Source organism: Oncorhynchus mykiss, chromosome 10, assembly GCF_013265735.2.
Source record: "Oncorhynchus mykiss isolate Arlee chromosome 10, USDA_OmykA_1.1, whole genome shotgun sequence".
In the NCBI taxonomy this organism is placed as follows: domain Eukaryota; kingdom Metazoa; phylum Chordata; class Actinopteri; order Salmoniformes; family Salmonidae; genus Oncorhynchus; species Oncorhynchus mykiss.
In genome coordinates this window covers 36,821,718-36,893,612 of record NC_048574.1, presented here as the reverse complement: position 1 = coordinate 36,893,612, position 71,895 = coordinate 36,821,718, and the positions used below count along the sequence as shown (strand labels likewise).

The window sequence follows — 71,895 nt, the reverse complement described above, 5'->3', positions numbered from 1 at the left end:
ACCATGCAGGCCTACAAGACCATCGCCAAGGAAGAGGGCATGCGTGGTCTGTGGAGAGGTGGGTGTTTGCTTGATCACATGGATAATTTGTGCCTTTTGTCCAATGTTTTGGTCAGCAGTATTGCTAACATTTCCATCCCCACCTTGCAGGTACTGGCCCAAACATTGCCCGCAATGCTATTGTGAACTGCACTGAGCTGGTTACATATGACCTCATCAAGGACGCTCTTCTTAAAAACACATCCCTGACTGGTGAGCCATTGCCTTGCCATAAATTGTGTAAAATGACATACTTAAACTCTTAAACTTCTGTCTGTTATTGTGATGTCTCTCCTTAACCCTTTTCATTTGGCCTACAGATGACCTCCCCTGCCACTTCACTTCTGCATTCGGTGCAGGATTCTGCACCACTGTGATTGCCTCTCCCGTGGATGTGGTGAAGACGAGATATATGAACTCTGCCCTCGGCCAGTACAGCAGCACCCTCAACTGTGCTCATGCCATGGTGACCAAGGAGGGACCTCTTGCCTTCTACAAAGGGTAAGCCATATGTCTTAATCATAAGTGTTTTAGTTGCCTGGAGTCTCCTGGACTGGGTTATACCAGATGGATGGTTTTACAAGGCTCATACACCTTATTGATCAGTACTTTAAATATAGCTGTTGCTGCTTGCTTTGTTTTAGTCAAAGTGTTGTCTAAACCTGGTAATTACACTGAACAAAAATATAAACGCAACATGTTAAGTGTTGGTTTTATGAGCTGGGGAAAAATCCCAGAAATGTTCCATATGCACAAAGCTAGTTTCTCTCAAATTGTGCACACATTTGCTGACATCCCTGTTAGTGAGCATTTCTCCTTTGGAAAGATAATCAAGTCAAATTATATTTGTCACATGCACCGAGTACAACAAGTATTACAGTGAAATGCTTGCTTGCTTAATCCATCCACCTGTGGCATATCAAGAAGCGGATTAAACGGCGTGATCGTTACACCTTGTGCTGGGGACAATAAAAGGCCACTTTAAAATGTGCAGTTCGTCACAATGCCACAGATGTCAAGTTGTGGGAGTGCGCAATTGGCATGCTGACTGAAGGAATGGCCACAGCTGTGAGGGGTGGGGGGGGCTCACCAGTGGGTTGACCTATGCCCTCCAAGGGCCACACATGGCTACATACCTGCCCAGTCATGTGAAATCTATAGATTATGGCCTAATTCATGTGTTTTAATTGACCCATATCCTTATATGAACTGTAACTCAGTAAATTCCTTAATTGTTGCATGTTGTGTTTTATTTTTGTTCGGTATAGTTTCTTTCCCCCTCTGGTTTATTGAAGCATTTGCCTTGATCTAAGCTGTCTCAATTTGCTCCCTACAGGTTCATGCCCTCTTTCCTCCGACTGGGCTCGTGGAACGTGGTGATGTTCGTTACATATGAGCAGCTGAAACGTGCCATGATGGCAGCCCGCTAAAACTGTGGCACTCCTCTGTAGACCTGGCTTATTGGCTGCAGTGGATGGTGATGCGGTGTTGCTTTTATTCCATTAACTATCTTTTGTGGCCCTTGTCGTTTCCATTTTAAACCACTTTTCACTCACCTTTCACTGAAGTGTATTCCTGAAACTGAAGATAACTTTCGACAATAAAATGTATACCTAATTATGACTTGTCTTTTTTGCAAATAACTTATTCATAGGAATCTTACCTATACTTGCTGGCAAGGAACACAATTCTAAATGTGGGGTCAAAGGAAGGAGATTTCCAATCGGGTTTAAAATCTGACTTCATATTATGGCTGTAAATTCAGAAAGCTAGTGCTTGGTTGATCAGGTGTTTCTTGTCAGAGGAAAGTATCAAACTGGATGTCTCCTCTCTGGGAAGGATCCTGTGATAGGCATAGCTTCTCTAGACACCACTTTGCTGTATTTTGAGCTGGGTTGGGTGGGGAAATGAAACTTTTAGCTTGGTCTCATGACAAGTGATTGAAAATCTGATGTACCGGGATGTTCCATTTCTCAGAACGGCATGCACTGTCAGTGTTCTTAACCTTTTACTGGCACTTTCTTTTGTGAATGAGGAATTTCATGCGACATCTTACTACCATTAGTGAGGAATACCTTCAATGTCAAATCATCTAAGATTTGTTTAACAAATGACTAGTGGACACCCCCCCCCCCCCCCCCCCCCCCCTGAAGTATATGGGCGAAATCCGTTTTAGTGGAACATGCACTCGGTACAAGTCTGACCCAGGAGGGGCAAGTGCAGTCTCACCTTCACCAGAGATCTGGGCCATATAGACCAGATCATCGTGTTGCCTTGCAAACCGGGGATGACGCTTCTGACGCACAATGGAAAGGAGGATACCAAGTCAACTGAAATGTAGAGTTTATTTTATTTTTTACAGGGACAGTGCACATTAATCAACATTTCAGTGAAAGTACCAGTTTTAGCCAGCCGGCTAATTTTCAACCGCAGTAGGTAAATGTGTCTTCCACATTTAACCCAACCCCTCTAATGAATACTGTTGGGTGCATGGGGGAAACAGCCAGATCAAAGAAAAAGGACTCATGCCAAATCTTTTCAGTCTCCTGAGGTTTTGTCGTGCCCTCTTCATGACTGTCTTGGTGTGCTTGGACCATGTTGTTTTGTTGGTGATGTGGACCCCAAGCATACTTCCAAATTTGTTGCAAAATGGCTTAAGGACAAAGTCAAGGTATTGGAGTGGCCATCAAAGCCCTAACCTCCATCCCATAGAACATTTGTGGGCAGAACTGAAAGTGTGTGCAAGGAAGCCTACAAACCTGACTCAGTTACACTAGCTGTCAGGAGGAATGGGCCAAAATTCACCCAACTTATTGTGGGAAGCTTGTGGAAGGCACCCCAAACGTTTGATCCAAGTTAAACAATTTAAAGGCAATGCTACAAAATACTAATTGAGTGTATGTAAACTTCTGACCCACTGGGAATGTGATGAAAGAAATAGAAGCTGAAATAAAGAATTCTCTCTACAATTATTCTGACATTTCACATTCTTAAAATAAAAGGATGATCCTAACTGACCTAAGACTGAATTTTTACTAGGATTAAATGTCAGTAATTTTTAAAAACAGTTTAAATGTACAGTATTTGGCTAAGGTGTTTGTAAACTTGACTTCAACGGCACATCAAAATCGGGAACGTAAACACCTCCTCTGTGCCCGCTCTGGGCCCTTTGATCCATCTCTGAAAAGCGGTAAAAAAAAAGCATAACTTCTACCAGTGTAATTGTCAACCAGTTTCCCTATATCACTGACATCTGGCCAATCTTTATTTTTCTCTTTGACAGATCAACAACAGGATCTGGGAGTAACCATGGAGGAACATCCCCTATCACCACAGAAGGGCCAACCTCCAACTCCCTCAAACCACTCATCACCAAGCTTTCCAACTATTCAACCAAAACCACTGCCTTGTCTACTAGTATATTCCCAAAAGTCATCCAGAACAGTAGCAGTGGGATGCTCAACCTCACAGCCTTTCAACCTAACTCAATAAGCTAATGACAATTTTTTAATGCCGTGATTCCGAAGACATCTCATATTGATTTAAATGCCCCAATACGTATCCTTAAAGTTATATACAGGATTCTGTCCAGCTTCTGAAGCCAAGTCTTGCCCGCCGTTCCATAAACTATACACCCGTAATCAATTGTTGTCCTGATCAGAGCTCTATAAGTATCCATCAATGATTATCTGTCAGCACCCCATTCATAACCAGAGACCGAGAGCATAAGATTCATCACATTCTTACACTTTGTTTCAACATTTATGACATCTTTTCATGTACAGTACCAGTCAAAAGTTTGGACACACCTAATCATTCAAGGGCTTTTCTTTATTTTTACAATTTTCTACATTGTAGAATAATAGTGAAGCCATCAAAACTATGAGAACTCATATGGAATCCTGTAGTAACCAAAAACAAAAAAGTGTTAAACAAATCCAAATATTTTTTATAATGTTGATTCTTCAAAGTAACCACAGTTTGCCTTGATGAGAGCTTTGCACACTCTTGGCATTCTCTCAACCAGCTTCACCTGGAATGCTTTTCCAACAGTCTTGAAGGAGTTCCCACATGCTGAGCACGTGTTGGCTGCTTTTCCATCACTCTGTGGTCCAACTCATCCCAAACCATCTCAATTGGGTTGGGGCCGGGTGATTGTGGAGGCCAGGTCATCTGACGGTATGTATGGGGCTTTGGAGACAAAACGGATGGCACTGTGATTGACTGCATCCAGTATGTTGAGTAGAGTGTTGGGGGCTATTTTATAGATGACATCACCGAAGTCGAGGATCGATAGGATGGTCAGTTTTACGAGGTACGTTTGGCAGCATGAGTGAAGGATGCTTTGTTGAGATATCTGCCGCATTAGTAAAGATGTGATCTATACATGTTGATTATTTAATTCCTGTGCTGTTTGTTACTACCCTGGTAGGTTGACTGACAACCTGATCCAGGTTGCAGGCACTGGTTACAGTTTGAAGTTGTTTCCTGTGTGGGCAGCTTGATGATAGCCAGTCAATATTTAAATCACCCAGAAAATATACTTCTTTGTTGATATCACATTGTCATGATGTTGCCCTCTTTGGGTACAGCAAGCCCCATCCCCCTCTCCCTGCCTCCCCCTCACCTCCTTCAACTAAACTGCTGTGGTCAGAGAGAGGTCGTAAATTCACGAGGAATTATAGGGAGAGAGTGAAGTTTCATAGAGAACAAATTAATTTCTTCCACCTCACAGAACTTGAGGTCCGAAGAACGTTCACGTTCTGTAGAAGGTATAAAAGATCGGTGAAGAATCCAGCTACGAACTGGTCCGTTTGTTACAACTTGGGGAAGCTCATGGGAGACGATGTGATCACATTACCGTAATGCTGTTTATATAATAGCCTCAGATATGAGGTTTACCTCTAATTGTTGTATAAAATGAATGAGTGAGTATGATACTGTTTGTAAAATTGTGTAATGTGATTTTGGACTGTTTAATGAAGGAAACTCCAATTCCCTTTTGAGTTGAACTAAATCAGAGGACCGCCCATGAGCCCAGTTAGGGTCAGGAATCCTGGGACAGCCCCTTTTCTGCAATTCTGAATAAAACCCAAATTTTGAGAAATTGTCAGTAGACCATGTTTCTCTCAATCACGGGAGTATCTGTTCCTGGTTCTAAATTTCTTGAATGGGGCATGCTTATTTAAGATGGTGAGGAAGGCATGTTTTGTAAATAATCAGGCATCCTCTACTGACGGGATGAGGTCAATTTCCTTCCAGGATACCCCGGCCAGGTTGATTAGAAAGGCCTGCTCGCTGAAGTGTTTCAGGGAGCGTTTGACAGTGATGAGTGGAGGTCATTTGACCGCTGACCCACTACGGATGCAGGCGATGAGGCAGTGATCGCTGAGATCTTGGTTGAAAACAGCAGAGGTGTATTTAGAGGGCAAGTTGGTTAGGATGATATCTATGAGGGTGCCCGTGTTTATGCCTTTGGGGTGGTACCTGGTGGGTTCATTGATAATTTGTGTGAGATTGAGGGCATCAAGCTTAGATTGTAGGATGGCTGGGGTGTTAAGCATGTTCCAGTTTAGGTCGCCTAGCAGCACGAGCTCTGAAGATAGATGGGGGGCAATCAGTTCACATATGGTGTCCAGAGCACAGCTGGGGGCAGAGGGTGGTCTATAGTAGGTGGCAACAGTGAGAGACTTGTTTTTAGAGAGGTGGATTTTTAAAAGTAGAAGTTCAAATTGTTTGGGTACGAACCTGGATAGTAGGACAGAACTCTGCAGGCTATCTTTACAGTAGATTGTAAATACACATTTAGATTTGTGAAAAGCCATCCACAACAACCACAATCCGTAAGGCGCAAATAGCTAAATGAGAGACCAGCAGTGTGATTCACATCAATGCGCTATGTAGATATCAATTATACGTGATATCCATATCGCCGTAGACTACACTGCTGTCATCCTTACCTCCAAGCCTTTATTCAAGTTGGATAATCTATTGATGCCGACAGCAGTCGCACCATTGGAAAATATAGCTTGGACTGTAGCCTACAAAACCCATTCCTGCTCTTTTCCCGCGATCCATCAAACACTTTTGATGTGTCATCATAGTGGTCTCTGATTTGTGGTCAGACTCGCGTTTTTCAATGCTAATTTGAATGTCATTGAGAAAACAGAGAAGTGTCAAAGATTTTTTTCGCACACATACTTTCTGAATTTAAAAGTTATCCTCGAAGAAATCATCTAGTTTTTCAAAAGTATCTCTAATCTGATTATAATATTTTAGCTGGTAATGTAACAGATTACAGTTACCGTTTTTGTAATCGCTTACATGTAACGGATTACATGTCATCTGTTACTCCCTAACCATGCTCCTAATTCAGTGTGCACTTCTTGAACAGAGTCCCCCTGCTCCTGATGGGCGTTGCTTCTAACCATTATTTCTGTGTTCAGAGAGTGCCACCCTGTGGTCATTTAGTGGTAGTTACGTGTTATACATTCTCTGTATGAAAACCTATTACTAGTAAGAGTGAGAATTCTGCAGGATAAAATAAGATTTTAAACAATGACTGCATGCAAAGGTTCAGTATTGATATGCATCGTGGTAGTGGTATGTCACTATTGTCAATTGTCTGGGCAATAAACAGCTCCATAAGACATTGAGGTAGAATAATATCAGGTTGTTCCTACTGTTTTCTGTGTGTGTGTGAGACATACTTATTGTTGAGCAACTACGTCAGAAAGGCAAACTCCCCCACACACCAGGCGAAATCTAATGGTGAAATCTGTGATGAACTCAAAATCGATTTTATTTTGGGCTCCCGAGTGGCACAGCGGTCTAAGGCACTGCACCTCAGTGTTAGAGGGGTCACTACAGAGTCTAGTTTGATTCCAGGCTGTATCCCAACCAGCCATGATTGGGAGGCCCACAGGGGGTGCACAATTGGTCCGGCTTTGACCAGGTTAAATAAAAAAATAACAGTGCTTGATTTATGCTGTTAAAGGTCATTTCCGATTGAACTGACATCATGCAGCAGTTACTGCGAATGCAGTCTTCACAGAGCAGGATCAGTGCCTTTAAATTTCAATCACGCTGTAAAGCTATATTTGCGCAATGTGGATTGAATAGACCCCTTAGTAGGCTAGTCTAGATTTACTCTTAAAATACTTCAGTGGGTACTTCAAACCTTACAGCTGCCTAATGGACCCTATTCCAACTAAACTACTGAAAGAGCTACTTCCTGTGTTTGGCCCTCCTATGTTGAACATAATAAATGGCCAAATCTTGACCCGAGAAATGTAAAAACTATTGGCCTATATCGAATCTCCCATTCCTCTCAACATTTTCAGAAAAAGCTGTTGTGCAGCATCTCACTGCCTTCCTGGAGACAAAACATGTATATTTAAACTCAGACAAAACAGATATGCTAGTTCTACGTCCCAATAAACAAAGAGATCTGCTGTTTGATCTGACAATTAATCTTGATGGTTGTACAGTCGTCTCAAATATAACTGTGAAGGACCTCAGCGTTACTCTGGACCCTGATCTCTCTTTTGACAAATATATCAAGAATATTTCAAGGGCAGCTTTTTTTTCATCTTTGTAACGTTGCAGAAATGGAGAAAAACGTTTTTAACAAAAAAATAATCAGAAAAGCTAATCCATGCTTTCGTCACTTCTAGATTTGTGAGGACAGACACTGGGAGACGAGAAGCAAGTACAGGGAGTAAATATTGAATAAATAACGGACATGAAATAAAACAAGGACAGCATCTGGACAGGGGAAACAAAACAACATTAATGCAGACACGGGTAAGAAACTGAGGAAGTGACAGATGTACGGAGCGGGAGCCGGCATGATAAGATTAGACTACTGTAATGCTCTACTCTCAGGGTACCCAGATAAAGCACTAAATAAACTTCAGTTAGTGCTAAATACGGCTGCTAGAATCTTGACTAGAACCCAAACATTTGATCATATTACTCCAGTGCTGGCCTCTCTACACTGGCTTCCTGTTAAGGCTAGGGCTGATTTCAAGGTTTTACTGCTAACGTACAAAGCATGACATGGACTTGCTCCTACCTATCTCTCTGATTTGGTCCTGTGGTACATACCTACACGTACGCTACGGTCACAAGACATAGGCCTCCTTATTGTACCTAGAATTTCTAAGCAAACAGCTGGAAGCAGGGCTTTCTCCTATAGAGCAACATTTTTGTGGAATGGTCTACCTATCCACGTGAGAGATGCAGACTTGGTACTATACTTTACTCAGTACTTTACTGAAGACTCATCTCTTCAGTAGGTCCTACGATTGAGTGTAGTCTGGCCTAGGGGTGCGAAGGTGAATGGCAAGGCACTGGAATGACAAACCGCCCTTGCTGTCTCTGCCTGGCCGGCTCCCCTCACTCCAATGGGATTCTCTGCCTCTGACCCAATTACGGGGGCTGGCTTACTAGTGCTCTTCCATGCCGTCCCTATGAGGGTTGTGTCGGGTTGTGCCAGGTTTTTTGTGCTATACTCGACTTTAGTGGGTTGAGTCACTGACGTGATCTTCCTGTCCGGTTTTGCGCCCCCTCGGGCTCGTACAGTGGAGGAGATCTTTGTGGGCTATACTCAGCCTTGTCTCAGGGTAGTAAGTTGGTGGTCTGTTGATATCCCTCTAGTGGTGTGGGGGCTGTGATTTTGCAAAGTGGGTGGAGTTATATTCTGCCTGGTTGGCCCTGTCCGGGGGTATCGTCGGACTGGGTCACAGTGCCCCCCCCGTCTCAGCCTCCAGTATGCTGCAACAGCCTGTGTGTCGGGGGGGCTAGGGTCAGTCTGTCCTATCTGGTGAAATTCTCCTGTCTTTTCTGGTGTCCTATGTGAACCTAAGTATCCTCTCTCCCTCTCTCCTGGAGGACCAAAGCCCTAGGACCATGCTCCAGGACTACCTGGCCTGATGACTACTGGCTGTCCCCAGTCCACCTGGTTGTGCTGCTACTCCAGTTTAAACTGTTCTGTCTAAAGCTATGGAACCCTGACCTGTTCACCGGATGTCCTATCTTGTCTCGGACCTGCTGAATCTGGTCTCTCTCTCTCTCCCATCACCTGTTGTCTCGACCTCTGAATGCTTGGCTATGTAAAGCCAACTGACATTTACTTCTGAGGTGCTGACCTGTTGCACCCACTACAACCACTGTGATCATTATTTGACCCTTCTGGTTATCTATGAACGTTTGAACATCTTGAATAACGATCTGGACTCAATAGCCATGTACTCTGATAATCTCCACCCGGCACAGCCAGAAGAGGACTGGCAACCCCTCAGAGCCTGGTTCCTCTCTAGGTTTCTTACTAGGTTCCTGCCTTTCTAGGGAGTTTTTCCAGGCCACAGCGCTTCTATATCTGCATTGCTTGCTGTTTGGGGTTTTAGGCTGGGTTTCTGTATGAGCACTTTTGACATCCACTGATGTAAAAGGGCTTTATAAATACATTTGATTGATGGAATTAACATACAGCATTGACACACACACACACTTACCCCACCAGCTATGTGTGAAGTTTTATATGTATGCAGTTCTGTCCTTGATCTGTTCTTGTCTATTAATGTTCTGTATTATGTAATGTTTTATGTTTTGTGTGGACCCCAGGATGAGTAGCTGCTGCAATCGCCACAGCTAATGGCGATCCTAATAAAATACAACAAATAAAAATACAAAAATTCCAATTGGCTGACATCACTAAAGTTTACAGCCCTAGACAATAAAGCCTTTAAGTCTGGGAAAACTCCAAGGCTGGATGACTAGTTGAGGTAAACCAAACCTTTTTTGATATACTAATAGGACCATTGTTAGCATGTTTTAACCACTCCTATGTAAGAAGTAGATTATCAGACACTCAACAAGAAGGTCTGATTTCATTATTAATGAAACTGGATATAAGTGGTAAATATAAAGATCCAGTCCATAAAAAATTGGAGGCCTCTTACACTTCAGTGTTGTGATTCAAAAATTCTAGCAAAATGTATAGCGCATAGAATTAAAAAAAGGTATTGTCGGACATTATTCATTCTAATCAGACAGGTTTTTTACATGGACGATACATTGGAGATAATATAAGGTAAGTACTGGAAACAATAGAACACAATGAAAAATCTGGGAAAACAAGCCTGCTATTCCTAGCTGTCTTTGAAAAGGCTTTTGATAAAGTACGACTGGAGTTTATATACAGTTGAAATCATAAGTTTACATACACTTAGGTTGGAGTCATTAAAATGTGTTTATCAACCACTTCACACATTTCTTGTGACCAACTATAGTTTTGGCAAGTCGGTTAGGACATCTACTTTGTACATGACAGGTCATTTTTCCAACAATTGTTTACAGACATATTATTTCACTTATAATTCACAATTCCAGTGAGTCAGAAGTTTACATACACTAAGTTGACTGTGCCTTTAATCAGCTTGGAAAATTCCAGAAAATGATGTCATGGCTTAAGAAGCTTCTATTAGGCTAATTGACATAATTTGAGTCAATTGGAGGTGTACCTGTGGATGTATTTCAAGGCCTACCTTCAAACTCAGTGCCTCTTTGCTTGAAATGGGAAAATCAAAAGAAATCAGCCAAGACATCAGAAAAATAATTGTAGACCACAAGTCTGGTTCATCCTTGGGAGCAATTTCCAAATGCTTGGAGGTACCACGTTCATCTGTACAAACAATAGTATGCAAGTATAAACACCATGGGACCACGCAGCCGTCATACCGCTCAGGAAGGAGAGGCATTCTGTCTCCTAGAGATGAATGTAATTTGGTGCTAAAAGTGCAAATCAATCACAGAACAGCAAAGGACCTTGTGAAGAGGTTGGAGGAAACGGGTACAAAGGTATCTATATCCACAGTAAAACTAGTCCTATATCAACATAACCTGAAAGGCCACTCAGCAAGGAAGAAGCCACTGCTCCAAAACCACCATAAAAAAGCCAGACTACGGTTTGCAACTGCACATGGGGACAAAGATCGTACATTTTGGAGAAATATCCTCTGGTCTGATGAAACAAAAATAGAACTGTTTGCCCATAATGACCATCATTATGCTTGGAGGAAGGCTACCCAAAACGTTTGACCCAAGTTAAACAATTTAAGGGCAATGCTACCAAATACTAATTGAGTGTATGTAAACTTCTGACCCACTGGGAATGTGATGAAAGAAATAAAAGCTGAAATAAATCATTCTCTCTACTATTGTTCTGACATTTCACATTCTGAAAATAAAGTGGTGATCCTAACTGACCTAAGACAGGGAATGTTTACTAGGATTAAATGTCAGGAATTGTGAAAAACTGAGTTCAAATGCATTTGGATAAGGTGTATGTAAACGTCAGACTTCAACTGTATAAATGCCAGGAACATTTCAATTTTGGAGAATCTCATGAAATGGGTTAAAATCATGTATAGTACTGTAAACTTTGATGTAAATAATGTCTACTTCTCAAAAAGTTTTAAACTGTCAAGAGTAAAACAAGCTTGTCCACTATTGGCATATCTATTTCTTATGGCCATCAAAATGTTAGCTATTAAAATCTGATCCAACAATAATATTAAAGGGTTAGAAATCCAGGGCTTAAAAACAAAGGTGTTCCTGTTTTCTTTGAGATCCACAACTTGGATCCCTCCACAGCCTCATAAAGGATCTAGATAATTTATCTCATCTCTATGGATTACAACCAAATTATAAGTGTACTTACTATATTATGTATTGGATCACAAAAAAATATACAACTTTTCCATTACTGTGTAGTTTACCAATAACATGGTCTGAATGGAATGTGGATATACTCAGTATACATATCCTGAAAGAACTAAATTCTCACTCCAATACATTTTTATATAAAGTTAGCAAAAGTAGATAAGATCTTGCTACCATGGAAAGGTAAATAACTGTATATTTGTGGTAAAATCACCCTGATTAACTCTTTAGTCATATCCCAGTTTACCTATTTGCTTATGGTCTTACCTACACCTAGCGAACAGTTTTTTTTAATTACATGAGAATAATTTTATTTGGAACGGCAAGCCAGACAAAATTAAAACAGGTTTATTTATATAATGAATATGAATTCAGCGGGCAGAAATGATTAAATATTAAAGGGTTAAATCCGAACTGGTTCTCCAGCAAATTAGTAAAAGTCTCACCGTGTGTTCAAGAATGGCCCTTTTCCCCTTTATTCAGATTACAATCTCACTTTCAGTTATTTGAAAAGGAAATCTCCCAAATATCGCTATTTTTTAAAACAAGACATAAAGTTGGCTGCAATTTAAATCGACCAGAAAAGAGAGAATAAATACAACACATTTTTATATATATATAAAAAGGTATAATCTTGGTAAATTATATCATAAATAGGATTGGTGGAGTTGTCTCACATGCAGCTAACAAAAACACATGCTCTACCCAAAATTACAACCAACTAAGTGTAGCATTGCCGCAAGGAACGTGTCTGTCGGCCCTGCATTAAAGATCACAATTGGGTAAAGAAAATTGTGATTAATAAAAATGTATACCAGTTCTATTTAAGGACCGAGAAATGGACAGCTGTGCCATATATATTGTAAAATAGTTGGGAAGACGTACCAATTCCATGGCACATGGTTTATGAACTGATACGCAAAACGACGCTGGATTCAAAACTTTGAATTTTTTAATTATAATACAACATTCTTGCAACCAATAGAATGTTATTTATGTGGGGATACAACCTTCCCAGCTCTGCAGATTTAGCTGCAAAGAGCGTAACGGCTTTCCTCTTCCGAGGAGGAGTAGCAAGGATCGGACCAATACGCAGCGTGGTAAGTGTCCATGATACTTTAATAATAACTGAACACGACTCAATACAACAATAACAAAGTGAATGGAACCGAAAACCGAAACAGTCCTGAATGGTAACAAAACAGGAAACAAGTATGATTCTCAATCAGAGACAACTAACGACACCTGCCTCTGATTGCGAACCATACCAGGCCAAACACAAAACACAACATAGAAAAACGAACATAGACAACCCACCCCAACTCACACCCTGACCAACCTAAAACAAAGACATAACAAAAAAAACTAAGGTCAGAACGTGACAAAGAGACAGAATCATTAGATAATTTGTTTCGGTACTGTCCATGTTTTTGTTCACAGGTCCAGGAATGGCTGAAGAATTGCAATATTTACCTGGAGCTAACCCTGCAGATAGCACTACTGGGTGATATGAAAAGTCATAGTCAAACAATCAATAATATAATAATACTTTTAGCAAAAATATATTTTCAATTTACAATCTGTACAAACAATGAGAATAGAAAGGTTCAGAACTTTTGTGAAACATCTCAGCACAGTTGAAAAATATATGGCAAATGGAAATCCATTATGGATGGTGTTAAGAGAGAGATGGGAGGACTGTGTAAAATGTATATAGGTTAACTATTATTATCCAAAGTAGTAAAACAGTAAAAAGAAAGAAAAACCCTGATGAGTAGGCGTGTCAACTTTGACTGGTAGTGTATAGAACCTTCCAGCCCCACCTGGGATATGGATGCCTAACGCTGTTATAATAAAATCACCTGGGATATGGATGCCTAACACTGTTATAATAAAATCACCTGGGATATGGATGCCTAACGCTGTTATGATAAAATCACCTGGGATATGGATGCCTAACGCTGTTATGATAAAATCACCTGGGATATGGATGCCTAACGCTGTTATGATAAAATCACCTGGGATATGGATGCCTAACGCTGTTATGATAAAATCACCTGGGATATGGATGCCTAACGCTGTTATGATAAAATCACCTGGGATATGGATGCCTAACGCTGTTATGATAAAATCACCTGGGATATGGATGCCTAACGCTGTTATGATAAAATCACCTGGGATATGGATGCCTAACGCTGTTATGATAAAATCACCTGGGATATGGATGCCTAACGCTGTTATGATAAAATCACCTGGGATATGGATGCCTAACGCTGTTATGATAAAATCACCTGGGATATGGATGCCTAACGCTGTTATGATAAAATCACCTGGGATATGGATGCCTAACGCTGTTATGATAAAATCACCTGGGATATGGATGCCTAACGCTGTTATGATAAAATCACCTGGGATATGGATGCCTAACGCTGTTATGATAAAATCACCTGGGATATGGATGCCTAACGCTGTTATGATAAAATCACCTGGGATATGGATGCCTAACGCTGTTATAATAAAATCACCTGGGATATGGATGCCTAACGCTGTTATAATAAAATCACCTGGGATATGGATGCCTAACGCTGTTATAATAAAATCACCTGGGATATGGATGCCTAACGCTGTTATAATAAAATCACCTGGGATATGGGTGCCTAACGCTGTTATAATAAAATCACCTGGGATATGGATGCCTAACGCTGTTATAATAAAATCACCTGGGATATGGATGCCTAACGCTGTTATTATAAAATCACCTGGGATATGGATGCCTAACGCTGTTATAATAAAATCACCTGGGATATGGATGCCTAACGCTGTTATAATAAAATCACCTGGGATATGGATGCCTAACGCTGTTATAATAAAATCACCTGGGAGCATGAGCAGCAGTGTGCAGTGTTTTTATTTCTCATGAATTAACCTACAACTCCAGCACCTGCAAAAAGAACCTGGATGTGCGTATGCTCTTCAGCTTTTGGACAATGTCCTACATTCACCCACAATTCATTTACAATATGTACACGTCATGATTACAAAACACAGCACTATTGTGAGGAAAAAAAGACGCATTGGCATCCACTGCTTCAAATGTGACAAAGTAGAGGTCAAAAGTATGATGACAGTTGAGGTAAAAGGGTGGGGTGGACTGTGTTTTTCCTCTCACTAGGTCATCTGTGCCATCAGTCCCTCTAGCTCTGGACGCGCCTTGAAACGGGCTTGGTAATCTGCCTCTGTGTGCTGGGAAACAGACAAGCAAGTGTTATGTCACTGAACAATAACTAACAAATGACAACAAAAAAAGTGTACATACTGTAGATATGATCCTTGTGCAAAAGAAAAGTCATGCAGAGGTCAAGAACATAGATGTCATTTGCTCACCAGCTTTACAGAGAGTTGAATCCCCTCTGGCTGATTCTTTAACAGGACCTCCATAAAGGTGGGGCATAATGTGGCGTTTAGTTGGCTGAGCTGTAAACAAAACACTTATCAATGCTCTCTCTAGAGTGAAAAGCTGTTTGTCAGTGCAACTGCCAAAAGTTCAGAGAACAAATTATCATCACTAAAAACACTCCATTACCTGAACAATTCGCTCATGGGTCTTGAGGATGGCATCTACATACATCTTGGTCCCTTGCTCTGGCATGACCATGACTTCCGTGCTCTTAGTGGGCAATGCATAGCTGAGAGGAGAAGAGTGTTAGTTCATCCCTTTAAGGTTAGTTAGTTAACCAATGATTCAAAGACATTGGATGATGTAATCCCATGCTACAAAAGAGGGCCAAATGTGTGCCTCCTATTGAATCATTATGAACTCTGCGACAGAGACATGTATATTTGGGCCATCAAATCTTTGAGTGAGGCCAGTAACACAAGGTCTTAAAGTCTACCTCTCACCTCTCAGCCACTTTGACACCTAGGCGGTTGCAGAGATTGTGGATGTACTGGGAGTAGTGCTCCACTAGGATCATGTCATAGCCAGACACTTTCACGTTCAGAGTCCCGTACTCTGCATCTGTTGCAGTTTTGATCTGCTTCATCTGCTGTCTCTCTTTCTTTTTCTTTGGCTGAAGGCACAATAAATGTTATATAAGCAAGTAGATATGCTAACGGTGTAAGCTGGTGGCTCCAGTATTAGAGAGTATAATTAAGTGATCTACTAAGGACAGACTTACCGCTTCTTTGGGTAACAGGTGCTTATATTTGCCAATCCCATGAGTAGGCATGGTCCTGTATTGTCGCTCATTGGAAAAAGCCAGACTCCCTGTAGAAAACAGTTATCCAGCCAAACAGATGGCTTACATACACTTAGGTAATTATATAAGTGGCAATATAACTTTCAGGATAAAGTCACTTCCTAAGACTTAACTAGAAAGTCTAAATTGATACAACAGTAACTAACTGTTATTGGTGGGAGGACTTACCCTGAATCGGATGTTGCACTGATACTGATGCCCTTAAAATAAACATCAGAAACATTAGACACGTTGAAATGTCGCTAGCTAACACCTCATCGAATGAAACTTGATGTGGTAATTATTGTGTCCTGTAGCAACCAGCAATTGGCTGCCTATATGCTTTTAACTAATTTACCGGAATAACAATCCTACTTGGTCCAACACACGTGAATGAAGTGCGAAGGAAGCCTGTAACGGGATAGAAGATAAACAATCTATCATATACAAGTGTTCTGATATGCTGACATGTTTGACCTTCCTTCTTGCTAGCCAGCTAGCTAACGTTACATCAACAATACAAATGTGACAAACGCCATTTATGAGTAGAAGACACACTACCTTGCGAATGACAGGATTCATTGCTTCAAATTTAAGATGAAGTAATCACTTCACAAAAATCTCGAAATTATATTAGATTCACAATTTTGCAGAAGCTAGTTTTTGCACATGTACACAAGAGGTTCTGAGAAGAATGCTTCCGGTTGGTCCATCTGACTAAAATGTGCTATGGAACAAGGACAATATCTTATTTCCGCTTTCAAATGTGTTTGCTTTAAATTGTATTTAATATATGCATCAAAGAGAAACATAGACGAGTATGAGGGTATTGGATGCAGCCAAATAAGTGTATAATATGTCATTATTGCTCACAGCACAATGTCATTGTGAAAGAAAATAAAGACGGCATTGCGTTCAAAGTCCGATGCTGGCCCTGGAAACGTGGCGTCCTCGTCAAGCAACCTGCATCAACTCCCCTTTCATCTGACATTATGCTCGGATGTGTAGTTACATTGCATTACCATGCAAAAACTTCGTTCCCATAACAATTTACATGGAATTTCATGAAATATGCAAATTCCACCAATCGTTCACCTCAGGACGTGAGAACTAAAGCAAAACATTTAGACACTGATCCCCATTATGAAATAGCTACTATATTATTGGCGGATATATATTGGAAAGTTTGTGGCAGGATCACCAAATGGGTGCGTTCGTAAATTCCCTCTGGCTATCTACTCCAATTTCAGAGCACTCTCTTCTGAGTGTGCCAGAGCGCAGAATAACTGAGGAATTTACGAATTTACGAATTGTTGGCAGCAGCATAGTTACAGTCAACAACGCTCTAAAACACATGACAACAGCCTAACCAGCTCTGCTAGTAGGACGAGTAAAATGGTCAGTGTGAGGTGTTCTCTCATTTGTGTCTGGACGTAGCTAGCAAGCTAGCCAACTTTAGCCAATAGTTTGGGTGCTTGACTGTCTTAGGTCATAACACTCGGATTAACCCTACTGCTAGGCCAGAGCTTGATGGCCCCGAGTGCGAAACGCTCTGAATTTATGAACGGCACAGTCTAACATGCCACTCCAGAGTGAATTTGCGAACATACCCGTAATTTACGCCACTGCATCGGAATGCCACAGTCGCTTTGGATTGGTGGAGCCTTGTGCCAGTCGTCGAACACATTAGGTCGTGACTAACATCCTCTGAAACAACTAGCTAACAGCGATGGAGTGGGAGTGCTGAGGTAGTTAGTTAGTCAGCGAGTCACAAACAAGTCAGCTGAGTGTTCAAGAAGCCAGTATCTACTAGCTAGTTATTTAGCTAGAAACTCACCGATTGCCAGTCAAGCCAAGAAATTGCAGTTTAGAAGCATTGCTGTTAGCTAGTTAGTTCTTACGGCACAACCCCCTGAACTTGTCAACTGGGCTGGCTAGCTAGTAGGGATTTAGCTAGCTCACTAAAGTAAGGGGTAGTGTGTTTTTTTCTCCCCACACTGTGGGCCACAGTCTACAACTTGCCTTTGCCTGCCTAACAACATTGCAGTCATGTCCGCAGCAGGAGACTTCGGAAACCCTCTAAGGAAATTTAAATTGGTCTTTCTTGGCGAACAGAGCGGTAAGTGAACACTGACCTGTGTGGGGTAACGACTAACGCGTTTTATGTGGTCATCAGCGTGCCAATTTAGCTATTAACTGGCTAGCAAATGCCATCAATCATCATGGGCGAGTCCCTTAATTTAATCGATATCCACCAACTGCCATGATATAGAGACCATGGCGATTTAAACGATCTAAATAGCTACGATCAGTGATATTGAACCTATCCGTGATATCAAGTGTTTTACGTTAGCTACTTTGTTGCTAGCTACCGTTAGCTGGCAAACGTTAGCCAGGTAAAGCTGCTAACCATTAAGGTTAACTATCATATACTTTTTTTTAGACATACACTTACTAGCCGAGCTAGTTAACAAGCTGTTGGGAGACGCGTTGTTTCTAGTTCACCCAATCAGTCAGGTCAGTAGTCGGGTTGTAACGACGTTAACTAAAATCATTAACGTTAACTAGTTAGCCAGCTGCTACATACTACTGTATATGTTTTTATTTCACCTTTATTTAACCAGATAGGCTAGTTGAGAACAAGTTCTCATTTTAACCTGCGACCTGACCAAGATAAAGCAAAGCAGGTCCACACAACACAGGTACACATGGAATAAACAAACATCATTACAATATACCAATTAAACACGAGTGATAGATGTGCAGAAGATGAATGTGCAAGTAGAGATACTGGGGTGCAAATGAGTCAGATAAATAAATACAGTATGGGGATGAGGTAGTTGGATGGGCTGTTTACAGATGGGTTATGTACAGGTGCAGTGATCTGTGAGCTGCTCTGACAGCTGGTGCCTAAAGCTAGTCAGGGAGATATGAGTCTCCAGCTTCAGTGATTTTTGCAGTTCATTCCAGTCATTGGCAGCAGAGAACTGGAAGGAAAGACGACCAAAGGAGGAATTGGCTTTGGGGGTGACCAGTGCGATATACCTGCTGGAGTGCGTGCTGCTATGGTGACCAGTGAGCTGAGATAAGGCGGGGCTTTACCTAGCAAGGACTTGTAGATGACCTGGAGCCAATGGGTTTGGCGACAAATATTTATTTTTATTTTACCTTTATTTAACCAGGTAGGCTAGTTGAGAACAAGTTCTCATTTGCAACTGCGACCTGGCCAAGATAAAGCATAGCAGTGTGAACAGACAACAACACAGAGTTACACATGGAATAAACAAGTCAATAACATAGTAGGGGGAAAAAAATAATCTACACTGCTCAAAAAAATAAAGGGAACACTAAAATAGCATGACCTCCCTACAACGCCTGGGCATGCTCCTGATGAGGTGGCGGATGGTCTCCTGAGGGATCACCTCCCAGACCTGGACTAAAGCATCCGCCAACTCCTGGACAGTCTGTGGTGCAACGTGGCGTTAGTGGATGGAGCGAGACATGATGTCCCAGATGTGGTCAATTGGATTCAGGTCAGGGGAACGGGCGGGCCAGTCCATAGCATCAATGCCTTCCTCTTGCAGGAACTGCTGACACACTCCAGCCACATGAGGTCTAGCATTGTCTTGCATTAGGAGGAACCCAGGGCCAACCACACCAGCATATGGTCTCACAAGGGGTCTGAGGATCTCATCTCGGTACCTAATGGCATTCAGGCTACCTCTGGCGAGCACATGGAGGGCTGTGCGGCCCCCCAAAGAAATACCACCCCACACCATGACTGACCCACCACCAAACCGGTCGTGCTGGAGGATGTTGCAGGCAGCAGAACGTTCTCCACGGCGTCTCCAGACTGTCACGTCTGTCACATGTGCTCAGTGTGAACCTGCTTTCATCTGTGAAGAGCACAGGGCGCCAGTGGCGAATTTGCCAACCTTGGTGTTCAAATGCCAAACGTCCTGCACGGTGTTGGGCTGTAAGCATAACCCCCACCTGTGGACGTCGGGCCCTCATACCACCCTCATTGATTCTGTTTCTTACCGTTTGAGCAGACACATGCACATTTGTGGTCTGCTGGAGGTCATTTTGCAGGGCTCTGGCAGTGCTCCTCCTGCTCCTCCTTGCACAAAGGCGGAGTTAGCGGTCCTGCTGCTGGGTTGTTGCCCTCCTACGGCCTCCTCCACGTCTCCTGATGTACTGGCCTGTCTCCTGGTAGCGCCTCCATGCTCTGGACACTACGCTGACACACAGCAAACCTTCTTGCCACAGCTCGCATTGATGTGCCATCCTGGATGAGCTGCACTACCTGAGCCACTTGTGTGGGTTGTAGACTCCGTCTCATGCTACCACTAGAGTGAAAGCACCGCCAGCATTCAAAAGTGACCAAAACATCAGCCAGGAAGCATAGGAACTGAGAAGTGGTCTGTGGTCCCCACCTGCAGAACCACTTCTTTATTGGGGGTGTCTTGCTAATTGCCTATAATTTCCACCTGTTTTCTATTCCATTTGCATAACAGCATGTGCAATTTATTGTCAATCAGTGTTGCTTCCTAAGTGGACAGTTTGATTTCACAGAAGTGTGATTGACTTGGAGTTACATTGTGTTTAAGTGTTCCCTTTTTATTTTTTTGAGCAGTGTACATTGTGTGCAAAAGGCATGAGGAGGTAGGCAATAAATAGGCCATAGGAGTGAATAATTACAATTTAGCAGATTAACACTGGAGTGATAAATGATCAGATGAACATGTGCAGGTAGAGATACTGGTGTGCAAAAGAGCTGAAAAGTAAATAATATAAAAACAGTATGGGGCTGAGGTAGGTAAATTGGGTGGGCTATATACCGATGGACTATGTACAGCTGCAGCGATCGGTTAGCTGCTCTGATAGCAGATGTTTTAAGTTGGTGAGGGAAATAAAAGTTTCCAACTTCAGAGATTTTTGCAATTCGTTCCAGTCGCAGGCAGCAGAGAACTGGAAGGAAAGGCGGCCACATGAGATTTTGGCTTTAGGGATGATCAGTGAGATACACCTGCTGGAGCGCGTGCTACGGGTGGGTGTTGACGTCGTGACCAGTGAACTGAGATAAAGCGGAGCTTTACCTAGCATAGACTTGTAGATGACCTGGAGCCAGTGGGTCTAGCGACAAACATGTAGTGAGGGCCAGCCGACTAGAGCATACAGGTCGCAGTGGTGGGTGGTATAAGGTGCTTTAGTAACAAAACGGATGGCACTGTGATAAACTGCATCCAGTTTGCTGAGTAGAGTATTGGAAGCTATTTTGTAGATGACATCGCCGAAGTCGAGGATCGGTAGGATAGTCAGTTTTACTAGGGTAAGTTTGGAGGCGTGAGTCAAGGAGGCTTTGTTGCGAAGTAGAAAGCCGACTCTAGATTTGATTTTGGATTGGAGATGTTTGATATGAGTCTGGAAGGAGAGTTTGCAGTCTAGCCAGACACCTAGGTACTTATAGATGTCCACATATTCTAGGTCGGAACCATCCAGGGTGGTGATACTAGTCAGGCGTGCGGGTGCAGGCAGCAAACGGTTGAAAAGCATGCATTTAGTTTTACTAGCGTTTAAGAGCAGGTGGAGGCCACGGAAGGAGTGTTGTATGGCATTGAAGCTCGTTTGGAGGTTAGATAGCACAATGTCCAAGGAAGGGCCAGAAGTGTACAGAATGGTGTCGTCTGCATAGAGGTGGATCAGGGAATCGCCCGCAGCAAGAGCAACATCATTGATGTATACAGAGAAAAGAGTCGGCCCGAGAATTGAACTCTGTGGTACCCCCATAGAGACTGCCAGAGGACCGGACAACATGCCCTCCGATTTGACACACTGAACTCTGTCTGCAAAGTAGTTGGTGAACCAGGCAAGGCAGTCATTAGAAAAACCTGCCGATAAGAATATGGTGATTGACAGAGTCGAAAGCCTTGGCCAGGTCGATGAAGACGGCTGCACAGTACTGTCTTTTTTATTGATGGCGGTTATGATATTGTTTAGTACCTTGAGCGTGGCTGAGGTGCACCCGTGACCGGCTCCGAAACCGGATTGCACAGCGGAGAAGGTACGGTGGGATTCGAGATGGTCAGTGATCTGTTTGTTGACTTGGCTTTCGTAGACCTTAGATAGGCAGGGCAGGATGGATGGTCTGTAACAATTTGGGTCCAGGGTGTCTCCCCCTTTTGAAGAGGGGGATTACTGCGGCATCTTTCCAATCCTTGGGGATCTCAGATGATACGAAGGAGAGGTTGAACAGGCTGGTAATACGGGTTGCGGCAGACAGTTTCAGAAATAGAGGGTCCAGATTGTCAAGCCCAGCTGATTTGTATGGGTCCAGGTTTTGCAGCTCTTTCAGAACATCAAGTTTAAAATAAGTGTTCATTCAGTATTGTTGTAATTGTCATTATTACCAAAAAATGTTTTTGTCCGATTTAATCGATATCGGCTTTTATTGGTCCTCCAATAATCGGTATCGGCGTTGAAAAATCATAATCGGTCGACCTCTAGTATGGAGGTGGGCTAGAAGTCAATAGGTTCCTTTCATTGTAGGCAAGGCTATAAAATAGTTTATCCTATATACCACTGTCAGCAACAAACATCCCCCTCTAACCAGAACTCATGCTACATTTCAATGAGGTTGATGTGTTTTGTTTGTGCTGCTGACAAACGTGTGTGTGTGATGTGTTTCTGTTGAGACTGGGGGAAGGGAGGAGTAATGTGGATAATATACTGCTGTGATTTATTTTGTGTTCTGCCCCAGAGGAATGAAGCCTGACCTCTGACCCCTCGCAGCTATTTATGTAAGCAGGGATTTCTGCACTGGTGTGAGAGGTGAACACTGGATCAGAGTGTGCACACATTAGGTCTAGTCAGTTTAAGTCCCTCACCGCTGGGAAACACACAAACGACAAACTTCACACTCATGTTTTTGACTGACATGTACTACTGTGTCCACAGACACGTATGGCAATGGGTCTAGATTTAAGTGACTACTTCTCAGGTGTTTTCACCATTAGATCTTATCAGTGTAATTACTTCTTGCATATTTGAAAGGATGGCCTGGTCCTAAACCCAGACCCTCCCAAGTTAGTCCTAACCTTCCCTATAATTATGAGATTATTGACTGGTTCCCAATTTCCAAACTGGCCATCGTATTACTCTGGCCACCTAATCATCCCCAGCATCCAATTGGCTTGTTGAACTACTCATCTCCCCAGAAACTCTTTCCTAGGTTGTTGATAGTGTTCTCACCTCTTAGACAACTTACCTGGTAAGTAAAAATAATGCTAAAAACAGCTCTCTTGCTAGCAGACATGTAAGCATGTTTCTATTTATTAAAGGAAAGACCAAATACAAGTTTTTTTTTTTAGGAAGTGGTGGGCCTCTAAATTGAACATTATTTTTTAACTTTCCTAACTGCAGACCATCTTAGTCTATTCTCATTGAAGAGACCTGAAGTGGAGATATCAGGCCAAAATTTCAATTGACATAAATATGTACATTACTGACTCACGCGACTACAATACACATTGGCCAAATCACCCTTTCTGACCACACTTTGAGCTTGAGTAGAACAAGTCCCCAGTGCAGTCAGGGCACACGCATGCATACAGTGGATGTCTTCACTGTGTCATTGTCTGCAGCAGTATCTTCTAACATGTGGGTCGTCTTCATATTGACTCCTAAAGTAGACATGTTTTCCTTCTGTCAGCTGTCTAGTCCAGAGGTCGACCGATGATGATTTTTCAACTCCGATACCGATTATTGGAGGACCAAAAAAAAGTTGATACTGATTAGTCGGCCATTTTTATAATTTTTTTTACAATGTTTTTATTTGTAATAATGACAATTACAACAATACTGAATGAACACTTATTTAAACTTAATATAATACATCAATAAAATCAATTTAGCCTCAAATAAATAATGAAACGTTCAATTTGGTTTAAATAATGCAAAAACAAAGTGTTGGAGAAGAAAGTAAAAGTGCAATATGTGCTATGTAAGAAATCGTTTAAGTTCAAGTTCCTTGCTCAGAACATGAGAACATATGAAAGCTGGTGGTTCCTTTTAACATGAGTCTTGAATATTCCCAGGTAAGAAGTTTTAGGTTGTAGTTATTATAGGAATTATAGGACTATTTCCCTCTATACCATTTGTATTTCATTAACCTTTGTTCTTATAGGCACTTTAGTATTGCCAGTGTAACAGTATAGCTTCCGTCCCTCTCCTCGCTCCTCCCTGGGCTCGAACCAGGAACATAACGACAACAGCCACCCTCTAAGCAGCGTTACCAATGCAGAGCAAGGGAAACAACCACTCCAAGACTCAGAACAAGTGACGTTTGAAACGCAATTAGCACGCGCTAACTAGCTAGCCATTTCACTTTGGTTACACCAGCCTCATCTCGGGAGTTGATAGGCTTGAAGCCATAAACAGTGCAATGCTTGACGCACAACGAAGAGCTGCTGGCAAAACGCAAAGAAAGTGCTGTTTGAATGAATGTTTAAGCGCCTGCTTTTGCCTACCACTGCTCAGTTAGATACTTGTATGCATGCTTGTATGCTCAGTCAGATTATATGCAACACAGGACATGCTAGATAATATCTAGTAATACCATCAACTAGTGATTATGATTGTTTTTATAAGATAAGTTTAATGCTAGCTAGCTAGCTAGCTACTTGCTTATTGCATTCGCGTAACAGGCAGTCTCTTTGTGGAGTGCAACGAGAGAGGCAGGTCGTTATAGCGTTGGACTTGTTAACTGTAAGGTTGCAAGATTGAGTCCCCCGAGCTGACAAGGTGAAAATCTGTCATTCTGCCCCTGAACCGAGGCAGTTAACCCACCGTTCCTAGGCCGTTGTTGAAAATAAGAATGTGTTCTTAACTGACTTGCCTAGTTAAATAAAGGTGTAAAAAAAAACAAATTGGCCAAATTGGCGCCCAAAAATACTGATTTCTGATTGTTATGAAAACTTGAAATCGGCCCTAATTAATCGTCCATTCCGATTAATCGGTCGACCTCTAGTCTAGTCCCCTCAGTCTTTGGGTGGGGTCTCTCTCAATCCCAGCTGGTCTGCCCTGTGTAGTGCATACCTTCCTCTCAAGCAGCACTGACCCCTCCGCCCAGAAAAATGGGGAAGGGGGCAGTCCTGAACTCAAACTAGGTTATGGTTTTCCTCTCAGGAATGGTAGAGGTGGGGCATGGAATGAGTCAAGTCCTACCTTCTAATTTTAGGGAGTACCACAGATGGTATGGTGAGGAAGGCACAAGGAGGCTGAAGAAATTCGGCTTGGTCCCTAAGCCCCTCATGGAGTTCTTCAAATGCACCATTGAGAGCATCCCGTTGAGCTGTATCATTGCCTGGTACAGCAACTCCAGGCCATCAGACTGTTATTCACTGCTAGCCGGTCTCTGGCCAGTTCCCTGCCCTGAACTTTAGTCAACCGCCTTAGCCGAATGCCCATACGTGCATCGTACACTATGTACCAAACATTAAAAACACCTTCTCATTATTGAGTTGCTTTTGCCCTCAGAACAGCCTCCATTCGTCGCGGCATGGACTCTACAAGGTGTCGATAGCGTTCCACAGGGATGCTGGCCAACGTGGACTCTAATGCTTCCCGCAGTTGTCAAGTTGGCTGGATGTCCTTTGGGTGGTGGACCATTCCTGATACAAACAGGAAACTGTCGAGTGTGAAACTCGGCAGTGTTGCAGTTCTTGGCAGAAACTGGTGCTTCTGGCACATACTACCATACCCGATCAAAGGCACTTAAATATTTTGTCTTGCCCATCCACCCTCTGAATGGCACACATACACAATCCATGTCTCAAGGCTTAAAAATCATTCTACCCTGATTGAAGTGAATTTAACAAGTGACACCAATAAGGGATCATAGCTTTCACCTCAGTCGGTCATGGAAAGAGCAGGTGTTTTTAATGTTTTGTACTCTGTGTATCTACTGTATTCTAGTCAAGGCCTATTCTATAGAACTACTGCTGTACACACTTTACTATTCATATACTGCCCATAATGTTTATACACACCATCATATATATTTATATCCCGGACTCTGACATTGCTCGTTCTAATATTTATTAATTCCTTCCTTTTGAGGGGGAGATTTGCGTGTTTTTATTGACATATATTACTGCACTGTTAGTGCAGCTAGGAACAAACATTTCGCTACACCTGTGAAAACATCTAAATATGTGTATGCGACCGATTTAGTTTTAATTTGGGCTATGGGGAAAGCTGTACCGCTTGATTGGGAATCCAGCCATTTTGTTTTCTCTGCCTCTCTCCCTCCATTTCTCCCTTTGGCAGTTACAAGGTATTCTGTCAAATCATGGCATTTTCATACACTGGTCAGCGTTAGTGGCTCCACAGAATGATTTAACTGTAATTGGGAACCTTTGCCATCTGGCATTCCTGTCACAAGAATGTCACTCTTATCTTCCCTTCCATACTTAGCCCATGCTGGGGATTGGTGTCACATGTCCTGCTTTTCATCTATGTACACTCAATGGCGTGAGAGCCGCTCCATTCTCTTGCATTCAAGGAGAAGTTTTCAGTTTCATTGCTCTGCCCACAGAAAAAAAGCAGCCATGGGACCACTCATTGTCATATTTTAGAGGTCACCTCTTCAAGTCTGTCTGTATTTAACTTCCATTGATGCCCATTTTGATTGGCTGTTTGCTATCAGGAGAGAACCAGGCAGAACGAGATTAGGCATATTGTCTGAGGAATGGGTTATTGAAAAGAGTTTGGTATTTGTCTGGTCACAAAGAGAAGTAATGTAAGACGATGTCATGCCAACTACATTGTGATGAAGAGAATGGAGTGAGAGAAGGCATAAGGCCTCTAGATCGCTCCCTCTGACCCTAAATCTGGCACACATTCGTGTGTGTGTAGATATCTCGATCGATGGTACAGATTGCTTAGAGACCTGTGTGCACTGTGAATCTGAACACTGCTGTGTTATGGAGAGCTCTTCTCAGGATCCATGAGTTGAGGCCTGACCATCCATGAGCAACAGTGGTAGTATGATAGAGGGGTTGGGAGAGATATACAGGGAGGGGGAGGTTGTATTGGAAATGAATACTTGTGCATTCCACCATGTGGTAGACTGGAGCAATGAAACAAAATTATTATTATTATTTTTTTCTCCCTGTTTGAATCCCGCCCTAATTTCCCTTGAGGTGTTGTCACATGCCAGTGCAGGGCGAGGGAGAAACAGTGAGGGGGAGTGTTGGTGGCAGAGATCCAGGTTAATTGACATCAATAGACTGACCAGGTGAAAACTATCATGGAAAGAGCAGGTGTTCATAATTTATTTTGTACACTCACTGTACTTGGCCGTTTTTGAGTATGCAAAAATATTTTTTATACTTTTAAATGCCCGGATGTCATACTCATTTCGGCTTTGACAACAGCTGATCAGTTAGATATGGGGATGTGCTACCAAAATCAACGAATGGCGGGAAACAATGCATTCACACACAATGCATTCTCAGTATGCAAAAATAGGATGTTTAATAGTATGCAACATTTTGAAAATCATGTATGGTTTAAATGCCAGGACGTTATGTCTGGGTCGGCACTGAGAATCTCCCAGCATTCCTTGGAGTTTTTTTTTTCTTAAGTCAATTCAAAAACCCTTCAGGATTTTGTATGGCATTTTTTTACTGATCTCTCCCTTAAAGTGCAGACTTGGCAGACGGCTCCTCATGGACTCTTACTGGTTGGTGGAGTCAAGTCATAAGGTAGTGGTGAGCTGTGGGCTTTGGCCAGAAAACAGATGGTGCACCTCAGCAAATTGTCTGAGGAGTTGCTGAGTTTGGAGGATTGCAGGACCAAATCAGGCTAGAACATGTCTTATGTTCGCTATGTGAAATGACTCACTCCACACTGGTCTGGTGAGGTGTGTAGTACTGTGTCTGTTCTGCCAGCACTACTGGTGTTATTTACTCTTCAAGACTAATCAGGGCCATAGCCAGGGATTGAGTTTTAGTTATGTCCTGAGTGGGTCATGTACTACATTTCTATACAATTTTAAAAACTCTGAAATTGAGAACAGCAGAAACAAGTGGAAATGGCCCCAGCACTTATCATGGCTCTTGTCGCTTAATTCACCACAGTCCATCTACAGACCCATAGCATGTTAGCAAAACAATTAGCTGCTACACGTTAACTCGCATTAACTCAGCACTATCATTTCATACTTAGAGGGATCTGTTAGCAGAAAAAGTATTTTATAGACAAAAAGTAAACAAAAAAGTTTGCTTTACAGAGCTTTTTTTTTTTTGCTAATTTCCTGCAATTCTCCACATTTTGCCATTACATATGCCATGTTAATATGATATCTGAGAAAAGTGATTAACAAAACAAGAGGCCCACTGGAAACCGGGGCCCCTGTTCATGTGCCTGGTCGGTAATTCGGCCATGAATACTAAAAGTTACTATGGCTGGCTAGACTAATTGAGTGACTGTCAGTGACCACATTTACATGCACACCAATATCCTGTTATTATTTTGGATACTTAAGTACTCTGTTTTTGAGTTGATGCACATAAACATCATATCCTGTTTACAATAACCTGAAGAAGTTTGTATCCCGGTTATGAGAAACCTGGATAAGATGCCTGGGATAGGCTGATCTAAGACGGGATACTGTGGCATGTTAACATCTTATCCCCTTTACTGTTGCGGTCTGCACAGGCTCAGTGAAGCATTTCATGGGTGTTGTGATGTTTTCATCTGATTGTCAAACAAATCACTTCATAAAGTAGGCTACCTGCCCATATTGCTCCACCATAATAATTCCATAATTTAGACTACTGTAATTTACTACTGGCTACTTTCACCCTAATTTACACAAGTTTCTGCTTATAATTTCTGATATTTGGTAGGCCATTTGTTTGTCAACTATAGTTTGATGCATGTAGTTTCTCTTCTGTCATAACTTGTTGCCCAGAAGACTAAATAGAGTAATGATTAGCAGAATGTTTTGCATAAATAGAATGAATGCATTATTCATCTTGGTAACACCGGTAAAGTTGTCCGTTTCATTTAGGGGCCGGGGAGAAAACACTAACTCTAAAACAGTGGAAAGATCGGTCCTATGCAAAATGTCCAAATGCCATCAGTTTGACCGGTTTTAAGGAAATGAAAAGCTGAGAAAATGACGAAACCTATTTCTGTTAAGACTTCGGTTAGTCTTGGGTGCATATTTTGTGGTTAAAATACAGTCTGCTTGCATAAGTGTCAAAGATGATGCGTGTGTAATGTGTTTTCTCAAGAGATGCTGAAAGAAAGAAATTATATTTCTCCACTCCTGTTTGTTCTCCGCTAACAATTGTTGTATAATTTAACTGCAAGAAATGCATAATTCTGTGAGTTTATATTGTATTACTCTACATGTGAGTGGTTATAGGCCTACCATCAGTGTTTATATTTCAGTTACTATTCCTTTAACCAATATTCTTAAAGGAGGAATATTGTGTTAATTCATGGTCAGGGATACTCGTGAGGCGGGATATCAAGGGTGCATGTAAACGACGTATCCCGAATAAGACCTGAAGTGAGAGATGAGCTACTATCCCAAATACTGTGCACATGTTATTTTAGTCATTAAGTGACTTATATCAAGAGGAAAACTGCAGATGCACAACCAAATTTCAAAATTGTACCTTGTGTATTCTAACGCAACAGTAAGTTGAGACCCCGACTGGGTTCCTAAAAATACATCCAATTGGGGACAATGACAGCGATCCGGACTTCAGTGTCCTTATGTAGCCATGTTGGTCCTAACTCGTGTCTTGTGTTTTTCAGTGGGGAAGACTTCATTGATTACCAGGTTCATGTACGACAGCTTCGACAACACCTACCAGGTGAGGCTAGACCACACAGACACCATTGAGTCTGGATATGGTAGTCAGGGCTAGGTTTACTACACCATTGATCTCAATGCCTAACCTTAGTCCTGGTCCTACAACAGGGTGGGCAGACTTTTGCTCCAGACCAACACTAACAGACTATATTTAGCTAGTCTGTCTTTATGATTAGCCAATTGAATTAGGTCTGTTAGTGCTGGGCTCGACTAGGCAATCTGTTTGTTCCTTCATTTTAGTCTAACTACAGTACTGAAGCCTTATCAATCTACCATCATTGTCAGAAATGTTCTCATTCTTTTCATTCTTTCTCGTTTCCAGGCCACAATAGGAATAGATTTCCTGTCAAAAACCATGTACCTCGAAGACCGAACAGTAAGTGTTACTTTCTCCTTTTTAAATCACTCTCTTGAAATTGTCATATAAAGTGGTAATGTGCTGATTGGGATGTTATGCTGATTGAGAGAATATTTTAGTGGGTGTTGTTAGTCATGACTCTGGTGTTACTTTTGCTGAGTAATGTTAAATTGCATTATAGTGATTTCGAAAATGTCTCTTTTTTGAAATGTAAAGATTTACCCATTCATTGGTATGTACGCACCCCCACTCAATCACACAGGTCTCTGAGTCTTTACTGCATTTTTGCCAATAGTGGTTTCTGGGACTTTGGGGATGCTGGGTATCCTGTGACCTGACTGTCTGCTCTAACTGTGTTTTGTCCTGGCCCAGGTTCTCACACACACACACGCGCGCGCACACACACACTAGCGCCTTAAAAGAAGCCGGAGAGCTGCCCTGTCCTGGGCTGGGATTGGATCCTCCTTCTTCCTTCCTGCTAGCTTTCTCTCCTCCATACAAACTCTGTCATTCTTTTCTTCCCCTTTTCCTATCTGCTCATATTCGGTTCATTCTCGTGCTGAAATTCAATATCTAGCGTGATTTGAGAAGAACCTTTTAGACATGAGGCCTAGTACCCATGATTCCCCTGGCCCTCACCATTCCTCCAATGGTCACACACTCCATGCATGTAGCCTTCTTTCTCTCTCTCTCTCTCTCTCTCTTTCTTTCTTACTCTCTCCTTTTCTCTCCTTCAGAAGTTGATTTGTTTTATTTCTTTTTGGTTTCTTACCTCATGTTTTCCTTTTCTCATCTACTTTTCATCCTTTCCTTTTCCATTTTATTTTATTTCTCCTCCCATCCGCCACAGATCAGGTTGCAGCTGTGGGATACGGCTGGGCAGGAGCGTTTCCGTAGCCTCATCCCCAGTTATATCCGAGACTCCGCTGCTGCTGTCGTAGTATACGACATCACAAGTAGGTACTCCCCTCCGCGCCCCGCCCACTCGACGTGCGTGCGTGCCCCTCCCCGCCCCCCCCTCAACCCTCATCCAGTTCTCCCCTCTCTTACCACCACCTCTTCCTCTTGCCCCTCTCTCCTTCTCCTTCTCTCCCTGTGTGCTGGTGCTAACGTGCTGCTCAGGTGAGGCTGCAGCTTTGGGACACAGCCGGCCAGGAGCGCTTCCGGAGTCTGATCCCTAGCTACATACGAGACTCCACCGTGGCCGTGGTAGTCTATGACATCACAAGTGAGTGCGGTCCCTACTGATGGAAAAGTGATGGAAGGATACCAATCAGAACAAAAAAACATCACCTCGTTTTTTGCTACTGGCTCAAGTCCCTTTTCTGTTTTTTCCCTTCTCCTTTTTTCCCTGTACCTGATGCCTTCTGTCCCCTTTTCTGTTTTTTCCCTGTACCTGATGCCTTCTGTCCCCTTTTCTGTTTTTTCCCTGTACCTGATGCCTTCTGTCCCCTTTTCTGTTTTTTCCCTGTACCTGATGCCTTCTGTCCCCTTTTCTGTTTTTTCCCTGTACCTGATGCCTTCTGTCCCCTTTTCTGTTTTTTCCCTGTACCTGATGCCTTCTGTCCCCTTTTCATGTTTGATGGTTTTCTCCCCCTCTTTTTTTATGTGTCCACTTCTTCTTTATTTGGTCTTCTTTTTGCGTGATTGTAGTCTGTGAATGTTTCCGTATTAAATAGACAGATATTAGTTTGTTAATTGATACCAGAATGACAAAGCATTCGGTAGCATACATACAACCTAATTAGGCTACAGACCAAATAGCTTTCAATAGCAAAAATCAGTTGGTGAAATCTGTTTATAGTAAAAAGCAGTTAAATTTGTCAATAGTTTAGTAGTTTCCTTGATGATTTCCTGTTTTTTTCCAACAGAGCAATCCCATTTCTTTTCAATCCTTCCCTATCTTTATTTTTCTGGACTGTTCTTTTTTGTCCATGGCAACCATGACTTAGGTTTGTCACCCATATACAAAACAATGAAGTGTCTTATTCGTTTCGTTAGAAATAATTGGTATCGGCAGCTTTGATGTTGCTTCAGGGGCCTATTTTGCCCGACATGAAATAACAATGTTCAGTTTTCACTCAATTTTAACATCTCTCTCCTACAATGTGTCCGTTAGATGATTGGCCATTAGGGGGAGATAAAAGCAGACATGGAGCTGCAGCAGGGCTAGAGGAAAATCAATAGACATCTTTTTAACTGGCTCTCCGGGGAGGAAGTCTGACTGTCACTACAGAAAAACAGACACCACTTCCAGCTGGATAGAGGATAGACTGTTAAATACATATATATAGTATATCGCCCTCAAACTCAACTCTGGACCCTGAAGCCAGTTTCACTGCTTGTTTTAGTTGTTCCCCTCTAATTAGGGACTGATTTAGACCTGGGACACCAGGTGGGTGCAATTAATTATCAGGTAGAACAGAAAACCAGCAGGCTCCAGACCTCCATAGGGAATGAGATGAGTACCCCTGGTCTATGGGATAAACAGACAGGCAGAATACAAGGATATGGATAGATAACATAGTAGCCTAGATGGATGGAGGGTGTAGTGGCTAAATTATCCAATTTAATTGTCCCAAAACAATTATCATCCTAATCCTTTCGCCACAATTGAGTGGTGAAATGTTAGTCTTGACTCATGCAAATCCAATGTCCAGAGTTTGAATCAAGTTGAATAATAATACATTTATTTGTCATTCTTCTGGTTACAAAATATAAAGAGAACTAACAAAACAAATTCTAATAATTCAAACCAAAAAAAAACAAATGGCACGGTAAGGATGGTCTGGTATTGTGAAAACACTGAGCTGCAATTCCAGTCTCTACCAGTAAGCCTTGGAGTCTGTAGCTTTGAACTGTATTCTGCATCAGCCTGTAGAGGGGGCTACACACACTTGACAGGGGATAAATAGCAAACACACAACAGATTCCTTATTCATTTGAAACAAAGATGTACTATTTAACCTATTTGGCTCTTACATCTGGATAGGAACTGGGAGCTGGATTTACTTTGTTTAATGAGCTTACTTGTCACATTCTCTGTATATTTGTTACTGTCTCTGTCGTTCTGCTCATCACCACAAGTCTGTACTTGTCACAACCTGAATGGAGATTAACATTTATTCTCTCCTCCCTCTCTCCCTCCTGTATCAGATGTCAACTCTTTCCAGCAAACCACAAAATGGATTGATGATGTCAGAACGGAGAGAGGAAGTGATGTCATCATCATGCTGGTGGGAAACAAGACGGACCTTGCAGACAAAAGGTGTGAGTGACATAATAACTGAAGGCTAAAGTCAGTCTAGTGTCAGTAAGCCTGTAGAGCTCTTCAGACCAGGGGCCTCATAACAGTTGAGTCAATTTTACACTAAATATCTTTATGTGCCATTTCTGAGAACACTGCGTGTGCACAAAAATATAATTTCTAAACTAGATGCGTGCTGTACATGCATACGCATGTTTTCCATTATAAATCAGACCTGTCGTAAAACTGCACGCCTGAAAAACGCCCTTCATTCACCTTCTATGGTGTCGATAACACCCTTATTTGCTGTACACTGTGGAAGTATTAGAATTAGGCCAAGATGGCCTCTAAAGGAAATAGCAATGGCGAACTTGTTCAAGTGTCTTTGGAGGTGTTGATGGAATGTTTTATTTTGTCGTGACATTTGCTATAGTCTGACCGTTTCTGAAAGACCAAAGCAATTGCAAGTTGTGGACCTGTAATTACTTTAGAATGCAAAGCTAAAATAAATGGATTTAGGCTCTTCGCACTAACTGATGATTGGCTCTTTTTATTACAGTATATTCAGCTACTTGTTTTGTTATTAATGTGTCATTGTATATTATATATCATATAGTCCTGCTCCTTCTTGCAATGCATTACTTCAACCAGTAGAAACTGTGTACTCATGGTGTAAAGTTTGCAGGAGGATAAGCACATTCTCACGTTCAGTTTTATAAATGCCATCTTTTGCGCGAGATCTGGCGCATGTGTGTTTTGGGGCATATTTTGTACATATGCAACATTTTCTAGATGAGGCCCCAAGTCCTGGAGGGCTCTCTACATTAGAGCATACTACTGAATCCACTGACTGTAACTGTAGAGCGTTTTATTTTACATTTTTAAGTCAGACCTTTAGGCCCTGCTGTGTTGAGTGGGAAATGCTGTCCTCTAGGTACAGCTGACCAGGGACTTGTTGACCACAACAAGGGGTCAAACCTCTTCCCTTGATACAGGCCATCTAGAGACGGAACTGTCTGGAGTTGAATAGACCACACACTCTTTCCAGTTTAGCACGACCTAGATATATTATAATTATTCAGAGGCACAACTGATCATAGCAAGTCTTATCCATTTGTGTGTTCAAACAATTGTGATAGCCAAACCAATCCTTTTTATTTTACCACATGGTTTGCCACTATAACCCCCAATGCTTTTCGCCTTAAAACAACTGCTTTGAATTTCTATTCCCATGTTTACTGTATTGACTGCTGTGTTGTATTATTGGTTTTAGATTCTATATGAGCTGACTGTATGCTGTTCATGTTTAACCCTCTTATCTACCTACCACAGGCAAGTTGCTATTGAAGAGGGTGAGAGGAAGGCCAAAGAGCTAAATGTAATGTTTATTGAGACTAGTGCTAAAGCAGGTTACAACGTCAAGCAGGTGAGTTTGTGACTGAGTCGTGCTCTCCGTCCATGCTTCTACTGCTGCTCCCTCGGCTCATCCTCGAAAGGTCACCCATGTTCAGGGGTTAAGGGTCAAATGCTGCAGTAATGCTGCATGGGTAGGTTTAGTTTAGCCCAATCCTTATATGTAAGGTCATTTAGAATTTCTGAAGTGACTTGCACAGGCACACAGTTCTATAATACCCATTGATTGACCATTTTAGATTTAAGTGCTTTTCATTTGAATCCTATATGGTGTATTGAACCAGGAGCTGAGGTGGTACTCTGAGGTGTTGATGAAGTAAGAGCTGTGTGGGCACTCGACAGAGCAGAGGTTGCAGGAGGAGGAGCAGGAGGAGACACGGCATGTTCATCCTTCACTTCATGATGTTCATTCTCTTTTTCGTTTTCTCGTTTGTGTGTGTGTGTGTTTGTCCATTGTCGTGTGTCATCACAGACAGATAACCACAGAGGAAGGGGAACAGAGAGCCAAAGAGCTGAATGTTCTTTTTATTGAAACAAGTGCAAAGACAGGCTACAATGTCAAACAGGTAGAGCACAGCGTGTGTGTGACGTGTGCAGTGCTCACGCTTTCTTCTGATACCTTCTCTCACACGTGTGCATATCACTGTGTGTTGAACACTGGCTTGTATTTACACTGATAGCTTCTCTCACACGTGTGCATATCACTGTGTGTTGAACACTGGCTTGTATTTACACTGATAGCTTCTCTCACACGTGTGCATATCACTGTGTTGAACACTGGCTTGTATTTAAACTAAATGGGGTCCTTGGATTTGTCTCAGAACCCTTGCCCACCAATCTCATGTCAGTCATAATAACCAAAGACCAGAGGGTTCTTTGCACCCTGTAGAGGTGTGGGCTCAGAGTTGGTCTGGTGGGTGGGACAGAGTTTAGACTTGTGATCCACACCCCAGGTTTTATTTGAGGTGATTTCTCTAACCACTATCAAATGATTCTATTTAATGCATGATCTATCCAGCAGGTTAATTTATTGGATGGTATTTTACCTCCTTTTAGGAGGAACTGTATATGATTACCGCTGTCTACCTTAAACCAATGAATGAACAAAGCTTGAATCAGTCTGGATTGTATCGTGAGCTCTACAGTAGGTTTGTGTGGAAGGCACGCTGTACAGATAATTTATGAGAGGCCTTTATTCAAACCCCCCAGGCAAGTAAACATGAATAAAGCAAGCAGTTTCCCCTGTTCAAATCAACTGTAAGATACAAGAATGAGCTCTGATTTGCTGATTAGAATCCTAGATGATTGACCTATCAAACGCACTCAAATTCAAGGCACAAAGATTCTATGGGGTCTCATTTCTTATGGTGTCAGCCTCTGGACAGGTGAACCTTACAGTTTGCCTGTTTTTAAAACATCGTCATTGGAAGCATTAAGAAGATCGGAAGCCCAAAGAGCTGCCCTGGCGCCTCTGTGGATGTCAGGGCAGGATGACTGGAGTGGTCTGACTCTGACCGATGAGGTCTGTTCTCTCTCTTTCCTGCAGCTGTTCCGACGTGTGGCTGCTGCCCTCCCTGGCATGGAGAGCACACAGGACAAGAGCAGAGAAGACAGTATCCTTATTCTACACAGACACACTTGTGTGTATGACTACGCATGTTTTTCAGTGGCAATAGATATAAATGCTTACAGATTGTACTCAAACATGTAGACACCTATTGGCTAGCTTGTAAACCTATTGAGAAGATGGGATGTGTTTTAAAGGACTTCATGTTTTCTTGTCTGACCTCCGAGTTGGTCCTTAACCCCTCCTTCCCCAGTGATTGACATAAAGCTGGAGAAGACCCCAGAACAGCCCGTCAGCGAAGGAGGCTGCTCCTGCTAACTCCAGCCTCCGTTTATCACTCTCTCCATCACTGTTTCTCTCTCCTGCGCTTTGTTCTTGATCTTTCTCACCCTGGCTTATCGGCCTCTATACTGTACCTATCCTCTCTGCTCTCCCTCTGAACCCCTTTTTTTCCTGACTCCTTCACCACAGCCTGAAAGAGAAGAACACTACCTGTCCGTCATCCTTGTCGTCATGGAATCCTGTCGTGGAATCGCTGAGATTACCTTAAGCTTAACAAGCAAAATGTGGATGTGAATGCTATTTTATTTCCGTTGAACTTTAACTCTACTTTGGCAATGAAAAAGGAAATGATTTATTGTTACATTTTTCAAGCACTGCGTCTTGTTTTTCTGTAATACGCCATGCAAGTGACTCGTTCTTACGTCCTACTTCCGTGTTCATGCCCCTGGTCTTTTACATGGGCCTACAGATATCAAATTAATTGAAACGCAGTTAAATATTACGCTTTGTGGATGGAACTACTTCTGCAGATGCCTTTTATGACATTTTTGACAATTGAAGACTATTTAAAAAAAGCCTAGAACAGTTAAAAAACGACAAGCCTACTTGCTGCGTCGCTTGCATGGGTATACTCTGGAAATGGTTGTTTGCACAGTAGTCAAAAATGATTGCAGCATGTGAGAAACAGACTTCAGAGTAATGGATAACTGAGTGGAATTGTTCTGCCATAAGTGGGCTTAGCAGCCCCCAAGAATATCACCCACTCGGTAAACGTTGAGCACACCAACCTTACCTGTTTACGCCGGTCCCACCACATAGCAGCTACAATGCCACTCCACCGAAGCATGGTATGACAACACAATGTAGGGAAACCACAAGAACTCACACACAGCATGATGACACAATTCCCACCACAACGTGACGCAAAGGGCAGTTTCACTACCACAACACGACCGTCCTTCATTATTCACCTTGTCCTCACAAATTAATAAAAGGTATCTTCACCTTGGCTGCCATTTTCTATTATATCTCTTGGTTAGATCTTTACTTTTTTCTAAAAGTACAATTATTACCATAGATGAAACGATATTGCTTTGGAGAACGGTACTGTTTGCAAAATGATTTTTGTATATTGAGAAGTATCATATTCAACGCAAACCCAACTTCGTTAGATATGCTGACATGCCTTTTTAAGTGCTCATTGTAAGAGGGCTTCCATGGTTTTGGGATTTCCTAGCTTTGTTTGGTTTAATGTTATATCGACACTTTAGTTATTTTTTTTGATCTTTTGTTAATGAGAATTATCTTACATGTTCATTCAATCCACAATGACTTGTAATATTTATTTCGACTGGATCATGTTTCTTTTTTTATTACTGTTAATATGATCATTGTTGGGATGATCCCTAAATGACTAGAGTATTTTGTCAACCACCTGATTTTTTTTTCTCCAAACATGTCCTCCAGCTCTTCGGGTGATGTCACTACCCCTCTACTCCACCCCAAAATGCTGATTTGATCAAACTGAAGACTTTCTGGAGGAAAGTCCAGTAGCGTCTTGGTCCGTAACCTTTTATCTTTGGAATGGTTTTAACTGGAGGTTGGAGGCTGTCTGTGCTGCCACAAGCTCATCATTTGCACTGCTAGAAGTCATCAGTGTCTTATCGTCATCCCCAAGAAAGGTCTGCGTTTAACTGAAATGTCCTTTTTTTCATGGTTGAATAAATAGATAAATGCTAGACAAGGAGAGCTGCAAAGTGTGACTCGTCTTATTTCCTGTCAACTTGGTGATTCCTTAGTTCTATTTGAATTCAATATTTCAAGTCTAAATCATTTTTATTTTATTTAACCTTTTTAACTAGGCAAGTCAGATAAGAACAAATTCTTATTTCCCCACAACAAAATTGGGTCATAGTGGGCAACGTTTTGGCTGTCTATGACACATGAGTGTTTTCTGGTATTGTACTGAAAGTGAAGACAAGGTGAAGGACAACATATTGGCCTGATGTCAGAGCAGGCTCCATCCTGTTTCAAGGGGAAGGTCTTGGGAAAGGTCAAAGACTGTACTCTAATCATGCCTGTCTGCACTCACCAGCAACACTGCATCCACTTTCTGACCACTTCTCTGAAACAGCTTCCCAGTAAGTTACAAGACCATTTGTCAGTCAACATATCAGTTAGTGATTACAGCCTCCTCCCAGCTGCCACAGTGCATTACTGGACATTTTTTTCAGTGGGTTTGGTCGCCTAAAGTGGAACCGGTAACAGTTGGTACTGATCTGATGCATAAATCAACTATGCCTCTGACTGGAGCCCATCCCTTTACTAGCCTGCTGAGAGCTGGTACAGCCACTGGGTGGCAGCCTCTCCAACGACTGGCCAAGGGGCCATGAGCAGAGAACATTCCACATGAGTTACTGTTCAGAGGATCTATGTCGGCTCCCTGATGGTAACATTCAACACATACACACCTGAGCTCTACACACACATACACCAATCCCTGCTTTCCCCCTTCATAGACACGTTGACCTACAAAGCTATGCATCATCTAACGTACTATCACCCACTACCTTATCTACATAGTTATTGTGTCATCTATCATACCATACACTATCATTCCTCTTTTGGTTAAGTGACCCCTATTCTATTCATGACAGATTCTTAACAGCTTTCTATGAGGTAGTGAACAGTGTTCTCTAGTCTACTACAGCACTAGCTGGATCATTTCCCCTGACTTTACACTATTTGTTTGGATTACAATATGTCATGTCTTTTCACCCCATTTGATTCATACTGAAGCTTCAAGCATGAAGCCCTAAATATGGAGTATCAATACAGGATTATGACAAGTGAATAGCAACATCTGTTAATAATGATCAGCATCTTTGTGACAAGAAAATCATCAAATTGATATTTTTGGGATATCCATTAATCTAAGATAAATATTTCCTGTTAATTCATTAATGCAATTTGGTGTTTCCCTCCATCCAAGGTCATTGATGCAAGAACATTTATTTGTGTGTGCGTGCGTGCACGTTTTTATTTAATTGTAGTGTTCAAAAAAAGCATGTGTGTTTGCTTGTGTGTGTGTGTGTGTGTGTGTGTGTCAGCTGGCTGTTCTAGGTAACTGATGACACACCTGTGTCTCACTCTCTTGTTCCATAGAGGTCTGAATTCATTCAGCCCCAGCCAGCTGAGGACAGCTCTCCACACTATCTCTATGTCACTAACCCAGGACCAAACACATTCCACTGTTTTAGGACTGATACACCATGTGTCCTTGATGAGGATGATACCCTAAATTACCCCCACGCCCAAGATGCTAAACACACACAATGTTCCCTCTCCATCCCTATCTGCTCTCTCTATCTCTCTCACACACACACAGAGCTAGATACATTGATTCACTGCAGTGGTTGCTGTGTAAGGTCTGTGGTTGTGAACTTGCTCCCTCTAGCTTGATCCGTGGCTGGTTTTGTATGAGGGTATGCAATATCATTGCATGCACTGTTACCATGGCATCACAGAGGCACGTTTCCTACTTACCTCTCACAAGCCAGCATGCAACCTGAAGCCCCCCCACCCCCCACCACCACAACCACTCTCCCTGCCTCTTACCTCCCTCTATTTCTTCTTATGTTCTAAATCTCTTGGTCTGTCCTTTCTTCAAATAACATTTTATTGATCACATGCTTCGTAAACTATTTAACTAACTATTTAGCAGTCTTATGGCTTGGGGGTAGAAGCTGTTCGGGGTCCTGTCAGACTTGATGCATTGGTACCGTTTGCCATGCGGTACTAGAGAAAACAGTCTATGACTTGATTGGATGGAGTCTTTGAGAGTTTTTTTGCGCATTCCTCTGACACCGCCTGGTTTAAAGGTCCTGGATGGCAGGGAGCTCGGCCCCAGTGATGTACTGGGCCATACGCACTAACTTCTGTAGTGCCTTGAGATCCGATGCCAAGCAGTTACCATACTAAGTGGTGATGCAGCCAGTCAAGATGCTTTCAATGGTGCAGCTATATAACTTTTTGAGGATCTGGGGCCCATACTAAATCATATCAACCTCCTGAGGGGGAAGAGACGTTGTCATGCCCTCTTCTCGACTGTGTTGGTGTGTTTGGACCATGGTAGATCCTTAGTGATGTGGACACTGAGAAACTTGAAGCTCTCAACCCGCTCCTCTACAGCCCTGTCAATGTTAATGGAGGCATGTACGGTCTTCCGTTTCCTGTAGTACACTATCAGCTCCTTTGTCTTGCTGACATTGAGGGACAGGTTGTTGTCCTAGCACCACACTGCCAGGTCTCGGACCTCCTCCCCATAGACTGTCTCATCGTTTTGGTGATCGTGACTATTCCCATCGTGTCGTCGGCAAACTTCATGATGGTGTTGGAGTTATGCGCTGCCATGCAGTTGTGGGTGAACCAGGAGTACAGGAGGGGGCTGAGAACGCACCCCTGAGGGGCTCCCGTGTTGAGAGTCAGAGTGGCGGATGTGTTGTTGCCTACACTAACCATACTGGGGGTGTGATCCAGTTGCAGAGGGAGGTGTTCAGTCCCTGGGTCCTTAGCTTAGTGATGAGCGTGGAGGTGAGCTGAGCTGTAGACATTGAACAGCATTCTGACGTAGGTGTTTATTTTGATCTCTGCATCTTTGTGTGAGTAAAGGACATCCAGTTGTACAGGTGAAATGCTGGTAGAAATTAGGTAAGAGGGAGAGTTGAGTTGTCCTGCATTAAAATCACAGGCCAGTAGGAGAGCAGCCTCTGGATGAGCATTTTCTTGTTTACTTATGGTCCTATACAGCTCATTGAGTGCAGTAAATAGACAGATACAAAAAAAATAAAGATGATAACACTCTTGGTGAGTAGAATGGTCTGCAGCTTATCATGAGGTATTCTAACTCAGGCGAGCAGAATCTCGAGAATCTTCCTTAATATTATAGATTGCTCACCAGCTGTTGTTAACAAAGAGACACACACCACCCCCTGATCTTACCTGACGCTGTCGTTCTGTCCTGCCGATGCACAGAAAACCAGCTAGATGTATATTATCCGTGTCCTTGTTCAGACAAGAAACATTGGATATTCTTCCCCTTGATGCTGTTACTGTTGGTGTGTGACTCACAGTGGCTACTGTACCAATGTGGCAGAGCAAGTGTGTGTGTGGGGGCAGGTGGGGGTAGTCTATGTACTGTATCACACCGCCATTATATTCATCTAATGAATTCAGCTTTCTATGTCACAGCAGAATACTGTACTGGGCTCATCTTTCCAGAGAAAGTTGGGGGTGGAATGGAGAAGGGGAAATGGGCAGAATGTGTGAAGGGGAATGAGGAGGAGTGGGGAGGAAAATACAGTAAGGGGGAGAGGAGGGAGTGAGAAGGTGGGGGCAGAGACAAATAAGTGTGCGGTCATGCTGAATACAGTAACAGGAAGGGGCAGAGGGGGAATGGGGAGGAGGAGCAGAACCATGATTCTCTCCTGTAATCCTCTCGACAGAGGCATGAGGAGGGTGATGTGTAACAGAGAGAATGAGAGAGTGAGAGAAGAGAGAGATGAGACCATGTGTACGAGAGGATGATGAGAGACAGAGTGACAGTGAGAGAGAAAGAGACTCCACATTGAGACAAAGGATTGAAGGAAGGAAGGAAGGAAGGAAGGAAGGAAGGAAGGAAGGAAGGAAGGAAGGAAGGAAGGAAGGAAGGGTGGCGGTAGAATCCCTCATTCCAATAGAACAGGAGGAGAGAATCGAGACGGCACAAGGGAGGCATTCTTGCAAGCACAAGTGAACCAGCGATCAGACTAGCAATCCTAGCACATTTACCAGATAAGGAAATAGGGAGGGAGGAGAGAGAGAAAGAGAGGGGTCTGAAGGGGGGAATGTGGCATGCTTACGTAGTTTGACAGAGATCGAGTGAGAGAGTGAACCAGAGAGAGTGAGAGAGTGCTGAAAGGAGAGGGAGGAACAAGGAGCGAGACCTAGAGAGAGATAGGTAATCAGAGAGACTGAGCTCAGAACACAAACATAAGGAGAGGGGAAAGGAGGGAGCAAGGAGAGAGAAAGAGCAAAGAGAGGGAGAGAAGAGAGAGATGATGGTTTTCCAGGAGGATAGCCACTCATCCTTGCTCTCTGCGGCAGACATGACTCCAGGCGGAGGACTCTGCTGGAATTAGCCAGAGGGACGATAGAGGACAGCAGGTCTGCAGCACCGCTGCCTAAGTGTATGCAGCAAGGCAGCTGATTGAGTGTGTGTGCCGGCGTTTATTTTGTCTTTTTTTTTTTTAACTGTTTCTTGTAGTGATTGGGGGTGGAGGAGCCAACATTCCCATGACTATGAATTTCAGTAAGCAATACAGTGCATGGCAGGAGCTTTATGTGCAAATGTGTCTTTACATCATAGTGTAGTAAATATAGGGAGGATTCAGGCAGTGAAAGTCGGTCCTCGAGTTTTAGCGTGTGTGTGTGTGTGTGTGGCTGTGCGTGGAGGTGTGCAGAGGAGAGGTCAGCTGGGTGCAGTGTGTAGTGTTCTGGGTTAGAAGAGGCAGGGTACAGGGAAAGTACTGAACACAATGCAAGGACAAGAGCTTCACACTCATGGGAGGGAGTGCATCTGAGGTACCAGGACAGCCCTGGGGGTAGGGTGGAGCACAGAGCGAGAGAGGGCAGGGAAGAGCGGGAGTGACGGGGAGAAAGAGGGGGAGGAGGGAGAGAAGGAGAGAGAGAGCAAGATCATGGCTGTCACATACAGTGAGCTATAGCATAGATCTGAGTGGTGCAGCAGGGGGAAGACAAGCTTCACTACACAGGGAGGGGGAGGGAGGGAGAGAGGAGGAGAGAGGAGGAGAGGCAGACGGCACCACTCCTCTGCCAGGAAGAGAAGAGCACAACGGGACCAGACCGAGGGAGGGCACACACGTTCACCCCCACACAGTCACTCCCATAGAGAACCATCGGCCAGGTCAACGAGTAGAGGTCAGAAGAAGCTGGTGTGGGACGGGGGCGGATGCGCCCCCTCTGGCTGGGGACCGTCAGGAGCGCTGAGCCCAGGAGGAGGGGGAGGAGGAGCGGGAGGAAGAGGGGGAGAGCCCCGGAGACCCGGTTCCTCCTTAGGCTGAACCTGTCTTTCAATGACCATGGGGGAGTGGACCATTCTGGAGCGGCTGCTCGAGGCTGCTGTCCAGCAACATTCTACCATGATTGGGAGGTAAGACTGTCCCCCTGCCACTCATCACCAGTGTCTGTGTGTGTAAAAATAGTTTTGTGTGTGTGTTTTGTGATGGGAAATGCTTGTGTGTGTTGGTGTTTTGGCAGGTAGCCTAGAAGTTTAGAGCATTGGACCAGTAACCGAAAGGTCACTGGTTCGAATCCCCGATCCGACTAGATGACAAATCTGTCGATGTGCCCTCGAGCAAGGCTCTTAACCTTAATTACTCCTGTAAGTTGCTCTGGATAAGAGCATCTGCTAAATGACAAAAACATAAATGTATGTGTGTTTTGAATGTTAACTGGGTTGGTGGTATCCCTGAGGACCGTCCCAGCAGTCCTCCCCGCCCCTCCCCTCCCCGGCCATTCCCCCCTTCTGTGCCCATCATTATTTAAGGCAAAGCTAATTGCACATAATCAATAGCTGGTATTACTGGGCATTAGGTCTAATTCAGCCAAGCTCCTGTGTTGATTTCACCTATTGGTCCTGGTATTGATGGAGGGGCAATGGGAGTCTCTAGTAGCAAGGGAGAGGAGGAGGGAGGAGAGCGAGACATACCGAGAAAAGAGAGTCAGAGGACAGAAATGAAGGTGTGGGTGAGCAGGATGAGATGGAGGAAATTATTCTGAACTTGGCAGAGGAGAGATTGCTTCTTGTGGTTTTGTGTGTTCTGTAGTTACTGGAGTGTAGTGACAGAAGGTTATGCATGAGCAGATTGGAGTCTTATTAGCAGTGGAGACATGTACTGAGGACGAACATACTGTAATGGCAGATTTTTTTCTCTGGCATGTGAAAAATCTGCTTCATCGTCTCTCGCCTGCGTGATTAGTCAAATTCAAAGTGTGATTTTCCACCCATTAACCACAATGTGAGTTACTCACATTGGTAAACTGCACTTGTCCCCTGTATGGAAAAATCACACACAATATTTCCATATGCTTGCTTACCCAGTGAAGCATACAGCTATAGGATTTCAGGATTGCAGTACAGTGCAGTAGAGAGGAAGTCTACAGAGCTTGGCTACCTATGTTAACATGGAGGCCAGCTGCACTGCTGTGCTCATTAACCTCAACCCCAGGTAGTCCCCAGCAAGGGCAAAGCCTGACCTTCTCTCTCATACAAGCACAGTACAATCACTGCGTGTCTGTGTTTGTGTCTGTTTTTGTGCTTTTGTCTTTTTTTTGTGTGTGTGTCTGTGATTGTATGTGTTTGTCTGTGTATGTCTGTGTTTGCCTGTGTATGTGTATGTCTGTGTATGTCTGTGTTTGTCTGTGTATGTGGTTGTCTGTGTATGTCTGTGTATGTCTGTGTTTATCTGTGTATGTGTTTGTCTATGTCTGTCTGTGTATGTGTTTGTCTGTGTATGTGTTTGTCTGTGTATGTGTTTGTCTGTGTATGTGTGTGCACGTACATGTTTATCAGAGTATGTGGCTAGAAGGCTATATACAGCAGTCTAAATAGAGACTGAGGGCGACATTTTCCTAGTGCAAAAGCGCTGTGCAAAGTACAAACATTACCATACATCTCATTATAATCTAGCAGCGCTATTTAATTTGAAACTTTTCTTCAACAATGTGCGTTATGAAGAAGCAACTATTTATGTTTTGCTTAGTTTACTAAACTCAAGTTAAATAATTGACTAAATAATCAAATCGGAGGGGATTATTTAACTTGAGTTTAGTAAACTGAGCAATACATAAAGTCACCTCTTCATAGCACGTTGTTTAAGAAGGTTTCAAATGAAATAGTGTTGCTAGATTATAATGAGGTTTATGGTAATGTTTGCACGTTGCACAGTGCTTTTGAACTATGAAATGTCACAACAATGTTCATGGTTTTAAATGTAGGTTGTAGTGTAGTATCACTATAGTATTATTATTTCATATTATTCAACATGGTGGATTTGAAAAGCAAAAGGAATAATTAGAACCACAAATAGGAGCTAAGTGGGATAACAAATCCAAGTTCAGGCACTCGTGTGGGTCTGCAAGTTGAAAAGCCTTTAATGTGTGGGCGAAGTCATGATTAAAATCCACCAAGGCGTATCGGCTAACGCGTTCATCAGGGTGTCCCAATGGTGGATATGATTTGGGGTCATGCTAAAGTAGATCAAAGTTCTGAAAAATACAGATAAAGTAGACTACACAAACAACCAAACCAAATATGTGAGTGTGGATACACACTGTATCTCCCCGTTTCTCTAAAGGCCATACGATTATGAACAGGATAAGGGATCTGCATTTTCCATCTCCTTTGAGTTTAGATCAAGCCCCTGTCTGGCAACTAGAATCAATTATAGTCTGTTGGGTGCAAAAGAGGAATACATTAATCAGAGAATGAATCAACGAATGAAAAAACGCCTACAATCATTCAGAAGCAGAGACAACTCTCTCAATGAGTTTGCGGTGTCTGACAGAGAGCATTATTAATGCTGACATGGACTTCTGTTCATGTCTTTTATTCTTAATCTGAGCGCTGCTGTTGATCTTGCGCTTTACAGGCCCGACAAGAAAGGCTTTTCCCCTCATATCAAACATATTTGATGACTAATTCTCCTCAAGCTAAACGTGGGTCCATCCTTTTCATCATTGTCTCCTTCTGTAGTATTTATATATGTGGTGTTAAAGGCATTGAGGTGTTTCCACACTCTATACCAGACATGGTCAGATGACTAAAGTGATCATGTGAATAGTGACCCTATAGTGCACCACAGAAAAGTCTCTTTTTATTTCTACATTTAGACGCTCAGTAGCCTACATTCCTCTGGTTTCTCCTGCTGCTGGTGAGGACATGAGGGTGTGTTGTAACTGATACCTTAGTGTTTGGGCCATGTTCAATCTGTTAGTCCTGTCTGTGTGGCCTCTAGATGTTAGCAGTAACCCGATATCTCTGTGGTGGCCCTCTATCAGTCCATTCTGTCTGTGTGAATTTAGATTCTTAATAGCAACTGCAGATATGGGACTGAGTGTTTAGATACGTACATGGTGCATGTATACAGGGTGATTCTTTAAGCTACTTGCAACGTGTTGGTGAAGGCCTGGCTGTGAAATTGTTTCATGTGGTCAGACTGCTGTTTCAGAGATGTGGCTCTGCTAGTCATTATATATCAGGGTCAGGTCAGCCATTTTGAACATTCAGTAGTGTATGTAAATGTAGCAGCGGTCTGATTAGAATGCATGTTCATGTATATGTGACAGTTCTGTTATAATCCTGCTCACTAGATTCTCTTCTGACTCCAAATCAAGTCTCTGTCCCCCTCCTGCAGTCACTGTGCCACTTATACTGTCTCTTTGTCCTAACTGTCCTCTATAGGCTCTCTCACACACTCCCCCCCCCCTCTTTGCTCTGCTTCATTCTGACACACACACACACACACACACACACACACACACACACACACGTATGTGATCCCTCTTTACAAAGCGTTAATGTGCTCTTCCAGGAGAGAAATAAGCCGGGGGTAGTTCCTGTATTAAATCAGGTTAAACACCTTGCAGGTAAAAGGGAAAGGAAGTGTGTTGATGCATCATTTTCTCCACTGCAATGCTGTAGTGGGGTCAGTGCCAGAGACGAATGGAGCAGGAAGAGAGAGAGAGAATGGAGGACTAGGGGATCAGGGAGAGATTAAACAATGGAAATGAGGGGATGGAGGGATGGGAAGGAAGGGATGGCGCTGCAGAGGATGAGGAAAAAGAGGGTAAGTTTCCATCTGCAGAGTATCTGAGTTGGCAGCACAGGTTGTTATCACAATCAGTGGCATGGAGAATCTGTGTCATTACTCAATACACTGGAGATGCTAACTGACCCTACTGCAGAGGAGACAGCCATACTGGATTGGATACACCCACGGCATCGGGCTAGATTTTTATATTTTAGCAGACACTCTTATCCAGAGCATCTTACAGTAGTGGGTGTATACATTTTCATACTGGTCCCTGGTGAAATCAAACCCACAACCCTGTCGTTGCAAACACCATGCTCTACCAACTGAGCCACATGTGTTTTTCAGACATATTTGATACAAAATAAGACGGCTGTTGCATATAGTTAGTATTTGCTTCTTCTACATAGTCCCATATTCACAGAGGAGAATAGTGATGCCATACAATATTCACCAACTAGCTCAAACGCTAATTGAAAGAGGGAGGTAGAGAGGGAGAGATGGAGAGAGGGGGAGATGAAGAGATGCTCCTTCAGTGTGATAGCCAGTGTGTTGTAATGTAATGCAGCTCTCTAATCTCTGTGCTTGGTCAGGTCTTCATTATGTGCTGCCATAAGCAATTAGCTGTGTCTTGTTATGGAGACATGCTCCGTATGAGATGAAATAACAGTTTCACTCTGGGTGTCCAGTATGTGTGGCTGAATATTATGTGACTGCTCTCTGTTTTTGTGCCCTTGGTGTTTGTCCACTGTCCACAATGTATTTGCGTTTCTGCTAGTTCTGGCTGTATGCAAGCCTATGTGTGAGTACTCGTGGTGTGAGATAGTATGTGTTTGAGAGGTACAGTGTATGTATGCATAGCATGTGAGATCATGACCTAGTGTATTCATGAGTCTGTGAGCATCATCAGCGTGTGTATATATGTGCATGCATATGTGTCAGTGTGTGTGTGTGTGTACGTTTGTGTGTATGAGCTGGTGTGTGGGTGTTTTCCCTGTGCATCTGGGGTCAGTGCTCAGGGCCGGTGCAGCCTCTGAAGGCTGGCAGCAGCAGCTGCTGTGTGGATGAACGTGTGAGAGCCTTTAGAAGAGCCAGGGCCTGGATGTCCAGCCAACACACCAACTACTACAGGAGCTACCATAGTCTACCATGCCAGACCTCCAAAACCAGGTCGTTGTCATGGCCTGGTTCGCGACGAGGCTGCCATAGACCTAACACTGGAGCTGCTAAAACAGATTACACAGCCTACACATCAGCTAATCTAAAGTATACCGTAGAAACAATGCAGCAGAGCTGCAGAGTGTTTAGAGGCTACACACAAAATGAATTGCCTATACTGTAAAGACTTCCTGGCCATTCAGCATTACCATCACACCATTGCTTGTATAAACCACCATTCAATAGACACTGGCTCTACACTCAGTGTACTTGCTGTTTCTATACCTTTCACCATTACTGTAGGAGTTCTAAGAGCCTGCTCTGATTCATGACTGTGACATCATCCTAGACCAAAGATAGCTAGAGATTCAATTATCCACTTGGGCTGCAATCAGACATGCTCTTTAGCTGGATGATTGGGTCTCTAATCAGAGACCTGGCTGTGGTGGTTTACATCACATTCCATACCAGCCAAGAATACCTTCCTCACTGGTACATTCATCTGGACAGGCTGTTTCTATAGTAACTCACAACTGTGTATATGTGCACATTTGATGCAACATCCTCATTAAGGAATGATTCATCGCCATGATTATTGGTGAATTTTAACACATACGGTATGAGAAAATCTATAGCATTTTATGTACCTTGAAAGTATGGTTTGGTCACAGTGGGGCGAATCGTCCGGTTTTCTAGGTGTGAGATTGACTGATGTAAGACATGTTCCAGCCAGTCTTGCTGTAAGTGATCTGAGGCTGGAGCGTTGATGGTGTTGTACAGAGCTGTGTAGATGTGGTGCCTGGATCCCCATCCTGGATCTTCTGGACCAGTTCAACCAGTTCAACCAGTTCAACCAGTTCAAGCAATGGCCTCGAGTAAATTACGCCGTTGGCTTGATTGAAGAGCTTCCAAAACAAGCAGGCGAACTTCTAATGATAGTCAAACATCTTTTTGCTCATCTGGAGTGGGATATTCAGATGGCGAGGGCCTAAGGGCCTTCCTGCCTTCGTTTGCTCTAAAGTATGGGTCCTCTCTCTGCAGGGTTTAACTGATGTTTCTAGATGACCTTTTTCCACTGCTTTCTGCTAATGCAGCAATCTACTTCATGCTGATTATCCTGTTCTACAGCAGAATACCACACACACACACACACACACACACACACACACACACACACACACACACACACGGCAATCCCAAACCATGTAACACTTACACCCAAACAGTCCAACACCTGAATAAACCAACAGCTCAGGACCGCAGTAAAACTCACACTGTGCAACACCATCACGTACCCCCTGTCAAACATTGCAGGCAAAGCAACCCTGTGAATTCTGCAGAGCCTAATACATGAAAGGGAAATGTAATGACCTGTGCCTTTCCAGGGATATACAGAATATGAAAATATTTGCAACTATTCAGTACAAGAATACATCAAACATGAGGCATAATGAACACATCTGTAATGTTGATTATGGGTTAGTTAGAAACCATACGGTCCTATGCCGTGGACGTGTGAACAGACAGCTTGTGTAGTGTAGCATAGGTGCAGCGCAGGGCCCGCCCCTCTGATGCAGCACACAGCAGGTGTTTGAATGATGATGACAGTCACTCGTTGTGACAGCAGGACCTGGACCAGGCTGCACCAAGGGAACTGCTGCAACACAAACTCACTCAGAGCATCTCTGTGACGACTTGACAGAGGCTCTGTCACACTCAGACTCCTTCATTGTTGAGATACATACAGAAGCTTGTCTTGTTCTATTATCTATTCAATACATTGACAGGGCAATCAGCAGCTGCAGCTGTGTAGAGTCTCACATTTCAAAACCCAGAGATACAGTAGGGATAATAAGGTTCTTTGCCATTAGCTTTATGAAACAGGAAACAATATGCTTTTATCTAGGAGTGTCTGTCAAATGCCTTGCTGAGAAACATCAATACCCTCACTTTCAGTCAAACCATCAAGGAGACAAACACTTACAGTGCATTCGGAAAGTATTCAGACCCCTTCACTTTTTCCATATTTTGTTACATTACAACCTTATTCTAAAATTTATTAAATTATTATTTTCCCTCCTCAATCTACACACAATACCCCATAATGACAAATAGAAAACAGGTTCATAGAAATGTTTGCAATTTTATGAATTTTTAAAACAGAAATACCATACCTTATAATACCTTATTTTTTCATAAGTATTCAGACCCTTTGCTATGAGACTCGAAATTGAGCTCAGGTGCATCCTGTTTCCATTGATCATCCTTGACATGTTTCTACAACTTGATTGGAGTCCACCTGTGGTAAATTCAATTGATTGGACATGATTTGGAAAGTCACACACCTGTCTATATAAGGTCTCACAGTTGACAGTGCATGTCAGAGCAAAAACCAAGCCATGAAGTTGAAGGAATTGTCCGTAGAGCTTCGAGACAGGATTGTGTTGAGGCACAGATTTGGGGAAGGGTACCATTTTTCTCTGCAGCATTGAAGGTCACCAAGAACACAGTGGCCTCCATCATTCTTAAATGAAAGACGTTTGGAAGCACAAAGACTCTTCCTAGAGCTGGCTGCTCGGGCCAAACTGAGCAATCGGGGGAGAAGGGCCTTGGTCAGGGAGGTGACCAAGAACCCAATGGTCACTCTGACAAAACTCCAGAGCTCCTCTGTAGAGATGGGAGAACCTTCCAGAAGGACAACCATCTCAGCAGCACTCCACCAATCAGGCCTTTATGGTAGAGTGGCCAGACGGAAGCCATTCCTCAGTACATGACAGCCCCCTTGGAGTTTGCCAAAAGGCACCTAAAGGACTCTCAGACCATGAGAAACAAGATTCTCTTGTCTGATGAAACCAAGATTGAACTCTTTGGCCTGAATGCCAAGCGTCACGTCTGGAGGAAACCTGGCACCATCCCTACGATGAATTATTTTGGTGGCAGCATCATGCTGTGGGGATGTTTTTCAGTGGCAGGGACTGGGCGACTAGTCAGGATTGAGGGAAATATGAATGGAACAGAGAGATCCTTGATGAAAACCTGCTCCAGAGTGCTCAGGACCTCAGACTGCAAGGACCTGACGCCGGAGATGAGAAGCAGGTACGGGGAGTCAAACATTTATTCAGGGACAGACATGGAACACGACAGGAACAGCGTCAGCACACAGGTAAACAAGAACTTATGACAAACAATCCTGACGCAGGGAACAGAGCTAGGAAACAGACAGATATAGGGAAGGAAATTACACAAGTAATTGAGTCCACGTGAGTCCAATGAGCGCTGATGCGCATGACGGGGAAAGGCAGGCGTGCGTACCACCCAAAGTACACAGCCAAGACAATGCAGGAGTGGCTTCGGGACAAGTCTCTGAATGTCCTTGAGTGGCCCAGCCAGAGCCCAGACATGAACCCAATTGAACATGTCTAGAGAGACCTGAAAATAGCTGTGCAGCGATGCTCCCCATCCAACCTGACAGCGTGAGAGGATCTGCAGAGAAGAATGGGAGAAACTCCCCAAATACAGGTGTGCCAAGCTTATAGCGTCATACCCAAAAAGACTCACGGCTGTAATCGCTGCTTAAGGTGCTGAGTAAAAGTACTGAGTTAAGGGTCTGAATACTTACATAAATGTGATATTTCAGTTGGGATTTTTTTATACATTTGCAAATATTTCTAAAAACCTGTTTTTGCTTTGTCATTATGGGCTACTGTGTGTAGATTGACGAGGGAAGAAACGATTTAGTCAATTTAAGAATAAGGCTGTAACGTAACAAAATGTGGAAAAGTGAAGGGGTCTGAATACTTTCTGAATGCAGTGTGTGTGTGTGTGTGTGTGGTGCATGTATGGCTGTGTGTCTGTGTAGCTGTGTGTGTGTAGTGCAATGTATGGCTGTGTGGCTGTGTGTGTGGCTGTGTGTCTGTGTAGCTGTGTGTGTGTAGTGCATGTATGGCTGTGCGTCTGTGTGGCTGTGTGTGTGGCTGTGTGTCTGTATGGCTATGTGTCTGCGCTTGTAATTATGTACTTGCTTGTGTGATTCCCTGCATGCATGTGTGTTCTGTAAGAGTGGAAGTGTGTGCAAATGTTCATGTACATGGCATTGAACCTCTGAAACACCAAAGGTGTAGAAATCTCTTCTGTTTTATTTTCAAACACAGTGAGAGGCAGTGTAGCGTACACACAGCTGCTCCAAACACAGACGACAAGACACACATGCCACCTCGCACAAGCAAGGGATACACAGGGAATACACAAGCACCCACACACACACACACACACACAGTACATGCACACTCACATACACACATCAAAATAAACACGCATGCTCATATGCAAACACATGCCCATCCGAGGCCCAGGTGGTGTGAGAACAGTCCTGCAGCAGCATGCAACTCTATTTAAAGTCTGTAGCATAGTACCACATGTTCTGCCTGCTCTGCTGCCCGGCTAGGAATCTGTACCATCACATCTGCCTGTCTTTCCCCCTGATTTAGCATGTTTGTCTCACTTTACATCTGCCTGTCTTTCCCCCTGATTTAGCATGTTTGTCTCACTTTACATCTGCCTGTCTTTCCCCCTGATTTAGCATGTTTGTCTCACTTTACATCTGCCTGTCTTTCCCCCTGATTTAGCATGTTTGTCTCACTTTACATCTGCCTGTCTTTCCCCCTGATTTAGCATGTTTGTCTCACTTTACATCTGCCTGTCTATCCCCCTGATTTAGCATGTTTGTCTCACTTTACATCTGCCTGTCTTTCCCCCTGATTTAGCATGTTTGTCTCACTTTACATCTGCCTGTCTTTCCCCCTGATTTAGCATGTTTATCTCACTTTACATCTGCCTGTCTATCTGTCTACATTCATACGGTTTCTGTATCTTCTCACGCCTCACACACAGTTCTTGTTTCTCTCACTCCTTCATCCCTCCATCCCTTGCTCTCTTCTCCTCTCTCTCCCTGAGCCTCCGCTCTGACTGGATCAGTAGGGGGTTGCTGTGGTAACTGGCCATGGAGAGTGGGTGTGGGGGGAGGTGGGGCTAATTTTAAAGACACACCAGGGTCTCCTTTGACACTGCACTATGAAAAAACTAGGAGAGAGAGAGGGGGAGAGAACAAAAGAGGTGGAGTGTGAGGGACATAGAGAGAGAAAGGAACAGAGAGAGATAGGAGGAGAGGGATGTAAAGAGAGAGGGAGTGAGAGAGAGATTAAAAATGGCAGCATATGTATTCAGCAGTGCTAAAGATGTTAATTGAACAGCCACTGGTAGCTGCCTTTTTCACGTAAATGGAGGCTATCTAAGCTGCTTAGCAACAGTAAAATGAGTGTCTGCATCTTCTGAGGAACTCTACAACCTGCTGCTCCAAATGAAGTGCACACACTCAATCAATGTCCCATTGAACACTTCACCATCAGTCAAACCAATAATATGGGCTAAATAATCAATACACAGGAAGGGAGGGAGAGAGCATGAGGGGCGGGGCATTGCTTTAGGACAGCACTAGCAGTGAATTTTAAACATCGCTGATGTCATTTGGTTGACATTTTCACTGATGCCAGTGGAGCATATTGCAGTACATAAACCATGTTTAGGTGAGGAAGCATTGATAAAGTATAGTAGCCTATTCAATGGGGTTTAGATCGTCTGTGTGTGTGTGGATGTAGTAGTACTGGGTAGATTGAGGAGGAGTGGGATTAAGCTCTCAGCACGTCTCCACAGGCAGAGCTGAGAGGGAGAGAGCTCATCTCTTGTCTGTCTGCTGTTGAAAAATGAATGGAGATGCTGGCTGGATAGGAGACAGGAGGGTTACGCTCAGCCAGCAACATGATGGATATTCATGCAGGGTTCCACATGTTCATTATCCACAGAAATGACTGAGACTATCTCTCCTCTCCTACCTTTCTTCGCTTCACACTGCAGCAGCTGAGGGATTTGTGCACACACACGCATTCACACACACACACGCATTCACACACACACATGCATTCACACACACACGCATTCACACACACACGCATTCACACACACACGGATTCACACACACGCGCAAGCACACACACACACAAGCACACACAGAGAGCGACCACTACACACATCTGATCAAACTTGTCCTTGGTGTGAGAGCTGCTTTTGTCTCCATTGATATGCTGCGGTTGAGCAGAGGTACATATAAAACACAGCTTTTATTGGCTTAAGACAAATGATGTCACTATAATTCACACCTTTATTTAACCAGGTAGGCAAGTTGAGAACAAGTTCTCATTTACAATTGCGACCTGGCCAAGATAAAGCAAAGCAGTTTGACACATACAACGACACAGAGTTAGTTACACATGGAGTAAAACAAACATACAGTCAATAATACAGTAGAGACAAGTCACATGACAAAAGCCAAAGCCAACCTGGAAACACATTAGCTTTGGCTTTCAATTCATGATAATAGACGAGTAACATGTCTAATTAATCATGTCAATATCACAGTACTTACAATAATTATTTGTTCTACTCTGTGTCACATCTGACTAGGGTTGCAAAACTTTCAATACATTTCCTGGTTGGAGGACTCCCAGAATCAGGAGGAAATAAGTACGAAATCCAAAATCCTCCAACCAGGATGACTGTGAAACCAGGACATTTATTGAAAGATCCCAGAATTGTGCAACCGTAGCTACATTTAACACTCCTCTTAACACATAACTGATATTGTGTCTTCCCCACCCATCTCTCTTTCCCTCTCTCCAGGATCCTGCTGACTGTAGTAGTGATCTTCCGTATTTTGATAGTAGGTATAGTGGGTGAAAAAGTCTACGAGGACGAGCAGATAATGTTCATCTGCAACACTATGCAGCCGGGCTGCAACCAGGCCTGCTACGACAAGGCCTTCCCCATATCCCACATCCGCTTCTGGGTCTTCCAGATCATCTTGGTGTGTACGCCCAGTCTATGCTTCATCACCTACTCTGTGCACCAGTCCGCCAAGCAGCGTGACCGCAGTTACTCCATGCTGCACCCCTACATAGACCACGGTCATGCAAGTCACCACAGTCGCGGAGGCGACCACCACGCCCGCAAGCTGCGCAACATCAACGGTATCCTGGTGCAAAACCCCGACAGCGGCAAGGAGGAGCAGGACCTGGAGGTCAAGGAGATCCCAAATGTACCCCGGGGGCTCACGCAGGCCAAGAGCTCCAAGGTGCGGCGGCAGGAGGGCATCTCCCGCTTCTACGTCATCCAGGTGGTGTTTCGTAACGTGCTGGAGATCGGCTTCCTGGCAGGCCAGTACTTCCTGTATGGCTTCAACGTGCCAGGGATGTTTGAGTGTGACCGTTACCCCTGCGTGAAGGAGGTGGAGTGTTACGTGTCACGCCCCACAGAGAAGACGGTGTTCCTGATCTTCATGTTTGCGGTGAGCGGCATCTGTGTGCTGCTCAACCTGGCCGAGCTCAACCACCTGGGCTGGAGGAAGATCAAGACGGCCGTCAGGGGTGTTCAGGCCCGCAGGAAGTCCATCTGTGAGGTGCGTAAGAAGGACGTGTCGCATGTGTCCCAGGCTCCCAACCTGGGCAGGACCCAGTCCAGTGAGTCAGCCTATGTCTGACAGAGGCTCCTCCACATGGGGGACCTGGACCTCTGGACCGAGCACAGATTTCTCTGGGGAGGACGAACACTTAATCCAGCTCCCCCCACCCTGAGGGGCACTAACTTTACACTGCAACATTATTCAGGGGTGCAGAGGGACTTCACATAGCCATACCGGAGGATTATTGGAGAGAAGAGCTTTTTGGACTCTACAGGAGAGAGAGAAAGTACCTAAATGGCAGTTGAGGTACTAACTAAAGTTAGATTTAAACTGTTGGGAGTGTTGTGCCGTCCAAGAGAACACACTGGATAAAGAGGAGATGGAACTAATTACTGTAAGAATATGAATTAAGGGTAGTTCAAATTAAGAAATAAGTCTCACATAAATATATTATCTTTGCCTTTGTGAGAGGTCAAACATTGTCCCTTCATTTATTTAAGTATGTTTGCATATGCAAGAACGTATGTGTGAGCATGCATGCGCATGTGTGTGTGTGTGTGTGTGTGCGCAAGAGATAAGGCAGTGTGTATGTCCTTTGTTCTGCAGAGTCAGAGCAGAGACGATGGGTGAAGTTGAGTTGCTGAGGGAATGAAAACATTCCTTCTTTCCGTTATTTTCCTTCCCTGCGGCAGATCCACTATAAGGAGGAGCCAAGCAGAGGAGATGCACCTTTTATTATCCCCTTAGAAACCCAGAAAAGAAGGCTTTAAAATGTTTTCAAAAATCAACACCAAAACTATACCTCAGCACAAACTGGAACCCCTGTCCCCGTCCCCATCCCCGCCCTGTCCCCGTCCCCGCCCTGTCCCCGTCCCCGCCCTGTCCCCGTCCCCGTCTCCGTCCCCGTCCCCGCCCTGTCCACGTCCCCATTCCCGCCCTGTCCCCGTCCCCGTCCCCGCCCTGTCCCTGTCCCCGTCCCCGTCCTGTCCCCGTCCCCGCCCTGTCCCCGTCCCCGTCCCCTCTCCCTGCACTAGCATTCCTCCCATAGCCCCTGTCCCAGTCCCGTCCCCGCCCTGTCCCCGTCCCCGTCCCTGCTCCCTGCACTAGCATTCCTCCCATAGCCCCCCCCCCCCCCCGTCCCCGTCCCCCCCCCCCTGTCCCCCCATCCCCCCATCGCTGTATAATGCATTATTTTATAAGACTGACTACAGTATGAAGCACTAAAGGAATGAATGGGATTCCAACCAGCCGTTATTCCTCCATTACACAGGAAACAGAAGTATTTACTCACAGAACATTTGGACGTTTTTAAACCCACAAGTTTTTGCTTTACTATCGAATTTGGTGCCATATTTCCAAGTTACTGTAAATAATTGAATGTAATAATAATTGCATAAAGCCAGCTTATTCCCCTATGAGGTATGGGTGGGTGGGGGAATGGCGGTGTTGGGTTGGGTGCTGGGATTTGGGTGGTGCTGGAGATTAATCATAGATTGCCAGCTTTAAGAATATATCATATTCATGTGCTCTTTGTTAAGCTTTTGTTCTATAATGGAAACTGTAAGTTCCAAAAAAGTATTTTTTCCCCTCCTATGGACTTTGAAAAAGGCATGTACTGAAGCATTCATAGAATGGATAGATTGTGTTATGACATGTAATAAAAAAGAGACTGTTTCATTTATTTGCATCCTGCTCCTGTGACATGTAATAATCAGCATGTGTTAAGATTAAAAATGATATATGAGATGTGAACATAGCACCCTGTAACGGGGATATGGGGAGCGAATATTGGAAAGGCTCCAGAATTGCAGCAATAATATTAATATTATATTGCAGAAAAAAATAAATGAATAAATATATATAAATATCAAAAAGCCTCATATTTTCTGCTGAAGTGTGTGTCCAGGCTATGAGAATAAGACTACGGCACAAGGTTAAAATCGCATCGAGAACAGTTTCAGACATTGAGTAGCAAAAACAGAAAATGTTTACAGAGTGAAAATGAACATAAAACGGCACATTTATGGACACTGATGACAAGATATACAGTACGATGGATACTTTGAATTCCCGTGCAAATACTTTATGACAATGTGAATATTGTTCTAATAACAGAGGATGTATGATTCAAGTTGTGTACCTAGGCCAGACATGAACAAACCACCAGGCAAATTCATTTGACTTTGTCATGAAAAGGAAACAACATTAATAAGTTAGATAAACAAAGTCAGCTAGGCAGAGTTAGTTGCCACGGACCCAAAATCCATTCAGTAAGACAGAAAATAAACAGAGTTACTCCAGCAGAGACCCCCACACTAACAGAATCTAGCTTTGATCAAATCCAAACAGAGTTACTCCAGCAGAGACCTCCACACTAACAGAATCTAGCTTTGATCAAATCCAAAAATTGACCCAAGTGCTAATCACAAATCACAACCCAGGTGCTTTGATTTGGGCTTTCATCTAGGGCTCTTTGATGGAGGCTTATGGCCCTTGTCCCCACTGGAGGATTCCGAGAACTGAGGTGTGTGTGTGTGTGTGTGTGTGTGTGTGTGTGTGTGTGTGTGTGTGTGTGTGTGTGTGTGTGTGTGTGTGTGTGTGTGTGTGTGTGTGAGTGTGTGTGTGAGAGAGAGAGAGAGAGAGAGAGAGAGGGAGGGAGGGAGGGAGACTATGATTGCTGCAGTCCAGGAAGACTGACAGACAGCAGCACATTCCCAGGTGAGCTCATCCAACTGATCTCACTCAGTCCTCTGAGTAAGAGATGAATAACTTTACACATTTTGGGAGTGGCTGGCTATCTCTGGTCAATCTTCCTGTTGTTTATGGTTAGGAGATTCAATGAGGTCATGGTCAAATCAAATTTTATTCGTCACAGTTTACAGCAGCTATAAAAAGTGCAGCAAAATGCTTGTGTGCTAGCTCCCTCAACAATGCAGTACGTTATTCAATATCAATAATAACAATCAGAGTTGAGTCAAAAATAGTAAGTACAGATGTCGGATCTCAATTTGATCACTCTTTTGTTGCTGAGAATGTTCTTGCACCGCAGGAAATGCAGGAGAGCTTTGTGATTTACATAAATTAATTGAAAACCCACACTAACACGTTTATATGAACAATATTGCACTTTTCATGTAGCCTACTTTTGGCCAGCTAGTAGCTTAACTACCAATCAAGCAACGTTATGGCCAAATGTTCAAATCCTGTTGCTGCAGGATTATTTTGCTGTGACAATAAAGTCAATTTAAGATCCTATATCTGTAATAGGAGAGGTAGTTTGCATAGTCAGTATTTACAAATATAAAGTGTGCAGTGTCTTGGTCACGCAGTAGAATTAATAATATATAACAGAGCAGCGTTGACTGTGTGTGTCTGTGTCTGTATGGGTGTGTGTTTGTACTTGTGTGGTGTTTGTGTGTACATTTTTGTGTAAGAGTTGGATGTGTGGATAGTCAGTGCAGAAAGTCTCTAAAGTGTTGATAATCTCTAAAGTGTTGATAGTCTCCAAGGTGTTGATAATCTCTAAAGTGTTGATATTCTCTAAAATGTTGATAATCTCTAAAGTGTTGATAGTCTCTAAAGTGTTGATAGTCTCTAAAATTGATAGTCTCTAAAGTGTTGATAATCTAAGGTGTTGAAAGTCTCTAAAGTTGATAGTCTCTAATGTTGATAATCTCTAAAGTGTTGATAATCTCTAAAGTGTTGATAATCGAAGGTGTTGATAGTCTCTAAAGTTGATAATCTCTAAAGTGTTGATATTCTCTAAAGTGCTGACATTCTCTAAGGTACAGATAGTCTCTAAAATGCAGATAGTCTCTAAAGTGCAGATAGTCTCTAAAGTGTTGATAATCTCTAAGGTGCAGATAGTCTCTAGGGTGTTGATAGTCTTTACGGTGCAGATGATCTCTAAAGCCATTTGATTACCTGTTCAGGAGTCTTATGGCTTGGGGGTAAAAACTGTTGAGAAGCCTTTTTGTCCTAGACTTGGCACTCCGGTACCTCTTGCCATGCGGTAGTAGAGAGAACCGTCTATGACTGGGGTGGCTGGGGTCTTTGACCATTTTTAGGGACTTTCTCTGACGCCGCCTGGTGTAGAGGTCCTGGATGGCAGGCAGCTTAGCCCCAGTGATGTACTGGGCCGTATGCACTACCCTCTGTAGTGCCTTGCGGTCAGAGGCCGAGCAATTGCCGTACCAGGCAGTGATGCAACCATGCTTTCTATGTTGCAGTTGTAGGACCTTTTGAGGATCTCAGGACCCATGCCAAATCTTTTTATTTTCCTGAGGGGGAATATGCTTTGTTGTGCCCTCTTCACGACTGACTTGGTGTGTTTGGACCATTCTAGTTTGCTGTTGATGTGGACACCTAGGAACTTGAAGCTCTCAACCTGCTCCACTACAGCCCCATCGATGAGAATGGGGGCGTGCTCGGTCCTCCTTTTCCTGTAGTCCACAATCACCTCCTTAGTCTTGGTTACGCTGAGGGATAGGCTGTTATTCTGGCACCACCCGGCCAGGTCTCTGACAAATTGTAGTATATAAATAGAAATAAAAAAGATAATTGAATTATTACACTATTACCCTATTGCTAACAAAAAACACACAAATAAATCTAAATTGCACAAATCCTATATCACAAAAATACACAAATAGAATAACACACTTATAAAGAAGAGAACCTGATTATTCCACTATTACACAGAAACACACAAACTAAATTGCACAACTAATTGCATTAGTAGTGTACAAAGTTAGAGGTGCGCTATTTGACAGATTCCCCCGCTCCCCCTTCCCCGGGCTTCCAGTGGAGAGACCTGAGGTCAACCTACCAACGTCCCCATCCCCATCTCGTACTTCTGAGTGGGAGACCTTCCCAGACAGTAGCCTACCTAGCTCACAAAATAGAATCAGAGTGCCCACTCCCACAAGGTTAATTGACCCACAGTCCCACACAGTGACATGATATCATTGATGTTAAGTGCAAATGAGCGATAGAAAACCGATCGCGCAAATGTCTCAATTCGGGATATGTATATATTTTGTTGTGCGGGCGCCCCATGCCGCCCCTGGCAAGATGTTGCCCCGGCAAGATGCCGCCCTGGGCGGATGCCCATGTCGCCTATGCCTAAATCCACCACTGATCACTGCATATGCTTGGCCTGCCAATATTATTTTCAGACCATATTATATTTCAAAACTCGAGCTTTGAGCCTTTGATAACAAAGTAGATCAGTTGTTGTATTACTTGCGAGGCACAGCTGAGCATAAATTTGAATAATTTGCTTTTTATTTTGCTGTACTGATGGTAGGCCTACCTGCAGCAAATGGTTCGCCTCTCATCGTCCCTACTCTCTCCTTTCCTCTGGTGAGACGTTTCATATTATTCTGTAAGTAACACTCCATCTAGTATGATATGCCATGTTTCGTATGGTATGTATTCATTTGTGGATGTCCATGATCCATTTCGTACGATATGTTACGAACTACAATTCGTATGATATGTCATGGATTTCCAAAACATACAACATGTTATGAGTTTGCAAAATGTATAATATGTTATGAATTTGAAAAACGTATGATATGTTACGAATTCCAATGTGTTGTGGCTAATGTTAGCTAGGTGGCTAATGCTAACGTTAGCTAGGCTAGGGGTTAGGGTTAGGATTAAGGTTAGGGTAGGGGTTAGCGTACATGCTAAGTAGTTGGAAAGTAGCTAAAAAGTAGTAAGAAGTTGAAAAGTTGCTAAAGTAAAGATGAGGTTTAAGCACGCAACCTTTGGGATGCTAGACATTCGCATTATATGCCCACCCATTCACCCTGACAAACCACCCTCCTTTCATGTTTGCCTTAAGTAACCTTCTGTCTTATGTAAGCATACCAAACGTAACATATCATACTAATTTGAGTGTCCCGGATATACATTTACTATGTTATGTCTAGTCTATGAGACCAGGCTGGTGAGACTGACCGGAGAGGGGGGACACAGTCTTCCACCTGATGGCGAAACTCGAGTCACACCACATTGCACAAATTCATGTTATTCCTATGACCAGATAAAGTGAAATATTCCTTGATATTAAAATAGACACGAGGAGCTGCTAATAATAAAAACTCAGGCCTATCGATACACGGCTACCCCATACCTCTACTTCTAACTGATTGGTTTATGTAAGCGGGGTAGAAGTAAAAGCAAGTGGAAGTAGGAAGAAGCGCATTCATGTTTTGTAAATGTGTTGACAAAAACAGTGACAGTGCTGAGTAAAAACAGTGACAGTGCTGAATAAAAACAGTGACAGTGCTGAATAAAAACAGTGACAGTGCTGAATAAAAACAGTGACAGTGCTGAGTAAAAACAGTGACAGTGCTGAGTAAAAACAGTGACAGTGCTGAGTAAAAACAGTGACAGTGCTGAGTAAAAACAGTGACAGTGCTGAGTAAAAACAGTGACAGTGCTGAATAAAAACAGTGACAGTGCTGAATAAAAACAGTGACAGTGCTGAATAAAAACAGTGACAGTGCTGAGTAAAAACAGTGACAGTGCTGAGTAAAAACAGTGACAGTGCTGAGTAAAAACAGTGACAGTGCTGAGTAAAAACAGTGACAGTGCTGAGTAACAACAGTGACAGTGCTGAATAAAAACAGTGACAGTGCTGAGTAAAAACAGTGACAGTGCTGAATAAAAACAGTGACAGTGCTGAGTAAAAACAGTGACAGTGCTGAATAAAAACAGTGACAGTGCTGAGTAAAAACAGTGACAGTGCTGAGTAAAAACAGTGACAGTGCTGAATAAAAACAGTGACAGTGCTGAATAAAAACAGTGACAGTGCTGAATAAAAATGTAAACATGAACTCACTCATAAAAACAGCAGCTCGTTGCTGTATTCTTTGACAGTCTCTCTTTGGTCACGGTTTTAAAAGTTATGAATCTCACCTAGACTAGTATCAAACTTTGCTGTGGGTTTGTGGAAGCTGTAAATTGAGTTTACAGTGAGTTGAGCTATCCAATTGGCCAGCGCAGTAGGAGCATTTGATTTAGCTTTCCTGGTCCGCCAGGTAGGCGGAGTTTATCACTTCAGACAAATGAAATGGTTCAAAATGGGAACACTTTGCCTGCAGGGCTACTGAATCAACTGCACCTACCGCCAACAGTGCAAGACGAATAGAAAAAAGAGACATCGAAGTGCAAGGCTTTATCGTTGGCTTTTCTACAGAAATGTTTGGTGACCGACTAGGAATGCCTTGAAGATTGACCAGTGGATCTCGGTTGACCGGTTGGTGTGCGCTGCTCTATAGAGTGGAAAATGTCTCCACTGCACTCCCTCTGCTTTGCAGTCTATCTCATGTAATACACAGTGACAGCTTAACATTCCAGCTGTTTTTAGCTGCACAAAGATTCAAAACCTGCTTTACATCAATTATTAAAGAAACAAAAATGATCACATCTCTCTCAGAGGCTATGTTACACTATTGTGTAGAGTCTGAGTTTCTACTCATGAATCCTTGATATTTCACCGGTTCAGTCTGGATATGAAAGTTAAGCTCCTGACCTGAATGGTCTGAGCATTTCACTGTTAGTCTACACCTGTTGTTTACGAAGCATGTGACAATTCAAATGTTATATGATTTGATTCAGGATAAGAGACTCAAACATTATGCAGTCAGTTCTTCTATTGAGTGTATTGTACTGTAACACAACAGAGTGGGTTTAACCCAGACATGACTCCCTCGTCTCACACCCACTCCAGCTGACACACATGTGCCTACATGCACGCACACACAAACGCGCATCCACATGCACGCACACATACTGAGTCCTAGTACACTTGCCTGGCTTCGACGACTCCTCAACATCACGATTATCATTAATTTGGGTAGGAGAGAGGAAGTAGACAGAAACGAATACAACTAATGAGAATTTCACCCAAAATACAAAGCCTCTTACCGTCAAAACAATATCAATATCTATGTATAATCTATGGAAATCTTAACCCTACCTCTGATATGACATTACGATGGGAAATCAGAGCAACAGTGATCATAGATCTAATGGCGTTGGTGTTAAGAGTGGTCCAGAGAGAGTGGGTGGGGTGTGGAACCTTTTAGTGAGATTAAACCTTCACGACTTATTTATTCACATCAAGGCTGTGTTATGAACCCATTGACATGTGGCCAGGAGGAAAATAGGAGTGTGTGCAGGTGCTGAAAACCAACATATCATTATCATGTCAACGACACCCGCTGACAAGCAAGCACAACCTCAGCACACACAAGTCACAAGTCATCCAACTCCTAATCAAAAGAGTCGGTTGTCACAGAAGAGTTGAGATTGATTTTGTTAGCAGGCTGGTTGCCAGGCCGGTTGCTGTGGTGATGGAGAGAGGACAGTAACGATGTTAAGCACCACAGAGATTACTGTATCAGTATCAGTACTCAGAATGCAGCACTGCCTCCTCATTCCCCTCTTCATAAAACTATAGTCGACCATCAAATAAATCATTGTGTTGCCCTTTAAAGGGACTTTTATCCACACTACTAGAGTTGGGCGATATTTGGGGAGACCTATTCCACAATAGGCTATTTCAAGTAACGCAGATATCCAATATTATCGTTTTGCACTGTTAATTCTCTAGAGTCTAAGATGTTGGGAAGCAAGGTTTGGAAGTATCTGTCCTATATCTAGGATAGCAGCGGAGAGTCAGTTACAGTAGGAGCACATATAGTACCAGTCAAAAGTTTGGACACTCCTACTCGTTCAAGGGTTTTTCTTTATTTTGACCATGTTCTACATTGCAGAATAATAGCGAAGACATCAAAACTATTAAATAACACATATGGAATTATGTAGTAACCTAAAGAGTGTTAAACAAATCAAAATATATTTTATATTTGAGATTCTTAAAAGTAGCTAACCTTTGCCTTGATGACAGCTTTGCACACTCTTGGTATTCTCTCAATCAGCTTCATGAGGTAAGTTACCTTGAATGGATTTTAATTAACAGGTGTACCTTGTTAAAAGTTCATTTGTGGAATTTCTTTCATTCTTAATGCCTTTGAGCCAATCAGTTGTGTTGTGACAAGGTAGGGGTGGTATACAGAGCATATCCCTATTTGGTAAAAGACCAAGTCCATATTATGGCAAGATCAGCTCAAATAAGCAAAGAGAAACGACAGTCCATCACTACTTTAAAACATGAAGGTCAATCAATATGGAAAATGTCAAGAACTTTGAAAGTTTCTTCAAGTGCAGTCGCAAAAACCATCAAGCGCTATGATGAAACTGGCGGTCATGAGGACCGCCACAGCAAAGGAAGACCCAGAGTTCCCTCTGCTGCAGAGGATATGTTCATTAGAGCTGAGCTAACTGCACCTCAGGTTGCAGCCCAAATAACACAGAGTTCAAGTAACAGACACATCTCAACATCAACTGTTCAGAGGAGACTGCGTGAATCAAGCCTTCATGGTCGAATTGCTGCAAAGAAAACACTACTGAAAGACACCAATAAGAAGAAGAGACTTGCTGGGGTCAAGAAAAACAAGCAATGGACATTAGACAGGTGGAAATGTCCTTCGGTCTGACGAGTCCAAATTTGAGATTTTTTTGATCCAACCGCCGTGTCTTTGTGAGACGCGGAGTACGTGAACGGATGATCTCTGCATGTGTGGTTCCCACTGTGAAGCAAAGAGGAGGAGGTGTGATGGTGTGGGAGTGCTTTGCTGGTGACACTGTCAGTGATTTATTTTGAATTCAAGGCATACTTAACCAGCATGGCTACCACAGCATTCTGCAGTGATACGCCATCCCATCTGGTTCGTGCTTAGTGGGACAATCATTTGTCTTTCAACAGGACAATGACCCAACACACCTCCAGGCTGTGTAAGGGCTATTTGACAAAGAAGGAGAGTGATGGAGTGCTGCATCAGATGACCTGGCCTCCACAATCACCCGACCTCAACCCAATTGAAATGGTTTGGGATAAGTTGGACCGCAGAGTGAAGGAAAAGCAGCCAACAAGTGCTCAGCATATTTGGGAACTCCTTCAAGACTGTTGGAAAAGCATTCCTCGTGAAGCTGTTTTAAAGAATGTCAAGAGTGTGCAAAGCTGTCATCAAGACATGGCTACTTTGAAAAATCTCAAATCTCAAATATATTTAGATTTGTTTGACACTTTTTTGGTTACTACATGGTTCCATGTGTGTTATTTCATAGTTTTGATGTCTTCACTATTATTCTACAATGTAGAAAATAGTAAAAAAAATAAGAAAACCCTTTGATTGAGTAGGTGTGTCCAAACTTTCGACTGCTATTGTATATATATATATATATATATATATATATATATTCATTGCACATATTTAACCCCTTTTTTTGGGAAGGCACAAAACTACCTTCATACTTCATACTTTTTTAAAAACCGGTACCGGTTACCTTCAGATGAGTCCCACGAGAGACTCTCACCTTTCCATAGAGCGGTCATAGTAGTTTGTAGGTCAAACAGTTCAGATGCTACATAAGTTTTCCAGAGAAGCCTGATTTTTGGTCTCATGGTCTGACTAACACCTCTCTAGCTCTGTCACCTTTCAGATGCGGAAGTGTGGCACTGGTGATGTGGTGGATTGAGACGCATCCAATGCAAAGAAAATACAGATCTCTATATTAAACTGACTTAATGGGGAGTTTTTGTTATTTAACTTAGATTGATGCACCAGTAATTATTTATAAATAATTTCACACTGTGTGTCACGACTTCCGCCGAAGTCGCCCCCTCTCCTTGTTCGGGCGGTGTTCGGAGGTCGACGTCACCGACCTTCTAGCCATCACTGATCCATTTTTCATTTTCCAATGGTTTTGTCTTGTCTTCCATCACACCTGGTTCCATCCCATCAATGACATGTTGTGTATTTAACCCTCTCTTTCTTTTGATTGTTTGTTGTATGTATTGGTGCTAGTTATCATTCTGGTGTGCGATGGGTTTTGTACCCACTTTCATTATTTTTGTACATGTTGGTTTTCTGAGTTTGTGAGCACTTATTAAACAACTCTGTTTATACCAAGTTCGTTCTCCTGCGCCTAACTTCCCTGCCACCAGCACGCACCCATTACACTGGGCTGTTTTTTTGGTTTATTTATGACATTAAAGTCATTATACTCTTATGGCAAAAAATAAGCCCTAGTTAATTAATTTTGACATATTGATACAGCCGAACAGATAAAACTGCACAGTTTTGATTTGTAAAGTTAAAGTCAAGTATTGTCTTGCACATCACAATATCTTCCACATATCGCTGATTCTCGATATTATAATATATCGGCCCAACCCTAATTGCTACCACTCAAAACATGCCTCTAGCTTTCTCCCTATTTAGATACAATGCTGTCTCGGAGCTCTATGGACAATTCCTTCGACCTCATGGCTTGGTTTTTGCTCTGACATGCACTCTCAACTGTGGGACTTTATATAGACAGGTGTGTGCCTTTCCAAATCATGTCCAATCAATTGAATTAACCACAGGTGGACTAAAATCAAGTTGTAGAAACATCTCAAACATCTCAAACATCACAAGGATGATCAATTTCGAGTCTCATAGCAAAGGGTCTGAATACTTATGTAGATAAGGTATTTCTGTTTTAAATTTTTTATAAATTTGCAAACATTTCTAGAAAACAGTTTTTGCTTTGTCGTTATGGGGTATTGTGTGTAGATTGATTAGGATTTGTTTTATTTAAACCATTTTAGAATAAGACTGTAACTTAACAAAATGTGGAAATAGTCAAGGAGTCTGAATACATTCCGAATGCACTGTACATACCAGGGTTAGACAGTGTCTTCATAAATCTTCACCAAGTCTTCTGCACTAGTAACCAAATGGACTGAATGAACAATTGGAACAGTTGGTTCCCATGTTGTTTACGTGTTCCCTTTTTGTTCTAATTCATGAATATCTATATTGAACCAAGGTCTATGACATCCTCTCTGCCTGTCACTGGTTTATATCACTCTAGCTAATTCCCTGAACCAGTGGAATACAGCTGTATGAATGACTGCCTATGGTAAGGGATGAGCCTCCACAATGTACAGATGCTGATTGCATTCAAAACAGGACAGCGCCAAAACACACACACACACACACACACACACACACACACACACACACACACACACACACACACACACACACACAAATACATACATAACAAACACATAACAGTGTACCTTAGACATCCATATTACTACTAGCTTATTCATGCATTGAAGCATGTAAGTCAATTATTTCTCCCAGTGTGCAGCCAGTCACAGGAGCGAGCGGTTTGGGCTCTGTGTGTTTATGCAACTGAAATGAAGGGAGGTAAATCAAATGAGGGAAATGACAGGGAAGCCACCTCAGCCAGGGAGATGAAAACTTTGATTCAAAAATGTTCATGAGGTAGCTTTTGACTTTCATCAATCAGAAGATCAATAAAGGGAGAGCAGATGACAATTGTGTAATGTATTTTCTGTGACTGTAATCTAGGAATACTTCACAGTCTATGGAATAACTAATTAAATCACTTTCACCCATTGTTATCCCTTCTGGGTAAGGGTGCTATCGTGTTACAAAGAGACAGGCTTTGGGGTCTCGATTTTCCAGTTCAAGTTTAAGTGTCAGGACAATCTAATCATATTTTTACACTCATGAAATTACAGTACAAAATTAACATGAGTGTCTGGGGTATTGGCAGGAAATGGGATACCTAGTCAGTTGCACACCGTAACGCATTCAACCGAAATGTCTCTGAATCAGAGAGGTGCGGTGGGCTGCCATAATCCATGTCCATGTCATTGGCACCCGGGGAGCAGTTGTTGTGAGGGTAAACTGCCTTGCTCAAGGGCAGAACAGCTGATTTTTTCACCTTGCCGCCTCACAGATTCAAACAAGCAACCTTCGGTCCCAAGCCAACACTCTTGGCACTAGTGATCCCTTGAGGGGAGGAGCAGAAGTAAAGTGGGAGGAGGCAAGAACAAACACATCAGAAGAGGAGAGGAAACAAAGCAGCAGAGCAGACGGTCTGTTTAACTGCTCATGTTGCCTCCACATGAGAAGCAGCAGCTCAGCCCAGAGAGAGTAGGCTATAGGTCAGTCTGTGTCTTACATTACATTACTACAGGTCAGTCTGTGTCTTACACTACATTACTACAGGTCAATCTGTGTCTTACACTATATTACTACAGGTCAGTCTGTGTCTTACACTACATTACTACAGGTCAGTCTGTGTCTTACACTACATTACTACAGGTCAGTCTGTGTCTTACACTACATTACTACAGGTCAGTCTGTGTCTTACACTACATTACCACAGGTCAGTCTGTGTCATACACTCATTACATTACTTGCTACAGGTCAGTCGGTGTCTTACACTACATTACTACAGGTCAGTCTGTGTCTTACACTACATTAACACAGGTCAGTCTGTGTCATACACTCATTACATTACTTTCTACAGGTCAGCCATAGAGTCCGTAATGTTGCACACTATAGATCTACAATCAAATGGCATTTGGCATCAGTGGAGGGTCCTCAGAGAAGGAAGGGGAGGAAAATCCTCCTCAGTGAATTTCATTTTATTTTTAAATAGTGAAACGTTAAAAATGTATCCTTTTGGGGGAAGCTATACTAAATATATTCCCATGTCACCAAATAATTGATTAAAATACATTGTTTTGCAATTAAGGTCTACAATAGCGTGAAAAGCACTCTGTAGGATAACATCATGATGTAGCCGGAGGACAGCTAGTTTCCATCCTCCTCTGCGTACATTGACTTCAAAACAAAACTTAGGTGGCTCATAGTTCTCACCACAGTCCATAGACTTACAGAGTAATTCTGACTTCCGGAGGACATCCTCCAACCTATCAGAGCTCTTGTAGCATGAACTGACATGTTGTCCACCCAATCAAAGCATCAGAGAATGAATATAGTACTGAAAGCATAAGCTACATCTAGCTAGCACTGTGGTGCATAAAGTATGGTGAGTAGTTGGCTCAAAGAGCAAGACAATAGTTGAACAGTTTTGAACATATTCATTTCTTTAAAAATGAAGGATGAGCAAGAGAGAGAAAAAGAGAGAGAAAGAGAGAGCTAGCTAGTATATATATATCTTTACTTTCACTTTCACTTAGATAGTGAATGCAGCTACTCAAACACCCGGCTCAAACAGAGAGGGATGCTAGGTTAGCTAGCTGGCTATGGTATCCAACACTAGAATTCTTCCAAGTCAAGGTAAGCTTTTATTTATTTTTATTTATTGCCACCGGGACCCGCTGGTGTAACTGCTAAACTGCTTGCTGACTTTACAGTGTACTGCATGATTGTAGTGGGTTTGTAACATGTTAGTTCTAGGAGCTATGCTGACTATGACGTTAGCTATTATGGTGACAACGATGTAGGTTGGGTGTAGCCGTTAGTGGTTATAATATGAAGGTTTGGCTTGGAAAGGTTTTTTCTGGTCACAGACAGCTGATTTTTTGTGCACTAAAGTCCACATGCGAAGGGGAAAGGTGAGAGGAGGAAAGCACGTAGTTGCGAGAAGGAATTATGTGATCATCCTGTTTGTGCATGGCTGCTATGAAAGTGAACTGTGTTTGCATGTGTACAAGACCTTGGGACTAAACACCTCCCTCTGCAACTCCATCTGCTACGCTGATCCTCAACATGGGGGCCACTCAGGGGTGCATGCTTAGTCCCTCCTGTATTCCCTGTTCACCCACGACTGCGTGGCCAAGCACTACTCCAACAGCATCATTAAGTTTGCTGACGACACAACGTGGTAGGCCTGATCACCGACAACAATGAGACAGCCTATAAGGAGGAGGTCAGAGACCTGGCAGTGTAGTGCCAGGACAAGAACCTCTCCCTCAAAGTGAGCAAGACAAAGGAGCTGTTCATGGACTACAGGAAAAGGAGGGCTGAACATGCCCCCATTAACATCCTCAGGGTTGTAAGTGGAGCGGATCGAGAGCTTCAAGTTCCTTGATGTCCACATCACCAACAAACTATCATGGTCCAAACACTCCAAGCGAGTCTTGAAAAGGGCACGACAATGCTTATTCCCTCTCAGGAGAAAATATTTGGCATGGGTCCCCAGATCCTCAAAAGGTTCTACAGCTGCACCATCAAGAGCATCCTGACCGGTTGCATCACCGCCTGGTATGGCAACTGCTCGGCATCCGACCATAAGGCACTATAGAGGGTAATGTGTACGGCCCAGTACATCACTAGGGCCAAGCTTCCTGCCATCGAGGACCTCTATACTAGGCGGTGTCAGAGGAAGGGCCCAATTTTTTTTAAAGACTTCAGCCACCCAAGTCATAAACTGTTCTTTCTGCTACCGCACGGCAACTGGTACCCGAGTACCAAGTCTAGATCCAAAAGGCTCCTTTAACAGCTTCTACCGAAAGCCATAAGACTGCAAATAGTTAAATGGCTACCCGGACTATTTGCATTGACCGTTCCCCCCTTTTTTTTTTACGTTGCTGCTACTCGCTGTTTATTATCTACGCATAGTCACTTTACCCCTACCTACATGTACATATTGCCTCAATTACCTCGACTAACC

The 71,895-nt window shown here is 43.0% G+C and overlaps 4 protein-coding genes across 10 annotated transcripts in view; 3 read left to right on the top strand and 1 right to left on the bottom strand.

Annotated features, from left to right (window-relative positions):
• ucp2a (uncoupling protein 2A) overlaps positions 1–1,662 on the top strand; it is a 4,224-nt gene extending 2,562 nt beyond the window's left edge. The window contains exons 5-8 of one of the 2 annotated variants that reach the window (XM_036989321.1): positions 1–58; positions 151–252; positions 360–540; positions 1,376–1,662. The exon at positions 1–58 is cut by the window's left edge and continues 140 nt beyond it. In XM_036989321.1, the coding sequence (XP_036845216.1) occupies positions 1–58; positions 151–252; positions 360–540; positions 1,376–1,469 (435 nt within the window). In that variant the 3' untranslated portion in view covers positions 1,470–1,662. 2 annotated transcript variants of the gene reach the window in all.
• A 12,994-nt stretch (positions 1,663–14,656) lies between these two features.
• mrpl48 (mitochondrial ribosomal protein L48) lies at positions 14,657–16,938 on the bottom strand. Its single transcript, XM_021618306.2, has 8 exons — positions 16,566–16,938; positions 16,363–16,415; positions 16,194–16,225; positions 15,945–16,033; positions 15,667–15,836; positions 15,350–15,452; positions 15,151–15,240; positions 14,657–15,009 (listed from the first exon to the last, which is right to left on the bottom strand). The coding sequence occupies exons 1-8, from the start codon at positions 16,584–16,586 to the stop codon at positions 14,935–14,937; spliced, it is 633 nt and encodes a 210-aa protein (XP_021473981.1). The 5' UTR covers positions 16,587–16,938; the 3' UTR covers positions 14,657–14,934.
• A 445-nt stretch (positions 16,939–17,383) lies between these two features.
• LOC110533791 (ras-related protein Rab-6A) lies at positions 17,384–38,296 on the top strand. 6 transcript variants are annotated; one of them, XR_005053651.1, is made up of 9 exons: positions 17,494–18,123; positions 29,841–29,899; positions 30,221–30,274; positions 31,379–31,484; positions 33,413–33,524; positions 34,836–34,929; positions 35,389–35,482; positions 36,463–36,529; positions 36,737–38,296. XR_005053651.1 is itself a non-coding variant. In XM_036990193.1 (8 exons), the coding sequence occupies exons 2-8, from the start codon at positions 29,870–29,872 to the stop codon at positions 36,799–36,801; spliced, it is 528 nt and encodes a 175-aa protein (XP_036846088.1). In that variant the 5' UTR covers positions 17,384–17,402; positions 29,841–29,869; the 3' UTR covers positions 36,802–38,296. The 6 variants fall into 6 exon arrangements, 5 of the variants coding, with proteins under 5 accessions (XP_036846088.1, XP_021473986.1, XP_021473985.1 ...); XM_036990193.1 differs by lacking the exons at positions 17,494–18,123; positions 35,389–35,482 and adding an exon at positions 17,384–17,402; XM_021618311.2 differs by lacking the exons at positions 31,379–31,484; positions 34,836–34,929 and adding an exon at positions 31,107–31,212 and having other exon boundaries at positions 17,491–18,123.
• Positions 38,297–42,401: 4,105 nt separating this feature from the next.
• Positions 42,402–57,194, top strand: LOC110533789 (gap junction delta-2 protein-like). Its single transcript, XM_021618305.2, has 2 exons — positions 42,402–43,975; positions 55,527–57,194. The coding sequence occupies exons 1-2, from the start codon at positions 43,899–43,901 to the stop codon at positions 56,380–56,382; spliced, it is 933 nt and encodes a 310-aa protein (XP_021473980.1). The 5' UTR covers positions 42,402–43,898; the 3' UTR covers positions 56,383–57,194.
• Positions 57,195–71,895: the final 14,701 nt, after the last annotated feature.

Bases quoted from the DNA above. Each gene is read 5' to 3' on its own strand.
- mrpl48 (XM_021618306.2), bottom strand. From the start codon at position 16,586: ATGAATCCTGTCATTCGCAAG. The intron at 16,226-16,362 runs GTAAATTAGTTA...GTTTATTTTAAG, and splicing joins CAAGTAGGATTGTTATTCCG to GGCATCAGTATCAGTGCAAC. The intron at 15,453-15,666 runs GTGAGAGGTAGA...TTCTCCTCTCAG, and splicing joins GGTGTCAAAGTGGCTGAGAG to CTATGCATTGCCCACTAAGA.
- LOC110533791 (XM_021618311.2), top strand. From the start codon at position 18,054: ATGTCCGCAGCAGGAGACTTCGGAAACCCTCTAAGGAAATTTAAATTG. The intron at 30,275-31,106 runs GTAAGTGTTACT...CATCCGCCACAG, and splicing joins TGTACCTCGAAGACCGAACA to ATCAGGTTGCAGCTGTGGGA. The intron at 31,213-33,412 runs GTAGGTACTCCC...CTCCTGTATCAG, and splicing joins CGTAGTATACGACATCACAA to ATGTCAACTCTTTCCAGCAA.
- LOC110533789 (XM_021618305.2), top strand. From the start codon at position 43,899: ATGACCATGGGGGAGTGGACCATTCTGGAGCGGCTGCTCGAGGCTGCT. The intron at 43,976-55,526 runs GTAAGACTGTCC...CCCTCTCTCCAG, and splicing joins CATTCTACCATGATTGGGAG to GATCCTGCTGACTGTAGTAG.